Below are 69,752 nucleotides of genomic sequence, written 5' to 3'. Positions count from 1 at the left end.
CTTGGCATGCCAAGGGGGCAAGAAGACTGAGTGGATGTGCAGTCTAGCTCAGTGTGGGAAGGCAGGAAGGGGAACTGTGGTGGTGTGTCTAATGGATTGTCATTCAGAAATGTAGCATTTGCCTCTGGGAATGATGCTTGCATGGCTGAGCCAGGGGTGCTTGAAGTGAATTAGGCTGTATAATTTCAGGTTGTCTTTGAGTCAAAGAAAACTTTTTGAAATTCATTTTTTATTGATGTGTTTACTCTTGCTTCAGAGACAGAAAAGGGAATTTCCTGCAAGGTGGAAAAAAACCCAACCAACTACTTTCTATCTTGCTTGTAAAAAGCGCCTCAAGATTTTTATGAATTCTTTGTTACAGATTGCCCACAAAGTTAATTGAAAGACTGGACAAAAACCCAGATTTTTTTTTTTCTTTATCAGAATCCTTGCCTGTGCTTTGCCTAAGAGCACTCAGTGCCTACGCTATTGAATGTGTCCATGTGGAAAATGAAAATGGATTGCGGTTGGAAAGTTAAAGAAAAAAGCAACAGAAACTAACCTTGAATTGCTCAAAATAATTCTTGCATGATATCTTGTTGGCTTAAGGCTGATAGTACCTCAGATGTAGAAAACCAACAATGCACCCCTTCTTTCTCTGATAACTGGAGAAGTAAGTGAAGAGAAGCTTTTGTTGTGCCCTCAGCCCTGGCTGGCACTGAACATGCCCAATGTTCTGTGCTTTCTGTTGCTAATTGGGGTGGCCTCTTCCTGCTGGGGATCTGTTCCACACCAGCAACAGCAGGTCCTGAAGCCTTTGAGAGCCTCTGATGCCAGTTTGTGCCTGCATCTTCTCACAGCAGAGTGGTAAATTTATGAAACACCTCTGCTGGGAAACCACTGGCTTTTCTTTTGGTCTGGCTTTCGCAGTGCTGGAAGGAGCAATGATCCATGTTGAGAACAAAGAGGGAGGAACAGCTTCCAACATGCTTTACTGCATGGGAATGACAGTGGAACAGCAGCTATTATCATTCACTGAGGGCGCAGAGGCTGGCTCTGTGGGGGGATACTGCTGAGGTGAAATCTCCTCCACTATTTTCAATAAGAGATATGCAGAGCATAAACAGGTCGGTATCTTTGACATGAGCAGCAGAACAGCGCTGGATTCACTCCTGTGTAATGCTCTGCTTTATTTACAGCAGCTCTGGATGTGTGCTCATGTAACATATGTGCCCACGTTTAACAGCTGGAAATGCAGCATGGCCATTGGCCCTGACCTGCTCACACTGCGACAGGAGAATCGCAGGTTCGACAGGAAATCGGAATCATTCCTCAGGCTCCTCTCTTGGCTCAGCTCAAGGTTTGTGCAATTGATGTCATCCTTTGTCAAACAGCTTCCACACCAACAAACCAGAGCAAAAATAACTCCTGTCTCCTGCCTGCTACCTGATTAAGGTTTTTAAGGTCAAGATTCTTTCTTAGTAGCTATCCTGTAACTGCTACGGTGCAGTCTGGTCTCATTCAAGCCCTTTCAGGGCTGTTTTTGTACCAGTGAGTACAGTCCAGGTTGCTTTGGGGCTGGATGCTACCATTACATCCCAGTCACACTCCTGAATGGCAGCCAAGTTTCCCTGCCTGGTAAAGAAAATATATAGCAGCAAGTTTTCTGACTTACTGAGGCTACAGATAAGAATGCAAGCGGCATGTCTTTCTTAAGGTACATTCCTTTTCATCAGAGTGAACTGCATTTTGAAGTAAAAATGTTGTCAATTTTCCTTATGTGCTGAAAAGCACAGAGAATCAGAGGATATCTGCGTTGAAAGGGACCCATCAGGATCATTGAGTCCTACTCCTGGGCTTACACAGGATACCTCAAAAATCCCACCATGTTCCTGAGAGCATTGTCCAAATGCTTCTTGAACATGGGCTTGGTGCTTTGGCCGCTTACCTGGGGACCCTGTTCCAGAGGCATTACCTCCCAGAAAGGCTGTGTTTTGTAGCATGAGGGGACTCTCATCTGCTGCTGTGTCACTGCTGGGCCTGACAGCTCACTGACTCAGACCTGAGTTCAGTAGCCAGACCTGTTAATGTGCCCAGCACACCCCAAGCTGCTCCTGCTGCCCCCAGGCAGCAATGCTGCTGGCAGGGCCTGGATGGGAGCCTGGGAACCCCATGGGAAAATGCATTTGAAGAGTGGGGCAGAAGAAGAGGAGGACACATGGAAGGTGGAGGGCTCAGTATCACAGTCCAGCAGCCACAGGATTAATGCTCAGCTGCTTTTTGTCTTGCATGAAACACCCAAGAGACGAGAGTTAAAGGAACTAAATGGTGACTGAGTGAGTGGTACTGGCACAGTGAAATCAGTTGTGTCAGTGGCTTTTGGGCGCAACTGGAGCCATCAGCTGCATGCTGGGGAAAGGGAAGGGGAAGAAACATGGGTCTGATCATGCCCTTGGGGACATTGCCCTGAGCCCTGTGCTGATGTGCAGGAGACAGGGATGGGCACAGCCTGCCAGCACAGTGGCTTCAGAGCACAGGGACACCAGTGCGCAAGGGCTGAAAGCCCCATGGTGTAACAAGAGCCAGCATGCATCCTGCACAATCTGGAGAGAGCAGATATCACTGTTACCAATCTGCTCCTTTACTTCTGGGCTCATGCTTTTGAGACAGGTTGGCCTGGACTGGACACATCACATGAGCTGAAGTGCCTTGTTTGATATTAATACAGTTGGGTCTTGGAATAACTTCTGCCAGACATTTATCATCTGTGTGCTGATTGCTGATATTCACCTCCCTTAGACCCAAGCGAGGTGCAAGAAGCCTGTAATCCTTTTCTCTCAGCACATTAGTGTAAAGCCTCATGAATCTCTATTAAATTTGAGAGAGAACATGAAGCGAGGTTGCAGCTGCCTTGTTGATTTTATATTTCCTCTCATTACATCGCCTTGCCATGGAACTGAGAATTAAATGGCTAATAAGGCATCTGCTCCAAGCAGGAGTCTCAAGATTGTGACAAAAGCATCTTACATCAGGGTTTAGGTTATTGGTTTTTCTTGCCAATACATATCATGTTATTAAAATCATTAGTGATACCTGATCAGAGGTAGTGACTGTCAAAGGCAGCTTAGCTGGCAGAGCAGGTAAGTAGGTGTCTCTGGACTTAGATGGGTGCTGGAGCTGCGTCTGGGAAGTGGCTGGAGCTGTGGGGCTGGGCAGCATCCACAGGAGGAGGACTGTGGAGGCACAGGGGCCTGGCTGGCTGCTGCTCTCTACAGAACCTGTGACTGATAAGCTGAAATCCTTGAAGAAATAGATTCTGAAAGAAACTCAAGTGTGCTCTGTTTTGGGGTGGCAGATGGAAAATGCACTAAAACATCTCCCAGTCTCCATCTGGAAGAGCAATGCCCAAAGGGAAAGGAACCCTCTCTGGGAGCAGGAGGCAGGGCCCGGGTCAGACTTACTGTCTGACAGGGAGTTGGCTGTGGGCCTGGGAAGTGGTAGCAGTCCTGTGGCATTTTGCACTCATTCCATAAGGATGGAATGAAGTGTAATGTCACCAATTTTAGGGATTAATTAGACTCACATTTTGTGGTATAGTTAAAATACTGTTAAAAAAAAAAAAAAAAAAAAAAAAAAACAACAACAACAAAAAAAAACCACCTCTGCAAGAGATTTTCTGCTCTGCTCTAAACCTCTAGCATTGTGTGCCTCTAGAGAGACACATTTGTACCAGCAAAGACAATTATGACTGATGGGTTGGTGTGATTTGGCACTTACTTGTTTTTTTTTTTCTTCCCTGTAGGTGAAGTTCACTGTTAAAATTGGGCTTTACTGTGTCAGAAATCATTCCAAGGCACAACCTTAGTCCCTGCTTTTGAATTTTTCCACATAAACACCAATAGGAGGAGACTGGAGGTGACTGATTTTGGGGAGGACTTGCCTGCCTTCTGGGTCCTGCAGAAGGGTTCAACTCTTTCTGCTCTGTAAGTTCCTACTCCTCCTTCTCCCTCCTAGCAGTTACCACAGGCTGATGTAAGTGCTGTCCAGCCTTGAATGCATTATACAGATACATTTCACCCCTATAAAATGCTCAGTATGGAAGGAAGAGTGTGCTTGTCCTCTCTCAGCTACTCAAACACTCCTGCCTCTGTTTGCTGAATGCTCCAAGTCTTCCTCTGGGCTTTTCTTCCCCCTCCCCTTGGAAAGGGAGATCCTTGTTTCCAGGATATAGGACACTGTAGGATCATTTCCAGCACACTTCAGAGAAGGGGCTTCAAGTGAATTTGTTTGTTTCAAGAACCTTGGCATGAGCACCAGGCTGGTCCACCCTTCATCCTCGCTTGAGACAGTCTTGCCATAACCTGGCCCTCAAATGCTGCTTATGCAAATGCTCCTTTGCATAGCTAATGGCTATTTATTAATGCTAACCAAGCCAAAAGAAGTCACTGCTTATTAAAACTGCATTGCCTTCCCCAGCCTTGAATTTATCCTTGAAGTCTAACTTAAAAAGATGCTAAGAGTCCCCAGGTGACTGTTACCTTGACTCAAAGTGGCTACAAAGAGTTTTCCCAGTGATCTGGCAGAACTGTGCAAGCTGCTTTTGCTCGGTTTTTACTCTGAATCTTCCAGTTTTACCCATGTGAACATGTTGCTATGTTTCTCAGGCTGCTGTTAACTCCACCAGACCAGTGACTGTCTGTCAAGAGTCTTTGTGCCACAGCTGTGTTCTGGGATATGGAGGCAGGTACCACGTGTCTAAGACGGGTACTCTCTTCACTTCCATTTTAAACATCTAAGTCTACCTTCAGCAAGGTTGGTCTTCACCCCTTCCCCTTTGCTCCCATCAAGCTAGTGTTAAACACCTTCCACATCTTGCCCCTTTTGGTTTTAACATGCTCAGATTAACAATGACCGTGTTCAGTGGGTAGGAAAGAATATATATATATATTCCACTTGACTTTGCTGGTGCTCTTCAGGTCAATAGGAAGAAATTTTTCTGGTGATAAAGGAAAAGGCCATTTAAAAATAAAGCTGTGACAGCCTGTGCTGCCAGCACATGAACTGAAAGGATGAGTTCATTTGGGGAATGTTACCTCCCCTCCTGAAATACTTTACTATCTGTTTCTAATTACAGCAGGACTCAGAGAGCAGGGTGATGTTGATGGCCAAGATGAAGAGCAATGGAGAGGCTCTAAAGATCAGGAGAACTGAGTTTCCAGCTCTGCCACACAACTCTGGGCTGATACCTTGGTCTAGAGGAGTCTTGTGTTCTGTAGGCAATGGCCCCAGGAAGGGAACATCTGGCTCAGAGGAAGACAGAGGCTCCCAGAGCTGACCCTGCTGTGTGGGCAGCCAAGACAAGGCTGGGGCTGCAAAGGCTACAGGACACCTGTGCTGGGGCAAAGAGCTGAGCTGCTTTACCCTGGTAAAGATATAGCTGCTGCTACTAAATTTGTCATATCTTCTAAAATTGCCATAAAGACAGGTGACAGATGAGCTCCTCACAGAGTTTGGGATCCCTCCCTTGCTGCTCTTTGTAGACATTTCTCTTTCCTCTTCCCCTCCACACACTTATATTTTTGTGGGGTAGGATGCTAAATTCGGAGAAGAAAATCATGGTGTGGCTGGGGCAGCAACATCAGGACAAAGCTCCCACCAAGGGCTGAAACCAGCTCAATGCTGCCGGCTGGCCTTAAGAGAACATCCTGACAGCATCGGGTGAAGGGAGAGAATGGAGTGGGATGTGAAATCCATGTCTGGCATGGCCAAGAGCCAGAGGTGGGGCTGACTTGAACTGGGACAAAATGTTCTGTGACTGTCTGGGGGGTGGTAAAATCTGGAGCCCTCTGCTCCACTGCATCCCTGTGATCTGCCCTCATGTATGCTGGAGAAGACAGGAGAAAAGGCACAACTCAACCAGACTCCATACCACCAGAACAATGATAAAATGCTTGTCAGGAACACTTCTCCCAGTGTCGGGCTCAGGAGAGCAGCTTGAGGCTGCAGTCTGCTGTCATGCTGGGATAGGGACCAATTCCACTCCCTGCTTCCCTGCAGAGTTGTTTGCTCAGGCTCTGCAAGGTGGCAATTGCTGGAGCTCTGGGGTGTTGCAGCAGCTTGTAAAGGTCAAGACAAAATCTCTCAGCCCTGTGTTTGGTTTGCTTGTTATTAGCTGGGCTGCCAGGGCTGCGCTGCACAGGGCACCGGGGCCTCTGTGTAACTCCCAGGGTGATGTCCTGGCTGTGCATGGGAGCTGCATTGCTGTTTGACAGGGCAGGGGCACACAGACATTTTTTTCAGAGGTACAAAACGCAGCAGCTCTTAAAAACCCCCACAGTCACCCCAAATCCCTCCTAAGCCCATAAAGCAAGACTAGAAGAACCCCCAACACAACTGGCATATACGATTAAGCTCCACTTTTGCCTCACTGCCAGTGCTCAAGTTTAGCACAGCAGTTTCCCACAGCTCCACTCCCGTTGCTCACATTGGGAGCAGAGATGTTGCAGTAATGGAAGATGCTCAGGATAACTGAAGATAGAAGAAGGTACTTCAGTATGGGGCCAGCTAAGAGTCCTGGAGTTATCACACAATTAAATGAGACTTGTACCTTAAGCACCTGAAAGTCTCATCAAATATAACCTGCTCATGAAGGATTTGCAATTTATGTTGAAGTCTCTGAATGTAGCCATTAAACTTTTTGGGGACCAGCCTGATGTGCCCACTCTAAGGATATCTAAACATGTCACATACCAGCTTTACTCACTGCATTATAATAGCATTCAACAGGATTTAAATTAGCTTCAGCACTCTAATCGTGTTGCTACTATAACAGCAGCAAGATAACTCCCAGGCGTTGGTTATGTAGCCTCTGAGGGAAAGAGATTTCAGATGTGTTCAGCAGAAATGCACCGTGTGAGCCATGGTTATAATTTCATTAACAGGATGCTACTCGGCTCCTACTGGGATTTGGAGGAGATTAGCATTATAATGGAGATCAGAGCCTTTCCTTGTGTTTGCACCGATCTCCAGCCTGCAGGAGAATGAGCTGTCAGAAGACGTGATCCTCAGACCTCTAGACTGGTATTTGACACAAACTTGAAGCTTCTTAGAACGTGCTGAGCTCTGCACAGCCTCTGCCTGGAGAGGCAGTGCTGCTGGGGTTTGGGACATCTGCTGTGCTACAGGCTCTGGCATCCCATGCTCCAACAAAGGGTTGTTCTCATCCTCATGGGCCTCCGGCAGCGAGGCCAAACTTACAGTGATGGTCAGGGCAGCTGGGGACTGGTTTCAGTGGGACATAGTGGGATGCTGGGTGGGAGGTGAGGAGCCAAGTACCAGCATGATGTACCTGCCATCTCTCGCTTCCTTGGAACTGCCTGTCCTATGGCAGGGGTATGCTTCTCAAAGGCCAGGGCATATCCCTTGCAGGACAAATCTTGACTAAACACTTAGGCACATCCAGCTAGATTTGAGCTGCTTACAGAGAGAAGAAGCCTAGAATGACTGCCCAGGTGCCTCCAGCTTCCTGGAAACTTTCAGGTCACCTCCTCCTTCCTAAGCATGGAGACTGCAGTGTCCAGCTTTGGGGAAGAACAGGTGGGTATCCATGCTCTGAAAGGTCTGGATGCTTGCCAGGGAAGACTTACAAGTACTGACCTTTAACTCCTTACCTGCTCTGAGACAGGAAAAAGCAGCCCCAGCATGCCTGAGCTGCAAAAGGCTGACCTTTCCAAGAGCCCCTAACACCTCTTGCTCAGATTATTGTGCCATCTCTGGCTGTGAACATCATGTTGAGCACTCAGTGTGCATCCTGTGGGAAACCCACACAGCAGCTGGAAGCATTGGCATCACTGACTATGCACATGGGAAAGACATGCATAGCCCATGCTCAGCAGGCAGGAGAACTGGGACAGTCCAGCCAGGGTGGCCCCTTGCCATAGCCTGACAGCTTCCTACAGCCGAGGTCCCAGCCTTGCCACCAGCCTGGGGATACTGCAGAGAGCAGTGGGAAGAATAGGTCTAAATGTCTCCTCTAACAGAACTGCACCAAAACTCACACCCAGCATGGGTTTCCACAGGTGCATTTAACCTTTGTAACACAGCAGTGACAGATACACACCACACAACTCCAGGCAGAATGGAGGCAGGAGTTTTCCAGGAGCTTTCAAGCAGTTCCTGAGCATTTCTAGCATTTTTAGAGATCACAGCAGCCCAGTCCCAGCACAGGCCCTGCACCTTGTTTACATACACACAAGCTCCATGGGAGCAGCAGGACCCCAGGAGGGGATAGGGACCTGTAAGAACATCAGCAGTCCCAGGGCACAAAGCTCTCTGTACTACTTTTCCTATTGCTTTTTTAAGTAGACCAAGTTTAAACAAGGTTTCTCTGGGATTTCTCCTGGAACTCCATTGTTTCTCCATTGCTATGGCACCATCTCAAGTCCTTTCATGTGAAGGAGACCCCCAAGGCAGCTGGTTTTGCTGAGCAGATTTCTCACCTTATCACTTAACTCCCATGGTTCATTTTCCTCAGCTCCTTTTATACATTTCAGCCCAAAACACAAGATTTAATTCAACCTGTCAGGGTCAGACCCAGCAGGTTCACCCCAGCTTGGGACTCTCACTGGGAGTCATTACCCCAGGAAAGAGCTGTCACAGCCAACTGGAACACCAGGGCTGACATGTCCTTGGAGGCATTTTCTATCTTTCAGCAGTGCTGGACATGATGCGGTTCTTGAATTGGTCTTTGCATTTCAGATATTCAACTTTTTTCCCAGCTGCCTCTGCCACTGGCTGCTCTGCATCTGATGGATGGGAACCCATCACAGCTGAAGCCCCCAGTGCTGATCTCTCCAGCCTTCCCCTGCTTGGGAGGTGTTTCTTTCCTCTCCCAAAGGAAATAAGTTTAAAAGCCAAATTTTAAAAGAAAAGTGATAAAGCTCAATTCAACTCTCTTGTTTATTTTGAAAAAAAAAAAAATTGAAATATAAATGTGCTCGGCATCTCACAGTTTGTGTGCTCTTGCCCTACCTGTGCAGCTAGGGCTGGAAGTTCAGAGATCATGATGGAGCTCAGCTGTTCTGGGTATCATGATGAAGTTCAGCTGCTCTGGGGCAGAGGGAAAACACCCTGAGAATTCCCAGCAAACTACTGAGAGCACACTATGTGCCTGATGGCTCTCTCCCTTCTCTACCTTGACTGATTGGATCCTGCACTACAGGAGAGGGGAGGCATGAAGCAGGCGTGGAAATGTGTCTCGGGGAAATGGTACAGGTAAAACTGAACTTATGTGCTGTGTAATTTCTACAGGGGTGTGAAGTGTGAGGAAAAGTGACATGGGAAGGGGGAAAAGTAATCTGGAAGAGCAGTTATTAAGGGACCAGAAAACGAAGTAACTCTAAGTAACTCTGCTTTTTCAGGGTGGAATTTTTTTTCTAGATGTCTGGAGTTGTCCTTTAAAGAAAACTTTAAAGAAAACTACTAAAGCTAAAAAAGCCCTTTTTTTCATTTCCAAATTAGATTTTTCTCAAGCATCTAACACTCTCAGATAAAACAATAACTTTAAACTAGGTTCTTAGCATGTCTGATAATTTTTTTTCTGTAAACTCTGCACAGGATTTTGCAGTTGTGTTTCCTGTTGTTTTGTCACTCAGTCCTTTCTGGGGGCTGGTCACTGGCTGCTATGGCGGTGACACACCTGACAGCTCCTTCCCTGGAGCATTCCATAGCACTGGATCCCCAGCAGAAGCTGGGGATTTGTGGTGCTTGAAGCAAGATGTATCTTGTTTGGGAACTGGGCAGAACTGTGAAACTGTGCCTGGGCTGGAGTGATAGGGCCGCAGCTCTGCCCAAGCAAAGAGACACCTGGGTGCTAAGAAGTTGCAGAAACTTCATTATTTCACCACTGCCTCCTCATTCAGTTCTGGTAAACTAGAAAAATTCTACAAGGGCAGTATTTCTTGTGCCATCAGGTGCTGCAGGATGTCCCCACGTGTGTGACGCACTCAAGAGCAGCCAGTGCTGTGTCCCATTACCAGTCTGGATAATTGCCATTTCTTTGGCTTCCTTTGGATGTCAAATTTCTTGCAGACAGCTGGGAGGTGCTGAGAGGGAAAGCCTGGTGCTAGCTGCATGCTGAGGGTTCCACGAGAGCTCAACTGGGAGCTATAGAACAGCAGGAAGTCTCTCCAGGCTATTCCCTGTGCAGAGCCAAACAAGGGCTGAGTGAGGCTTCTGCTGTGTTTCTGCACAATTTATGTACATAAATGTTCTATAAAGCAGTGGGACTGTTTCCCTCCTTTTGGTTACTGGTGCCAATAAAAGGAGACCTCTCTGCTACCTCTGAAAGAATTCTCAGCTCTCATACAATAACAAATTTTTTCTGTCTCCTTGATTGTGGCTGTAAAGGTTGTGTCGCCTGTGAGGAAAAGCAAAAATCTTATGGTGGGGTGGAGCAAAAAATGAAAAACATCCAACAAGTGAAACAGCACTGCAGTTACAGGTGCAGAGCAGGATCTTGGCAGGGCCAAGCTGCCCTAGGGTGAAAGATGCTCTTGTGCCCCCCGCTGGGTGGCTCTGCCCCAATACCCTGAGCAGATTCCCCCAGGGCAGGGCTGGGCATGTCCCAGCTCCAGGTGCCCTTGGAGCAGTGCTCCAGGAGGGATGAGACAGACCCCAGTCTCTGCCATTGTCTGAGTGACTACAAAGTGCCATTCGTGGAAGGAGACACAAACGCAGGTGAATTCCTGTGCTGAGCCAGCATTCCCACATAAATTGCATTACAGGTAGGAATAAGCTTAATTGTACCTAGTATGTTTTACTGTCAGGATATAGTCCACTTGTCCTGGGCAGGAAAAGTTGCTCCTGTCCCCTGGGTGAGGACTTGTGTTCACTGAGAGCTCCTGAATGATGGCTCTGGCAGGATGAGGGGTTGGTATTTGGTACAATGTGCATGCTGTGGGGCAGAAGGTGGGTGTTGAAGTGCTGGAAGCAGCACACCCTCACTGAGCCCCCCACACCCCTGTCCGTGCACACTCTGGCTGCTCTCACACTCAGGCCAGCTCAACAGAGCATAATGATCTACTGGGGTGGTCAGTTCTAGGGTGTTTCCTGAAAGGCAGTGGAACTGGGACCGCAGACCTTTGCCGTAGCAGCCTCCTTCCTTCCCACAGACACAGCACCATGTCAACCAAACATCTTGGGCTCTGTCCTGTATCTTCCTCAGGGAGCCCTTAGAGACATGATGCTGCTGTCAGACTGGGGTGACGGGGCACTGCTGGTTGTGCCCAATCTCCAGGCCAAAGTGCCTGGATACATGACATCTCCAGGCCACCTGCTCACCCACTTTCTCCATCCTGCTCCCAAATCATGTAGCTGCCCATTCCCAGAACAAAATAGGGCTAATAATGAGCAGAGCAGGGCCATTTTGGGCCTCCTGCCCACTGGCAGCTCTCTTCTGGCTGTTCAGATGCAATGAGTTCAGGTCTGGATCACTCAGCACTGAGGCTTTAGAAACCCCAAACTCAATTGACTGAGGATTTGCAGGAGCTAGACCCTAGTCTCCCTGTTCAAGCTTTAATAACACAGGGAATTAGTGGGTAAAGTATCAGATTACTTAAAAATAATAAAACATTTCTCTAGTGAAGCATTAGTTTTTAAAAAGCCATTTGGTTGTGCTTTGATTAAGAGAGAGGCTGTATATAAACCATCCCTTTGAATACCTTGTGTTCAAATAATAATAAAAGTTTGGTTTATGTAACAGCTTTTAATGTGTATGATGCACTTTAGTCTGTGGTGTAGACACAGAGCTGAGCTGTGCTGTGAGTGACAGGAGCTGTGGTAATCTGTTTTTCTTAGGACACAGGGCAAATAGGAGCTCTTCTGTAAAACAGGGAAACTTTTCAGTAAGACCTTTAATAGAGCAGTGAGATTTTGTGTCTAAACTGGCCATCATGGCAAACAGAGATATTTACTAGTAGTTTCAAGCCAGAAGGTTCATGAGCAATTTACTTCCAAAGCAAAACACTGTGCTACCTCATGTTTATTCTTCGGAAAACCATTCAGAGGTTTATTTTTTTCTCCTGTCATGCTGCCATTCTGCCTGCTGCAACTTGAGCTTCTAATGCAACACGACACCAGTAGCTGCTTAAGATCTATGGAGAGGAGTCATTAAAATTGTATCCTGAGAAATAATTAAATTCCCATGATTGCTCCACAAATTACGTTGCTTATTTCACATGACTTTGACATACAGAAGCATAATCCTTCCAGTCCAAGTGGAGCTTTCGTTCCTCACATTCATTAGTCCAGGGGAGAGCAAAGTTAAGAGAACGATGTTCCTCCTGGGACTTGGTCTCAAATTTCCAGTAGTGAATCCTTCCTCTTCCAAGAGAATCCACTTAACTTTCAAGCTTAGTGGAAACTGCCATATGTGAGAATAGCTGCAAAGGCAAAATGAGTTTTGCCACCAAGAACAGTTTTCATAGTAAGGATTTAATTGATGTTCTTCCTTCAGGCTTCAAGCAGGGAGGACTGATCAAGGGTGTGAAACGTTCCTTTGGTTGTAGCTTTGCTGAGAAGGCAGGTTATGATTTGTCTGGATTTGATGCATTGAAATATCTTTGTCTGAGAAACCCAGGGTTTTCCTATTTGGGCATTAGCAGGGAAGCTGGGCAGCACTGGCAGCTGTCCTTAGGCTGGGCTTAGCTCTGCTAAAGGCCACATTAACTTCATGGACACTGTATTTCCAATACATTAATTGTTTATAGCAAGAAAAAGCTCTGATTTTGCAACACTAGCTCCAAAATATCCCTGGGTTTTTGCTGATGTTTCAAAACAGGTTCCATGGTTGCCAACTGGGCTTCGTAAGCAAGTGGTCTGGGAAAAACACCTGGATATGTAATTTGCTAAGTGTCTAGCTCTGAATGCAGACCTGTGGCTCAAACATATCTTAAAGGTTGTTTGCTTACTGAAGAAAAAGGTGACTTTGTAAACTCAGGCTGCAAAATCCCATTATATGGGGGAAGCAGCTGTATGAGTGCAGTAATGGCTTTAGGCTAATGGCTGTTTTTCCTCACCTTTTGGACTTCATAAAAATCTTAAATGCAACAAGATATAGGTCAGATAAGGAACAGAAGAAATTAAATTTAAAACAAGATTAGGAAGGCCATCAGGAGACTGTTCTCCATTTTCCTGCATCAGATTTGCCTGAGCTGGTCCTGAGAGCCTCTTGATCTGCTGGTAGGGCTTGCACAGCCCTTCCAGGCAATTTGGTTAAATACTGTACTATTTTAGCTTTGTTAGCTTTCCATATGTTAGCTTTCCACAACAGTTATCTCACATCTTCTGTTTTAATCTCCTCTCTGCCTCCCATCTTCATGAATGATTTCTGTCCCTTTCCTGGTAACATTTTCCTTAAGAATGCTGTCTGAAGCTCTTTCCCATAAAATGTCTGAATGCTTTTTGTTGCTCTCTGTTAATGCTAAGTAATCCTTGCCTCAGAGAGATTCACAGAACTGGAAGGGGAAGGACACCAGAATTTATCCAGAGTTCAAACCCAGGGCTCTCAGCACCCTAAAGTGTTGTTGCCCTCCAAAAAACTGATCTCAGTGGGGAGCAGAGTCTGGTCAAAAACCATTTAAGAGGGACTTCACAGAACTGGCAGGATGTATATAAGAAGGTCTGAGCAGAGGAAGATTTTGGAGGTAAAGCAGGAAGAGCAGAGCAAGAAGCCAAAGCCAGAGATGTGCTGTTTGCAGGAGGGTCCCACAGCACAGAGCGCCGGTGAGGTCTGTTAACATGTGTCCCAGGGCTCCATGATGGAAATTGCATTGCAGAAGAAGCTCTCCTGGCCTTGCTGGCAAAATCCCCCAGATGTCTGGGCCAGGCCTCCAGATAGGCTGTCAATCAACATGTCACAAGTCGAAAGGAGATATATGGCCAGATTTAATTGACAAGCTGTTCTGACATTGCTAAAGTAGGTATCTGCCTCTGTAGGGTACAGAGTATGTGTGAATATAACAGACTGCTGGCTTTTGATGTAGGCCACATAATTTGGTGTTTTCCTGACTGACAGAAAGCACAAACATGTATTAAAGCTTTATAAAATACAGGTCAGAGGACTTGTGGTTCTCCCTGGCCAAAGGACAGTCTGTAGTGTCTAAGTAGTGTTAAAATTAGTACTATTTTCCACTGGAAAAGGCAATCTAATGACACTTTGTAGCTTTAAAAATTTTTTGTTTGTTTTTTTTCTTGGACTTTTTCCTCAGTAAAGTGACTGTGTTCTACTTCTTGTTAATTAACCTCCAAACTTTTCATCATTGCTTAAACAAGACATCAACATCCTTTCATGGAGTGTTATTGAAAAGCAATGCGAATGAGGATAGGAATGCTGCTAGTGAAGAGAAAATGACACTTTGCTTTGCATTAACATGGCAGCTCTGACCCATCCTTCTGCCTGGCTCATTATTACAAGACCTTGAATGGAGGCTTTTCTGTATTGGGGACACTGCAGCAAAGCTAAGCCTGCAGAACATGATTTTTTTTGTATTGTTTTATAATTCATGGGTGTTAATGCCTCAAACACTGTTCTGTGAGAAGAACATGATGCAGCAGGGAGGCAGAAGTGGCCAGTGTTGTTCCAGATGGTCTGTGCTGATGTCTGCTCAGTAGTAACATGGCCTTGAGCTGAGGCTGTGGGTGTTGTTGGGTTGCCACCAATGTTTCTGTAGTGCCAAGGGAGTCCAGCAGCAGACTGAGATGACCTCGTGCTGGGTGCATCACAAACCTGGAATGAAGAGCAGAAGATGGAATACAAGACATGTCTGCAAGCAAGGGAGATAGAAGAAATTACAGAAAAATACAGTTCAAATTCTTGAAGTACAGTTGTACTGGAAAAAATATACTGGGATTGGGTGGTGGTGTCCTAGTGTACAGTGTTTTTATAAGAGGCTAAGGGAGGATAGCATGTCTGCCTCCAGCTTGCTGAGAAGGAAATATTCCCATGCAGAAGGGGCAGCATGCAAGAATGTGAGCGTGGGTGTTTGAGCAAGGAAGGAAGAAGGGGATTTCATGGCCAGGTGGACAAAGAAGCTGATTTCTTGGTGCTAAATGAGCAACAAAAGACAAAGCAGGGTTGTCTGTGAAAATCTTTGAAATAAAGAGCTTTTATCTGTTTTATCTGATATAAAGAATTCCACAGAGAACTGTTTGAGAGCTGTGCTGATGGATTTCCAAGTGTTAGACTTGGAAAAAGACCTCTGAGACAGGATTTGCTATGGGTACCTGCAGGAGTATGGCTGGCAGAGGGATAAAAGGGTTTTCCAGCAGAGGAGAAGCAGGCTGGGAAGAGCTGCAGCTTCAGGGGAAGCCAGGAAGGCTGCACTTTTCAGGTGTTACGTGAGAGAAATCTGTGAGATTTAGACATTAGAGTGAGTCAGAGATGACTAAGCTGTGCCGATAGTGGGCGCTGGTGGAATAAGGGTTAGCGCGGTCTCAGCCTGTGAAGCCGAAGCTGGCAGATGGACATCCGTGAGACGCTGGAGGTTCTTTGTGCCAGTGTGTGATTATGAGAGAACGAAAGTCCTGTGGCCAAGAGCACTGTGAGCATCTCTGCAGCATCGCTACAGAGCCCTGCCCTGCAGGAAAATACTGGTTTCCATGCCCCTTCCAACTTTGGTTCCTCTCCTTTAGTATAAGCTATGAAAAAATGTCAGGTTGATTTTTCAATTGGAGGACAAGGAAGTAAAAAAGGTGCATACTTCTAAGTCATCTATAAATGACTTGATCTACTTTGGCTTTACTCAGGGAAATGAAAAATCTCTAAACTTCCCATGAGCAGTATTTAAACATATGTGCAACCGGGTGTCTTCCACTGGACTTGGAAAAATAATTGCTTGCTTTTCCAATTTCATTGGTCACCCATCAATCTTAAAAGTAGGAATGCAAATAAGTAGTTTCTGGATTATATTAATTACAAGTAGGCAAACTATACTCCAGCAACTGTTTTATCCTATAGCTACCAAATTTTCTAGAGAACAGCAGGATAATATCAGAAATGTCCTCATTCTCAGACTTTGCAGGGTCTGAGATTCACTGCTTGGACTTGGGAGGAAGTCCTTCCTGCCCCTTGGGAATTCCGTGTGTGCTGTTGGAGCAGCTGCACAGAGAGGGACAATGGCAGGAGCCTGGCCCCCACTCCACACAGCAGTTTCTGGTTGATAGGGCAGAAAATTCTCATTTCTGAACCTGCTAAAATACAAGCATCTGCAGTGATGTAACAGGGCAGAAAAAGTTTTATAGTATCTACTGATAAGAACTCCTGCATATTTAATGCAAAGAATATTTTCTGTATAACTGTGTAATTAGGAAATTAAATTGTCTGGATGTTGTCATACATGCTAATTATGCTAGACACTGAGGAAAAATCTTCATCTTCCACGTGGCATGTATAGCTAGAAGATAATGACATTTTAGATTCATGCTTGTCATCTTGGTGCACAAAGGTGAAAATATTATAAGTATGTGCATTTGGCTGGAATGTTTGTGGAAGGAAAACAAATTGTGTACTTGTTTACAGGTTTTTCCCAACACTGACAATAATGGGCAGATCAGGGAAATGTGAACGTGCAAATCAGCTTTACTAGCATTTCTTGTTCAGCATGGAAGTTTTGGGCTAAAACAGACCATAGGCATCACCACAAATAGCTCTGTGCTCTGGGTGCCTATTTGCTTGCTCTTACTTACAAGCTGCTTGCAGTTGTCTCTATTGTATTCTTATGCAAAGCAAATATTTTGGCTAAAGTGTGTTGAAATGCTGTTTTAACTGAGTCATTAGTTTGCAATAAATGAAATATAAAGAATGCTTCTTGGAAACTATGCTTAACAGAATTAAAATCATCACACTGTTCCTTCCTTAAATAAATTCTATTCAGCAACTCACCTGGGTAACGAATGGCATGAAAACTCCATCTACCCTCATATAGTTCTTATGATATAAATGCAGATTTAAACCTGTGCCATTGAAGTGGGGTTTTTTGTTTACTGAAAAGGAAAGAGAGGAAAACCGTTCACAGTTCAGTTTGTTATAACCAGGTCCTTTTTATTGTCCAGCTCTGCTCTCTGTAGCTGTAAGGAGCTGATGGCATCCACACAATGCGTCTCATTATTTTGGGCACAACTTCCACTTTCCAGGGAGAGCTGCTCTTCTATTAGATTCACTATGGTAAAGTGAAGTTAGCATGATTACTTCAGATCTTAAATTTGATGCTTAACTTTGAGTATATATGCCATATACATTCAAATACCGTGCTTAGAGGCTCTCTGATATTTCTTTGGGTCTTGATGGTCAAGCAGTGTTTTATTAAAGGAGGAAGACTCATGCAATAAAATTAAACTATTAAAGATTCTTTCCCAGCTCTTTGCACCTGGCATGGCTGTGGACTCTTTTGGTCTTGTAATTTATGGCAGATATCTGCCATCTTGTCTCTTGTAAGTGCTTGCTAAAAATGTTTATAAATACATTGGGAATTACTTTCAACAAGGTATGGACAAAGCAACTAGTCGTCCACCCTAATTAATCATTCACATTGCAGGTTCTTGTGGTGCAAAACAGATTGAGGTGCTGACACAGCACAGGTGCTAATAACTAATACCTGAGCAGACAGGGAAACAGGGCATTGAGATCTACGGAGGTCAGAGACTGGGAAATTCATTCACATTTGGCCCCCTAAAAACTCTGAGGCTTTTGTGGGGCGAAACAGATGTGGAAATAATACTCTTGCAATATGCGAACTTAGCACATTCTACAACTGTTGAAAATGGATATGCTCTTTGTTTTAGTATGGGGAAAAGCTCTCGAGATAACAGCTCTTTAGCTCAGGCAGCTGTTGGTGGGGCTCTGAGCCCTGTAATTCAGGTGTTTTCCCTCTGATATATCTGGTGCTGGAGCAGTAACTTCAGTCCAGTTTACAGGGACACAGGGTAGTGCAAACTCACCCCCAGGAAGTGAGGTTTCCTTGCCAGTTCTCTTTAACCAGTTTCTTTTGGACAAAGATTTCTTCTTCCCTTACTCACTGGTTTTCTCCAGTGCTGTCTGATATTAAACATCTCCAGGAGCAGCTACAGTTCATTGCCGGATTAATCTATTTGTGCAGAAGATGTCATATCAATGACCATTACAATTTCGCCTGAGCAGCACCTAGAAGCAATTTTTCATCTCTGTCCATTCTTCATTATCTCCACTTACTTATCTTATAACAGAAACTCTAATTTTATTTTAAAAGCACCCAAATTTAAAAATAATTTACAAAGCTGTTGAATGCATTAACATGCCAGTAGCAACCGGGGAAGGCAGATGCTGAGTAGGACGTACATGTTCATCCTGAACCAGCAGGAGCTAGAGCTGTCAGGGTGTCCCCTGCCATCTGGCCTGTCGGAGCATGTGGCAGATTCACAGCTCTCGAGGGAGGACACGCTGTAGAGGCCATAGGATCCCATTATGCTGTTTATGGGGACAAGCCAGACATTTGTCTTGCTGAGAGTATGTCAGTGGGTGATGCTAAAACCACGCGGTCTTTGCCATCGCCCCTTCAAAACTCGGAGATGAAGCTGGTACTTACAGAAATGTTGATGTTTAGGAAAAAACCGTGTCGGAATCCTGAGGGATTTCAGCCAGACGCAGATATTAAAACGGGAGGGGACTGAGCCCGCTCCTGCCCGAGCGACGCAGAGGGAGCGGGCAGGGATCGCTACCGGGGCTCGGCGCTGCGCCGCGGCCAGACGGCGCCTGCGATCACCCCCCAACGCGGGCGGAGCCCTGACACCGCCTCCCTCATTAGCATCCCTTCCTCCTCCGCCTCCTCCGCCGGCCGGCCGCACTGGGGTGCATGGCAGCGGCGCCGGAGCCGCGGCGACTCCCGGCAGCTGCAGCTACTGAGCCGCGCTCAGCTCCGTGCCAGCGGCCGCAGCAACTTTGCCGCTCCGAAGGCTGCGGAAGCGGGGCGATGTAACGGCGCACCCGGCAGCGCGAGGCAGCGCGGAGCGGAGTCCCCCCAGCCTCTCTTCCCGGTGGGGCGGAGCGGAGCCCCCCTCCTCCATCCTCGGCGGAGCAGCGCGGAACAGAGTGGAGCTCCCCGCCTCTCTTCCTCCTTCCCTGCCTCCTTCCCTCCCCGGCGGCAGCCGCAGCCCGGGGCGGGAGCGCGGATGCGGCGCGGAGCCCGGCGGAGCCCATCGCGGGGCCGGGGCCGGGCGCCGCCAAGAGCGGGGGGATGCTGAGCCCCGCCGCCCGGCACCGCGCCCGCCTCCGGGAGATGCTCCTCGTGCTCGCTTTGTGGCTGGCGTGGCAAGAAGCGCCCGCGGCGCCGACCCCCGCGGCGGAGGACATCACCCGGGGAGTTGTGAGTTACCCGCGGCCCCCCGCTCCTCTCCGCTCCCTCCGCCCCCGCCACCCGACTCGTCGAGTACTCCCCCACCTTCGGGCATCGCGGGCCCACGCGGCGCTGGGCGAGCTTCGGTGGCTGGAAATGCTCCCTGGCGCGCCCCGCTGCCCAGTACCCCCTTTGCGGCACTGCCCTCCGTCTCCTGCTCCCGCTGATCGGGCCCTTTTACACCCGGTGTCCCCTCCAGCATTATCTACGTGGAGCCGCTCGTTGCAGCTGGTCCCCCACCCGCGCAGGCGGAAGGGTCTGTTTCCACCCCCCGCACCCAGCGCCCCCCACCCCATACCCACTGCACCGAGCCCTCTGGAAGCCAGTCCCCCTCCCCAGCACCCAGTGCATGGTGCTTCTCCTGCCGCCTCCTCACCCAGCCTGGTGACCCAACTTTCCCCCAGCCGAGCATCGTGGCGCGATGGCCTCACCGGCTTTCACACACGGATGGTGATTTCTCAGGCGCTGGGAAAGGGCTGGTCTGTCTCGAGGGCTCCCTGCCCGCCGTGGAGCCACACAAACTCCAGCAGCAAGCAGGGTAAAACGGCACGTTTTGAGTCAGAGCGATCCCCTAGGACTGAGACATGCCTCGGGGATGTGTTAAGGGGCTGCTCGGTGCCGGCAGCAGGTGGAGGATTGGCTGCACAGCGCGGGCATCTTTGTGGTTCTGCTCACAGGTGCCTGCTTAGTCCGCAAGGATATAACAGGTTTCAGCAGGCATGGAGAGCTTAGGTCACGTCTCTGCCAGGTCACGGTGCCAGCAGGTCTATACAGCTTCACCTCTCTGAGACTGAAGAAATTAAGGGTATTCTCCTGAAGGAGGAGAAGTTTCTTGCAGCTTATACCAGTTGTAGCTCAGAGACGCCCCGCGACTATATCAAACCTGCGTTTCAGAAAGCCCTCTGTGGCTGGGTGTGGGCGGGCAGTGCTGGGGCTGGACCCGCCAGTTTGGAGAAATTCCCTGAAATTTAGTACATTTCGAAATGCTGCGAGTGCACTGCTGTGAAGGCGGGAGGGAGGAAGGGTTTGCGGCGCGGCAGGGTTATCTAATGAGCAGGGCTCGCTTAGAGCAGTGCGCCAGGACGCTGCCTCCGCCGCCCAGGCTCCGGCTCCAAGCGTGTGCGTTGGCTCACAGGCTCCGGCTCAGACACCTGCCAGGGAAGACAAAGCCTACCGTTCCCCATCTGTTCCTAAGAGAATAGAAAATGTGGTGAATATAAAGTATACCTGCATCATTATGGTGCATTCACTTTCCTCTGTAACCAGATGTTAAAGCTGGAATTAATATTTCATGCGAACAGCACACAGATTGATGTATTCTGCCCCAGTCAATTTAACTCAAACTTTGTCTTTGACCTGCTTTTACCCTCGCTACCGAATAAGCTGCACTCAGCTTTTACAGGGTAAATGTTAATACTCGAGGGGCTTATTAGTTACTGATGACAATTTCCAGGCATTAGTGTAAATTTTTTAGCCCTGGAGTAGATTTGAGCACTCTCTGCAAACCCTGCTGAAGAGCTGGGGCTGCCTGGCAAAGCAGAAGGTGGTGGGGATGGTGGTACTTGAGCGGAAATTAACTTCGGGAGAAGGAGGTTACATTAGAGCGAGACTTGTTTAGGCTGGGAATCTGATATTTAGGATGTATGATTGATGTCAGGGTGCTGTCTCCCTCCTGTTGATGTCCTTACTGGGGCAAAGAATCTCTCCAGCTTGAGACAGCATTGGTGAGGGGGTTGAGTGTAAATCAAAGGAGTTGAATGTAAATCAGGTTTAAGCTTATGCCCTCTACTGAGCAGTAGGGAGCACAGAAGCCAGATATTTTCAGAGGCTATGTTAGAAAACTACCACTCTCAGGGAAGTGAGAGCCTCAAGAATGATTTGACATCCACTTTATGAAGCAACTATGAAATTAAAGATCTATGGGGCTTTTCAATCAAATATTTGAAATCTAGGAAACATGACACCATGCCAATAGAAAGCTCTGCTAACCTTAGAAAATTATACCCGGCAGTTCTCTGCAGTAAACAGCACAATGTCAACAGAGCTTTTATAGCCCAAATGCTCACCCCTTGTAACCTAGAGGTTTTCAGTGCTGAGCTGGACTGTGCCTCTGATCTCTGTCTTCTGCTCCGCTCCTGCTTGGAGTTTGTTTTAAATGAAACAATGGTGGCGGGCCAAATTAAAGTTCAGCAGAATGAAAGAGGGCTAAAATTCAAAGGCAATTCTTGTCAGCATGCTGCCCAAAGCAATATAACATGGAATGATTCTCCAGATTTCATTACTGGTGGAATATTCTGCCCAGTTTATAAATCTAACTTGATTATTAATGTTTTTATTTTCCTCCATTAGCTGCCCTGACAAAGAGAACATAAAATAGCTAATGGAACAGAGCTTGACTTGAGTGATTCCACTGAATTTTAGTACACTGCTTTTGAGATTTATGACTTTGCATTTTTACTGCTGCCTTTACAGTAAACCCCCAACCCCTCCCCACCACAACATTCACAAATTGCATCTTTTTATGGCTGTTGAGTTCAGACGTCTCAGGAGTGCAAGCAGCAAAAACTTCCTATACACTAGTAGTAACTTAGTAATGAGAGCTCTCATTTCACTGGGCTTTGTACCAGGTCTGGCAGGAGGTCTACCTTCAAGCTGTGCTTTTCAGAATAGCTGGCATGTGGAACCTGAACACTGAAGGTGCTGAGATTGGAGATTGGCTGGTTTGTAAGGAAGCCAGCTGTTCCTGCAGGCAGCTCCTGCCCACTGGGCTGCATTGCTGCTGTTGTGGGCACATGGCTTTGCAAGGCAAAACCTGTGGTTTGGCTAGCTTGTCCCCAAGGGAGATGTTTTGCCTTAGGGAGTTGCTTTGCGTGGCATAGAGGTTGCCAGAGAGGAGTTGACAGGGTGGTGGTGGTGGCTTCACTGAGATCATCCTGTGTGGGCACGGGCTCTGGTATCAGTGGCTGAAGGATGCAGGAGTGCCAGGAAAGTTTTAGTTTGGTTACTAGAGCGTGGGTGAAAAAAAAAGAAGACTGTGAGCTGCTTTTTCTTGACTTTGTGGCCAGGGGTGAGAGGGAAGGTCTATGCATGCCCCTGAGGCGTTTCTCCAGCTGGGGATTGCTGAGCATTCCTGGGGGCTTTCGTATGCACAGCCTCCTGCTCACAAAGCCCTGTCTGTTGTTCCCAGAGAAGTTGCTTCCAGGGTTTGGAGGCATTTGCATTGGTCGGTGGAGACCACGACCCGCGGTCCCTCTCTGCCGTTATCCCAAGTGGCTCTTTGTTTAGGGCAGGGCCCTCCTTTTATGGCCGCTTCTCATTTGAATGACAAGGATGCATTTGTGGGCAGAACTGTGGTGGCACGGAGCCCTTCGAGGCTGTGCCCCCCTTCCCCCGCCCCCTTCCTCCCGCTGGCTGTGGTGGGCCAGGGGAGAGACAGAGGTTCCTCTGTGTCCCCATGTCAGGGAGCAGCGGGACAGGAGGAACAGCAGTTTCCTATGAGTGTGTGCCCTGCATCTCCCAAGTGCCAAATTTCAGAATAGAAGCCAGCCCAAGACTCATCCTTGCTGTTTCTGGGGTGCTTTCCCAGCCCTGAGTAGGGTAGGACCATCCCACTGCCCACATGCCGCATCCTGGTCCAGCTGCCCTCGTGCTCCCATCTGCCCAGAGTTAGCCAAGATCTCCCCTAAACTCCTGCATTTAAGTACCCAGTGGGGCATGTCCCTGAGACATGGCTTAGCTCCTGGTTCAAGGCTTGGGTAATCAGCCTCTCAAAGTAAAATCCTTGTACAAATGTAGGCTGTTCCCTGTATCAGGAGAAAGTACTGTACTACTTCTGTTTCTGCTAATGGGGAAATTAAAAATTGATAATTTCAGTTGGAGCTTCATTCAGCCTTCTAAAATGGCGAGTCTTTAAGGACAGAATACTTAATAGAGTCCCTAAACAGCCTTGGAGAGAGGAGCTTTGCTTGTTCCCTCTGCCATTAAAGCACTTCACGCCTTCCCATATGGAGCAGCGCCCATCCCAGGTCCATGAATTCCCTTCAAGAAAGCTAAGCTACCGTATTAAAAAAAAAAAAAAAAGTTTGTTACATTTTAAAGTACCTCTTGAAGCCAAAATACAATGCAAACTAAATTGACAAAAGACTGTCTGGAAGCTTTCGAACAGCCGGGCTGCTGTGAAAGCATTTAATCTGGTATTAAAGCCCTTGTTGGTGTGAGCTGCTCTTTCCCTTTCAGATTTGAGACCTCCATGTACAGTAATGCAATTTCCTCCTGGGCTTGGCTGCTGTTGTGGTCCCAGCCGTGGGAACTAGCCAGGGTAGTCAGGCTAAATTACCCACTTTAATGAAATTCGGGAAGTGTTCAGAGCCAGTGGATGAAACCCTGCTGTCACCAGGGACTTCCCTACAGTTGGTGCTGGGGATGGAGCAGTGAGCTCTTGCACTGGCCTCACTCTTCACCCTTGGTGCTGTGCTGGGGGTAGAAATTCCTGGCTAGCAGGCAGCCCCTTCCCTGGGGACAGCATGTAGTGTGGCTGTACCTCCATCTTCTCCTTTTGCCCCTAAAATCTCCTGTGGCGAAGGGAGATCACTGCCTGTGTGACTCAGCCTGGATATTTAGTTATTCTCCCTCATTAAATTAAACATGCGAAGAGGCAACACCAAATGCAATGCGTCCTCATCCCTGACCAGCATTGGCCAGGGCTCTCCTGTTTTGGTGTTGTGTGTGACTCACCAGTGGGACCAGTGTGTGTTGGCTCTGTGGAGGACAAGGGGTGACATGGGTGATGGATCCATGAGACTGGAGGACAGGGCGGTCTGTGACACTCTGTTTGTCCTGGCAGGTTCATAACTGCCAGTGACGGCTCACTGTGACTCATCATCAGGGCTGTGCGCTAATTTCTCATTATTTACTCATTGTCAAAAGTGCTGCAGGAATTGGGGCTCTGTGGCTCCGGGAAAGGTCATGCTGTGGTTGAGGGAACCTTTATTTCTGGAATTTCTAGACCCTGTGGGAGCAGCTGTATACCCTGTGTGGGTCTCGTGTCCTGGCTGGCCCTGTGGAGGTGACAACTTGGAGGGAAAAGCCATCACATCTTGGCTGATGATGAACACAGGCCACCACGTAATCACTTTTCAAAGGGTCTTGCTCAGACTAGAGCACCACTTAAAAGCCTAGGATTTGCTTTCAAAATAACCAGTGATCTGACAGCAGCAGTTCTCAAAATTCTTTCTTTTATCAAAATCACTTTAAATGGGTATATTTGGAAGTTTTGGAATCTCCTGCTGCTGCACACGTGCCAGCTGCATCTTCTTTGTCCCAGATTTTTATGAGGATTGTCTCTGTTTTCTGGGTCAGAGAATTAAGAGATTTGATGTTATATTAAAAAAACACGCACCAAACCACATATGCAAAGTTAAATCCAATGCAAAACAAAGCAGACAAAGGGGCGAAGGGAAAGAGCTGCTGGAGGACCAGACAATTTTAGATCAGAATGAGAAACTGCATTTGACAAGAGGTTTGTTCTGAGGGAAGACCTGACATGGATAATTGCCGACATTCACCGAGGAGCGTGGTCTTCAGATGGAATTCTGGCTTTTTAATTAGCCATGATGATTTAATAGAAAGGAACCCAATTAAATTTGAGGAACTTCCTGCATCAGAAGACACTGTGTGCACAGAAAATTGTTCTTCCAAGAAATCTAGAGATGATCTATGGCTCCTGGTGACAACAGTCCAAATACAGTGACTTGGGAAATGGCAGTATATTCAGGATTTTTTTTCATATTGTTTTTACATGAGGGAGTTTCTGCCTGTTTCTGACAGTCAGTGGTCAGGCAGAGTTCTTCACACCAGCTCACATTCTATTTCATCCTGGCAATATTGATCTTTTGAGTGAACAAAAGCAATTTTACCTGTGTCATGGGGCCCTTGCTCCAAGATGATGGACATGTTTAGATTATTTTGACATATAACAAACCTCAGCTGGCATCTCTGTGGTTCAACTCCCAGCTGCCGAAGATCATCCAACAGTGTCGGTGCTGCTGTTACATCCTGGGTTTGCTCTGAAACCCAAGAGTGGTCTACACGGTCCGCTATACACATCCTTCTTTAAGAGTACAGGACAGAAGTCTTCCTCATCCAAAACAGAAGTGGGAGATAAGTGGACTGCTCTACCCACAGGTTTGTCTTCGTTTGCAGAGGTTGCCTGTCATGCACCGTGGTGGGGGCACTTAACCTCCATGCAGCTTCCCCAGGGCTTGCATCCAAAACCACCTGGCTCTAGACATTTTCACTTTTCACAAAATGCCTCCGTCTGGAGATGGCAGACTACCAAGAGATCAAAAAGAAACTTCAGGGGCTGCTTGCAGACTTGGGGAGACTTGACTGTCCAAGGGCTGAGAAGCAGATCTGAGGATGGTGTTGGGAGCAAGGGAGCAGCTGAACCCTGCAGGGGTCCCAAGTAGGATAAAAAGATGAAAAAGATCAGTGTGTGAGGAAAGGGTTCTCTTTTGAGAGGAAAACCTGGAAACACTTTTCTGAGGAAGCATCCACTTGACTGGCAGCTGTAGACTTTACAAAATACTGCAAGTTCTAGGCTATAGTGCTTGTTCTTGACTGTCTATATATCAGTTAACCCTTCATGAAGATTTGTTTTTCTCAGTGAGGTGCTGTCATGCAAAAGTGCTACTGCTCATAGTGTGGTTGAAGTACATCTCAGGAGACAGATTCTCCTGCTTTCCTCAAAATGGAAGCTGTGAATTCACTGAGCTGCTGGGTGACTCTGCTGGGCTCCTCCACAACTATAATTACCAAAAACTTGGATGACTGCTGGGATGACTGTTACACCTTTAGGTGTAACACAAGAAAATGCTCCCTTAGTCTTTCTGTAGCTACTGAGAAGTTTAGTGATGGGACCCCAACAGAAGCACAAGAAGCAAAATGATACCATGACTGCTAGAGACAATTTCACCATGACTCCAGACCTAATTACCTGCAGCGCTGGAGTTGATGTATTTGGTCTTTGGGAAAGGGTGTTAGGTCTCATTTATCACCGAGCAAGAAAAAGCCAGCAGTCTCTCATGTTTTTCCCGAGTCCACCACATGCTATCTCCTCTGGAGATAGCACATCTATTCCACATTAATCATGTCTTGGCTGGTGCTTGGCTAGGGTTGTGTCTTTGACAAGGCTTGTGGTGGGGAGCATGGGAGCTCCCACCCACCCTTAGGCTTGTTCCCACCTTGTTATTTGTGTTTACTTTGTCATTTCTGTCCTGCTGTCATGTTCACAGTGTCCCTCTGGTGCATCTGTTGCAGCAGGATAATCAGTGATGATGCACAAAAAGTATTTTTCTACTTTGATAGGCTCTCTGCATTAAGCTGACTTTTATTTTTCTTGTTTGTTCTTAATCTTGATGCTGCTTGGCAAATTCCCCATTGCTCTGTACCGAGCCATGCTTTCTCTACCTTTGCATCCTTCACGTCAGAGATGCATTTTTGTTCAAAAGTGAGAGGATATTGGATTCACAAATGGGAAATTCCTCACAGACACGCCTGTGAAATGGCAACATGTTTTATATGAAGGCACAGTTAAAGAGAGATAGGTAGTTTGGGACTCTTGCCACATTTATTTTATGCTGCAGCGATGTATCCTCCAGGTCTGATCAATGAGACTCCGAAATGAGGAGTCTTGCCAGGCCTCAGCTGGCTCTCAAGTGTACAGCAATCCAGTCCTTCCTCTCGGGCAGGATGCATGTCACATTTCATGACAGAATGACAGGCCTGTCAGACAATCTGTTGCTGTTTTGGCATTTCTGATACACCTTGTGCTTTGGTACACACTCAGTGTCCAGAAAGATCAAGATAATCTAGAGGAAATCAACTGTCATGCCACAGAGTCCTGTGTGGGCAGTGAAGAGGCCATCACTTATTTGAGCAGTCTTCTACCGGCTCCCCTGGGTTAAAAACTCATCCAAGAAGATACTGAAATTTTCTTTCTCTGCTGAAAGTCCACAGCATCAAGTGCCTGATCTGCCAGGTTCTGTGGCATGAGATATGGTTCCTGACCAAGTGATTTCATCACTCCCTGAAAGGTGACCTGAGCTCTGAGCTCCAGGTCTCCAAGGCAAAAGCTTCCTTTGTGAAGGGTATCCACTCCAGACTGGGGTTGAGGGGCTTTTGTGTGTTTCTCATTCAGATTTTTATGGCTGGGGGAGGGAACAGGTGATTACTTTCTCTGGTTTATCTCTTGCCAGCAAAGTCTTTCCATGCATCAGGGTTTGCCAGGAGCCCAGCATACCCTTCAGACAAAGCTCTTTCCCCAGAGGAACAGCTCCCGAGGGTTCATGCTCCCTGCCTGGTCTGTGCACGGGAATGTGGAGGTTGGAGAAAAGAGGTGCCAGTGGGAGCCCCTCGGCAGCCCCCGAGGAACGCCTGTTCGCTTCCCTGCGGCCCGTTGGTACTGGCAGAGCTATTCAAGAAACACGCGTTTTTGAGGAAAAGGAGTTTATTTCTGAAATAGCAAACGTCGTGATGAGTCACGGCACCAGAGTCGAGATCTCCTGGGAGATGTGCATCAGCCGCTTTCGTTCTGCAGACGGAACCCTGGGCGACACCCCGGCCCCGGCTCCCGCCGCCACGGGGACCGGAGCGGGCGGCGCCGCTCGGAGCGGACCTGGGAGCGTCTCGTCGGTGTCGTGTCGATGCCCTCTTGTGGAAACTAGGAAAATAGCCGAGAAAATATGCTGGTGCTGGGCTGGGAGCGGTGGTTGGAAGCCCATCCGTGGGAGCAGGGAGAAGTGCTGGGTGGTTGGTCCCCTGGAGCTGCAGCCCGAGAGCCTTTGTCACTGATGTCAGTGGTATTGACACTGTGAGAGATGCTATTAACTGAGCCTGGGGATAGGGGCTCCCAGGTCTCAAATCCTGCATCTTGTGTACACCTTTGGTGGCAGAATTCCTGTACGGTGACAGCTGCCTGTGCTTTAAATGGGTGAAGTTCCCCGAATGCCTCTGCACCTCCTTGCTGTTGTTTTGCAGTAATTCCCATGTCCCTCATAGCAAACACCTTTATTAACAGCAGTACAAACTTTCTTCTTGAGCCTGCCAACTGCAGCAGCTCTGCTGTTTTCTTGAGAAAACATCACGCTGCTTTGGTCATCTTCGGAAAACGTCAGTGGCTGAATGTGCCCAGGAGACCACAGGGCCGACGTGCTGGCTCTTGCCTTCACAAACCCCAGCTCCAAGTCATACGCAGCAGCTCTGGCTGCAAAGGGTGGTTATGAATAGTGGCTCTGGAGCAAACCTGCAGGTGCCAAGTGGCTTCTGACCCTGCCACCCACCTTGCTCCCAAGCCTCTTTGTAAGAGCTGGCAAAAATGGTTCTGTGCTGGGTAGGAAACGCCAGCCCAGCACCGTCAGTGATTTCCATCCTCTGTTCTGGTTTTTCAGCCCTGTGGGGCACTGGTGAGCCACGTGCTGGTCTCCCACTGCTGCTGCAGAACAGCCCTGGCAATAGATCTGGCTCTGCTGCCCCAGAGCCCCAGTCCCACAGCTCCCCTGACTTCAAGTTCTCCTTATCTTCTCCGTGTTTCTCTTCTATTTAATTTATTAATATCCTTAAAAATCTGCCTCTTTTAAATGTCTAAAGAATTTGAACCGTTAAAGCCAACTTGTCTCTTGCATTTTCCAAACTTGGCAGCTCCTCTCCCTTCCATGTTTTCCTGGAAAGCAGAGTCTATAAAAGCCCATCTGTGTTGTGTAGGTCACCAGTACCAGCCCAGGAACAGGCTTTACATCATCAGAAGTGAAAGGAAGCCAGAGTTCTGGGAACTTTGTGTGGAATTCATGCAGAGCCCTTGCGGAGACTTGCTGTCCCTCCTGCATTGTGCCTGTCTGTGTGATCACAGATACTCGATTTGCTTGTGTGTTTAGAGGAATCAGTTCTTTGGGCAAGGACATCTGCTGTTGTTTTGTAGCTCTGCGATCATCTCTCAGCCTGTAGGTTATCTAGACCAATACTGTGTCTGAACCCTGACAGTCCTGAATTAATTTCCTTTTGTGGAGGAACAATAATATATTTCTGATGTTGTGTTGAGGGAATTCAGTGTTGAGAGCCAGACTTGTTCAGAGCCAGGCTTGAATGGGGCCAAGGAGCTGAGCTCACCTTCTCAGAGAGGCTCTGATCTTATTCAGAGCCAAGAGATACAACTGCAAAAATTTAATTAACATTGCAAACCCCTTCAAAACAGAGTTTCTGGCAAAATTGCCTGTTCTGCTCTGCATCAGGTAGGATGCTTGAATGGCTTCCATAGGGATCTGTTACAGACATAATACAAATGTTTCTTTGTTTCTTTACCTGGATGGTTGCAAGAATAGCAACCAGAGAAAATCAATATGGCATACTCTCCTTCCCCAGGGTAGTCTAGAACCCTAAAGAGCAAATTAATTGGCAGCCAGGTCCCCCGCACATCACCTTGGGATGCTCCAAAGAACTGGAAGTTGCTGGATAGCAGCTGGGAGTGAGGTGACGTGTTGGCTTGGACAAGCTGGGGAAGGGTGCAGGGTCTCACTGCCATCTGTGGGCGATGAAGCTGGGCTGGTGGGGAGCTCTGAGTATGGGCTGGTGCAGAGGAGGACATCTCAGTTTGCAAATTTGCCACAGATTGTTTATAGAAAGAAAAAAAAAAAAGTGACTGCTGCAGCTATGACTGAGCCTTGAGAAATTTTAATAATAAAGACAGTGGCAGCTGGAGTAAAATATGTCCCAGCTGGTTCCCTTATGAGGATGAGGGCAGGGGGAATTGCTCTGTTGAGAAAATCCCAATACCTGAATTTTTCAAGGGCCTCAGGTCTCCATCCACATTGTTCTGGAGAAGGAACTCATTCCTGGGGCACTCCATTGTGGGAGCAACAGCACTTTCTGCTGTCACTGTATTATCACAGTCCAGACAGGACATGCTCAGACCATCCTAAAAGGAGGTGACCAGAACTGACCCATCTTTGGCGACTGTGCAGAAACAGCTGCTGAGCTGAGGAGCCACTGCTGGTTCTCAGCTTGCCTTTTTTTCATGCGGCATAAGGGCCTATTGGCCAGTGGAAAGGGTGATTCTGCTCCTAATTAAGAAGTCTAAGGGAAATTAGTTGTTTCCATAATGTCAGAACAGCAGAGGGAAGCTGGTGGACTCCAGTCTCGCCAGGCCTGACTTGCTGGTAATGCAGCAGGGCAGGCAGTAACCTCAGCATGAGCAGCAACTGAGGCAACAGCAAACAAATCCTTTAAGGACTCTCCTGACATAAATAAACATGGAAAATAAATTATGTCCCCGGTACTCTGCCCTTAACTGATGGGAAACAAGGCGCATTAACAAAGTAGTTCAATAACCTGGAAGAGCTTCAGGAGAAACCAGCTTGCCAGCCCTAGGAGAAGGGGGAGTGCTGCCTGCAAGTGTGCAAAGGAAGTTAGGATGTGTGGTAGAGCATGAAGCTGTACAGTGCGAAAATACTTGCAAATTGAATGATGAGTGATGATGGTTTTCCTGTGAGAAAGAGCAGAAAGGAGAGGTGGTGTCTGTTGCTGATGGTGGATGTGAAAGGGTGAGGGCAAGGGTGCCAAGTTTGTATCCTGAACTTTGGCACTCTGACCTGGGGAAGTCACCTGTGCTTTTACTTTGTCATATGAGTATTGATCATTTTGTGTAGGGGAATATGCCATGAATTATGATATAAAGTCTCCTGGGAGAGTTGGTGGTGTAAATGCCACCAGTAAGTGCATGGGCAGAGGGGCTGCAGGGGAATGCTCCTGCCATTCATGGGCAGCTGTCCTGGCTCTTTGTGACACAGAAAACCTTGAACTTCAGCCCCAGCCCACCCTGCTCTTTCCTGCTTCCCAGTACTCCAGCTATCTCCTGCTTCATCGTTTAATTAGACAGGACTGGGCATTACCCAGTATCCAGAGCTCCCTGAAAGCTTCTCTCTTACGGCAATCTCTGAATGCATCAGAGCAGTTAGTGTTTCTTTTATTCACTGTTGCATTTCTCTGGCTTCTCTAGAAAATTCCTTTTGATCATTAAGTGACCTGGCTACTAGGTCACCAGGTGGCTGCTGCTTTTCTCTCAGCTTTAGAAATTGCCTGCTTAATTTCCCTGGTAATATGCCAGCCCTGCGATGGGGTAGGGGAAGGAGGGTGCCCAGCATGGCATGCACAGACATGCTGTGGCTGAGAGGCTCTTGGAGGGCTTCCCTGCCCCTGTCCTCTTGTCTGCAGGGACAGCTCTGAGCAGAGGGGAGGACCAAAAACGGCCACAGTTTGTGGAGTGAGGGCTGGAGGATACTTCTCACTCATGCAGGGTCTCCTGGTGATCCCACTGAAGGAGGCGATGCAGCAGTGGCCTGATGCTGCTGCTGCACACCTCTAGTTCACCTCCACCATGGCTGCCCTTCCTGGGTGTACCACCTCATCCTCACGATTAAGAAATAATGCAGAAGATTATCTTATCTTGAATGCATCTTGATTTAGTCATGCTAAATTTAAAGCTCATCTTTGTGGGGTGGCCCAATGCACGAGTTCATTTTTTGACTCAACATCCCTTGGTGACACCTAGGTTTGGATTAGCCTCCTTCATTTCTCACTCGACCCTTTTTGACAGATTCAGATATCTGTGCCATTTTTGTGCCTGACTGCTCCAAAAAGACCCTTGAGAAACCATTGTGTTGGAAATGTTGTTGTTGTTATTGGTTTGGTTTTTTTTTTTTTTTTTTTTTTCCTCACTATTCCTTGATATGGTTGGGCATTTTCCAAATCATTCCCATGTGGTGGAGAGCTCAGGGGGCTGTATTTCACATTTCATAATCTGTGTGACTTGATTAATTTGGCCTTATAGTCAAACCTCATGAAATTGGTCCGTTTTGCTGAGGTTTATAATAGATTATATCCATCTCCTATCATCAGTTTTGCAAATAACCAGTTGTTGGCTTCTTAAAGTGCTACAGATAGAGAACAGGGTGTGTGCTGCCAAGGAGAAATTTTATTTAAACAAGATAATATGTCTTCAGTGTGAGTTCAAATGAGGAAATGGATGATTGTGAAGCTCTTTAAAGCATGGTTATGTCAAGAGCAAGAAGATCACTTTTGTTTTTCATTTGTATGCAAGGTGAAGAAAGGACAAGACATTTTTATTCTCCTCCTCTTCCAATCTTCCACCATAGAAGTTGGTGATAATTGCTGCAAAATGACCCAACTGGGTCAAGGTGTAATTTTGAATCTTGAGTATCTTTCACTCTGTGAGCAATTTGAATGATTTGACTTTAACACCTTGGCAACCCATCACTGGAACAAATAGAAATCTGGTGAGCAGATGCTAGTGCACAGCAGCATTGATCCAGGCTGTGGAAAAGGCCAGCTGCTGCCTTCCCTCACACCCAAGGGCCTTTTCCATTGATTCACCTCTGTTTTGGGTAATTGCCTTTTGCACATCAGACTGAGAAGTGCTCTACAAGCTGCTCCTTTTCTTCCCCCACTTCTTTCTGGGAGATTTTCTTAGGTTTGAAGAAAAAAAGGGTGAGTTTTGAGTTGCAGGGTGAAGATGAACTTTGAGCAGCAGGGTGAGGGTCCTTAGACTGCAGTGGTATGTAGGAGTGGGACAGGCTCAGCAGCCTGGTGACCCTGCTTCTGGCACCAGACAGAGCCTTGGGGGTGAGACGGTATGCTGTGTAGTGGGTTGAGATTTCCTTTTATATGCAAGTAGTCCCTAGAGTCCCTGCTCACAACTACGGCTCTGCCAACCACCTCCCCAGGACAGAAGAAATGTCTGTTTAATTACTGCAGCTTTGATTTTGACAGCACAGATTTCCTTTGTTGCCTTCTAACCTTCACGGTTTCCTGCCAGCAAAGACAAAGTCCTTTTGCAGAGGCTGTTTGTTCCTGTTTCTCCCACACCAGATACAAGCAGGGAGAGGAGCAGAGGACAATGCCTGCCGCAGCCATGGGACCTTTTGTCTGAAAGTCCTGGGGATTCCAAAACCAGGAATTTACCCTGCAGCGACGCCTCCTAGTTGTGTATAAATGGGGCTGGAAAGATGGGGGGCTGTGATTTGGGATATCCTTGGCAAAACCAGCCAGCCCTTTGTCTTTTGGGGGCAGGAAGTTTTCAGCAGGTAAGGGCAGAGCCTGCCCACAGCACCTAGAGCAGGATCCTGTCTGCAGGATTTAGAATTGGGTCATCATGGAGCAGGCTGGCACAGGCAGTGCCAGGGTGATCCAGAGCATTCCCCCTTGCCGACATTAGCAAATGCTCTGGGTTTGTCTGTGGGAGGGATTTGAAGGAAACTCATCATCCAGGTGGTCATTCAGATGAAGTTTTACCTGCAGCTCATTTGACACCACTAGCAGCAAATGTTTTGTCACCACGTTGCAGTACCACTTTAGACTGTTTTCTGCGCCGCTCTTTTTAATGCTGTGGTTTCGTTAGCGCTCCTGGCAAAACCCAATGGTACTTTGGAATGTGTCCTAATTTCCCATCTTATTTTAGAGCAGAAGGCTTGCCCATGCTCCTTGCACCACACACATGGAAAAGCAACAAATCCAGAGTGATCCTACCCACAGCAGGTGGATGCACTTACCTCCCATTTGCAGTGCTACAGATCTGTCTCTGCAGCTCCTTTTACATCTGCCCCTTACCTGAGCCCAAGATAGAGCACTGGGGTCTAGGGGAAGGGTTTGTGGAAGCAGGGGCTCAGGGAAGCTCTCCACATGTCTCCCCTTCACTGATTAATGCAAAAATTATCAGTTCAAGGGAGTCCTGCCTCAGTGATGGAGAAGCAAAAAGGTTCTTTGTGATGGTAATTGGGCTGATCCAATTTGGTAGCTTGATTCAGCAATCAGTAAAATATGCACTGTCTTTGGTAACAGCTAATTTAGACACATGCATAAAACTTAAGCACCTGCTTATTCCCATTGGCCTCACTGGGCTTTAGACAAAAATGCTCACTGTAGCAGGACCAAGAGAGAGAAAAAGAACCCAAGAAAACACCGCGCAGACTTCCATCTCCAGGTATGTCTTGTTTTAACTGATACATTTTTAATACGGCTTCACTGGAAGGAATAAATGCAATGAGAAAGTAAAATGTACAAGCCCAGCTGTGTGGATACCTGTGGTGAAAATCTGACTTCTACTGGGGTAGAGACTGTATGGATGAAATTTGTTTTAATTTTATTCTATTGGAAGGAAAAACAAGGAGGCAGTTACATTAAAAATTAAGGTGTTGTGCCTCATATCTTGTGTAATTAACAAAGCTGACAAACATAATTGGAAAAATTTGTCTGTTAAGCAAACACTGATTGTGGGTGAGGATGACTAGCAGTGTTTCCTCCAAGAACAGCTGGAGGTGAGGGTCTCGCTTCAGCTCTCCTAGGCTTATTTTGCAGGGATGCTGGTACTAAGCAGCTGCTCTCAGTGCTCGAGAACTTCTTTTGTTGGTGTCGTTTGATGTGCTGTAACAATTGCTCCATCCTAAATATGGTGTTGTGGTGCCAAAGGGCTTTGATAGGGGAATGTTCCTGCCCAGCCCAATCTTTGTAGCTGGTTATGGGTCTACAGGGCAGAGAGGAGTCTGCAGATGGAGGTTTCTTTCCTTTCTTTTTGTGAAGCTCACAAGCTGGTGTTACAAACAGTAGTAGGCTCTCCTTGCCTTGGTGCATGCCAAAGACTTCTCTTTTATTTTGATGATCACCAAGAGATGTTTTTCTTGCACAGGCTCCTCAGCTGCAGCTTCTAAATGAGCCTGTATAGCTTGGAGGAGCTGTGTATTGCTACCCTCTGGGTGCAATACTGGTGGTATGACAATAAAGTGTCAGATACTCAGAGTTTTGAGTGGCCTCATTCCAGGACTACTGCTTTTAGAAGAATTGATGCCTTGTTGTGCATTAAATTATTTATATTTTTTTCTGTTGGTGACTGGATTTGAGAATAAAAATGTATATGTGAGAAAATGTTTTCAATAATGAAATAAGGTAACAAAAAGATAAAACCATTAGATGCATAATTAAAATTATACCTAACTATATCTTCTTTATGTAGCTGCTTCAGCAACTCAGCTGACTTATTAGGCTGAGTAATCAGCCCCCAAATCTTCCTCCTCTCTGAGTTTGGCTCCTGCTGAGCTGCCCTGAGCAGGGCCCTGGCTGGTCCCTTGGGGACAGTGGTCCCATCCCATCCTGCCCCTTTTCCCCAGTTTCTGGGCTTGGAGAGTGGGACATCATATGGCAAGGCAGAAAGAGTCTTCAGTTTGGTCAAGAAGCTGTTTCTGTCATTTCACTTTGCTAGTGTGTTCCTGTTTCAGGTGTCAAGACGCTCACAGCCTTCTGAGGGTGCGCTGAGCAGTTCAGACAGCCCCTTATGAGAAGCAGTAAATCTTTTCTCCTTGTCTATTTCTTGGCATGATGTAAAGCTCAGACACTGAACTGCAGGAGGCTAGACTGCGAGTAATTTTCTTAGGATAGGGTGCTCTCCCTGCAGGTGTGGGTAGTTGATGGGCAGTGGCTGTTGGAAGAGGCTGGAACAAAAACCTCCCTAAGCACTGCCCTGCAGCAGCCTGTACCTGTAATGGAAAAAGCAATTTCCTGCTCCTGTGGGGCAGGTTTTCTGTGAGTGGTGAGGGAGGGATCATGGCCCCACAGGTGTAAAGAGCCTTGGGGAGCATCTGGCCACACTGGAACTGCTGTCCCTCCTAACAAACCAGGGGGACAGGGAGGGGCAGCGCCTGAGAATGCTGCTTTGATTTGCCCTGGGTGCCTTGGAGACTCATGGCCAGAAAAGCCACAAAATGAGCTTGAAAAACAGCATAGTCAGCCAGCTTTTTAATTAAAAAAATGTGGTTTCACCACTTCTCTAGCTGGTCCCAGCTGGAGCCAGCACTGTGGTAAGTGTGTAAATACAAAGAAATATAATTTCCTGCAAGCTTTCTATTTTCCCTCGAAGCCCAAAGTCCTGCCGGTGCCAGACCCCATGCAGGGCTGTGCATCCAGCTTGCAGTACTTCAAGATACATGAAAGACTTGTGAACCTTCGTGTTCACAGAGAATAATTTCCCTTACAAGATGTGTGTCTGAGGGAGCCTTGCTGTAAAGTTCACCCCTACGTCACATTAAAATGCACTTGCTCACTGGGGCTCTCAGGAGGGCTCCTGTCCCTGGATGCTCCTCGTTTACGCACTGCCTCATTCCCTGCAGGTTCACCTGCCCAGGTAGTGAGGAATTTTTGGCTTTACCTCTGCTATCCTCAGGTCCCTGGTGTTGTGATGGCTGATGCGTGCCCAGATCCTGCCTGCATTGGCCAGGAGCGTGCTCAGTCCTGTTTGCTGGGGCTGTGTGCAGGGAGCGAGTGGATGCTCCAGCAGCAAAAGGAGGCTGAAGCCACAGACTTAAATTATTTTTCTTGCTGTTCAGATCACATATGTCTTGAATTTACCCTGCCTAAAGTTGTTTGAACTTTTCTTGTCGGAAGACTTTGCTTGTTTTCCCCTAGTAGTTTCAGTTTGCTATAGTGGAGGATTTATTGTTGGAAATGCTTTTCTTGGGATACTCAAGTTGGCAGGGGTCATCTCTAGTGTTCTGGGCACAGGTGGAGAGGATGGGTGTGGTGTGTACAAAGGCAAAGGAGCAAGAAGCCACATGCCTATGTGACAGTATCTGATCCTCAGGGGGAATTGTTGTGGTTTTGTGGGCAGCATCGCCCTGGAGCGCTTGGCTAGCCAAGTGGGATGTGAATGCTGTGCATGGGCTGTTGCTGGTGGGGGAATAACTGCACCAGTTCAGCTGCAGCTGAGTAGCTTGTGCAAGAAAAACATCCTGGATGGCACAGCACACCATGGGAAGACCCCGGGCTCTTGCAATATGCCTGCCCCTGCCTGCTGAAGGTCTGGGGTGCTGGAGGACAGCAGGAGGTGGTGGGCTTACACAGCCTTGGTAGGATCCATGGGGATGAGGCTTATCCCAGAACCAGTTCCTTCTTGGACCTGTCTTGGCTTTAGTAATCCCTGGAATGCAGGTCACTGCTGCAGTTTTCTATTCAGCCAGATCTGTATTGGGGTCTCGTTGTTCTTGGCTGACACTTGCCTTCTCTTACCCACATTTCTGAACGAGGTCATTGGTGGTCAAGGTAAAACCCTGTGCTGTGCAGTCAGCAGAACCTGGTGTTTTGCCTTGGTGCCTCCAAGGACATGCACATTCTGCTGTCCTCAACCTTTCTGGCAGATTTTGCTGGTCTCTCTGTTGTAGTATCACCATTCCAAGTCCTTGAGCCCCAGGGTGCAGCAGCTGTGGCCACACACGGGTCCTCACCGCTGTGTCTTTCTCAGTTTTGGAATAGGTATGTCAGCAAATTGTGGGCAGTTTGTGTAGTCCAACTGGAAGTTCCTGTAGACTGCAGTGGCAGGGTGATGCTGATTGCATTTCTGAACAAAGTAGTAGGAGATGAGATTGTTCTTGTGGTATTTAGGAAAGGAGACAGCCGGTCTGGGCAGCTGGCTCCCATATAGTAAATAAATGGTACTTGATAGATATAGCCAAAGAGAGCATTGGCCCACTCAACATGCCAGGGCATGTCTCTGCTCCTGATGAAGGGCTGTCCTGGTGTCACAAGGAGAAGGAATCTGCTTGTGACATGATACAGATAGCCACTTTGACATTTTCAATCAAATATGTTGACAAACTTGTGTCATGAAGCTGTAGAAGTAAAAATATATGATCCTTTAAAGAAAGAAAAAGGGCAAAACAGACCTGACGTGGTTAAGCGTATCCAATTTACCAGATGGATTTTTGCTCTGCTGTGCAGGATGCCCTCTTCCAGGAGTTTCTCTGCATTTCATATTCTGTTTATGTAGGAATGTGAGTTCTCTCCATTTAATAAGTTTGATTAGTATCAAAAGATAGGCTAAAATTGTTCTTGCTGGAATGGATCTTGGGAAGGGACCAGAAGTTGAATTTTTGCATAAATCTTCCAAGCACAGAGTAATGACTGGCCATAACTACAGCCATCTGCCTCATCCTGCCATCACCACCAACACATACAGCCCTTACAGAGGGGAAATGTACTTTTAGCAAGGATTCAGCAAGATAAAAACATTCATCTTCCTTTACTGTTTATGCTGTAGGGGTTATGATGCAAAAGTCAAACCAAGCCAGGGAAAGGTTTGGGAGGCCAGCAGTGCTGGGGCAGTCAGATGGGATCCTTTTACCTGGCTCTCAAAACACAGACTTCCATGACTGGAGGGATTCCCAGGTCTTTGGTGAGGAGAGGGGCTGGGACCTGTGTCCTTGGCTCTAGCTCTCTTGTGGAAGTGGCTGTTGCCGTTTGCCGAGCTACGGTGGTCTGGTACATACACGACTGGTGCTACATAGTTCAGCATGACTTTTAATACCTAATGAAATAACACTGTTTACAGATGGGCAGATTTATTATTCCTTAAATTAGCATTTGGGGTGAGGTAAGTACCAGTAAAAGTAAGGTCTGTACTTCAGTTCATATGCCAAAGTCAGGCACTGTATAATTTTAATCCTTCTGGGTAAAAGTGTAATGTTAGGATTTGTTTGGTCTCTGCTCTGTTCTGGTTGTTGTCTGCAAACAACCTGAGTTTTGGTCCTGGGTTATGATCAACACCAGTCCTCACTGAAAGCAGAATTATCTGATAGCCAGATGCTAGGAAAATGCTCTGGACTGGTCTATTAATTTCAGTTAGTTTGTTTTAATAATTAAAGATTTTTTTTTTTTTTTGGTCACATTTTGAAAATTGTCCAACACATTGTAGTGATGCAGGGTTCCTTTTTCTATCTGTGGGTAATTTCTTCCAGCTCATGCAGCCTGTGGGGTGTTCCTGAAGTACTTTCTGCAGAGTTCCTGGTACTTTCACTTGAGAATTTTGATATTATTGGTTCCTCTGTTTAAATAGCTTGGTTTGTGAAGCCAGAAGGATCCTTTTTGTTCTGGTCACCAGTTGCCCACAGCATCAGTAATTGTTTGAGACACTTGAACAGCTAATAGAAAGAACCTTTCAACAAGAAAAGCTCATTGTAATAGCACTGCTTTAAAGAGACTGGGGAAAGCAACAAAGCCGACCAGAAAGTAAATGTGTTGTTCCTGTAGTCACATAGATCTGGGGACAGGAGACATAAGTAGAGCTTAATTCACTCCCAAATGGATGTTCTATTTCACACCCCAGCACAGCTCCTGATTTATGGATTTCTTAACATCACAATATTTTCATTGCTAAGCCCTGATTTAAAAGCCTGATGTAAATACAGGGTCAGTATTTGCTGTTACCAGTCCTTGGACCAGTCCTAACACCAAGTGTGGTGATAACAGCATTTGAGTTCCCAGTTTGCAGAGGACTGGAGAATTTCTACAACCTCCTGAAAGGGAGCCATTCTGCAAGCAAATTTAAACTGCGTCCTGAAGTTACCTTGGGCTAGGCTACCAAGCTTAGCTGGCTGAAGAGAAGTGTGATGCTATGAGGGCAAGAAAGGAAGGCAGGAAGGCACTGATATACGAACTAATGGCAGGAAGAAAAATGTGTGGCTGAGCTGATTGGTTGAGGTAAAATGTTGTTGGCTGCTGTAAATGGGGAGTAAGCTAAGTCATTCTGGAGGTACAACTCTAAAGGCTGGGATGGAGACTGAGAGCTCCAAACAAGGACATGAACAGGCCAATGCAAACTCTGGTGTTCCTGGTCATACTGCAGGGAGACAGTATGACAGTATGACAGAGACTGGAGTCTCTCCTGGAGAAGACACTGTCCTAACAAAGGATCTGGTAAATGGAGTTAGCTAGGATTTGTTTTGATGTATAGCAGTCTGTTCAGTTTGCTGCCAGATACGCTTTGTTTAATGACTGAAACTGAAGGAGTAGGAGCTCATCTCTGTGAGACTGGGAGAGAGTATAGATTAACTCCATTGTGCTCTCTGTGTGACACTCACTTTCCCTACATACCATGAGCCATGTGCTGTTCAGGTCTGGTGAGATGGCCAGGCTCATTAAGCAAAATCAGAACCTCTCACGTCATCCCTTAAGAGAACCTCCGTGTGTATTCTCATTTTGGTAAAGCGCGATTTGTACTTCTTTAAAAAGAATGCATCATTCTCTTGTTCATCTTGGTCTCAATCCAACAGGAAGATAGGAGTGTTCAGAACTTCTCTGCACAGTCTTTTTGGGTAATGTCAACAGCCCTGTGTCAGATACTTGGGAGGCTTTGAAATTTTAAGTAAAAATCCAAACATTGGTGTGCTGACAGAGCCTCCCCACTGTGTGCAGGGCAGGTGTCCCCACTCCAGTGATGGAGAGGATTCAGGGAGCCTCCTGATTCTGGGATTCCCTTGGACATGGGCCCCAGCAGCTGCTCTCCCTGGTGTATGGATGAGACAGGGTGGAGAAGCATGGGGAGAGGAAGGTCAAGGCACGTTCTGTTCTCTCAGCCCCTCTTCAGCAGATGTTTCCTGAGGAGCACTGTCCAGCTGGCTCTGCTCACAGCAGCTCCCAGGCAGCTTTGGGCTCTGATGGCCCTTGCACAAAATTCTCCAGGAAACCATGGTTAGTCCTGTCCTGTGCCCAGAAAACCCCGAATTTACGAAGTTTTGGCTTTCCCTTTTTGTAATACAGAGAGGATGTGATTTCATGGATGAGGCAATCAAAAGGTTTGATAGGGCTGTTTCTGTGGTCTGCAGAGAATTTCCTTCTGCTTCTGCAACTCCTCCTGATTAAGTCTGTGTTTCTGGGAAGGCTCTGGGTGTCCATCCAACCAAAGAGATGCTTGCACCTTGTGTAACAGCTCTTGCATGGTGGATGAGGCTTGTCTCCAAGTCACCACAGCCCTCTTCTGTCCCCACCTTTCCAGGCGAAGGGCATCCTCCCCCCAGCACCCAGGAGAGTGGTAACATGAGCAGAACTGTTCTAATGAGCATGAAGTTACATTCTAGACATCCGACAGGACCCACAGGCAGCCACGTTAGCATCCAGTTGCTGGCTGTTCCACTAATGGAACATTTAAAGCAAGGGTTAGGGAGAGGAGGTTATTAGCAGCAGCATTAACTTCTACCCTGGATTCTGTACGCAGCAGTTGCTCAAATTAAAGAGAGCTGTTTGAATTCAAGCAACTCCTCTGATGGCAGCTAATGAAAGTAGTCCGGCAGTTCAGTAGTGGCATCAGCCAAAATCCTGGTTGTAATCCAAACTGCAGTTTTTTTCTCCTAATGAATTAATCAGCTGATTGTGTGCGTGCGATTAGAGAGGTGTGTGGCAACCTTTGGAAGGGAAGTGCTGGCTCTGTGGGGCCCGGAGGCCGTTCCCTTGCAGGAACATGCTCCTTTGAGTATTGCAGGACCATATGTGTTCCTCTAATTAACGGGTGTTGTTCCTGGGGTCTTTTGATCTCAGGAAAATGGCTGTAAAAATTGTAATACTGTAAACCTTCGATAAATTGGAATAAAACCTCAAACAGCTCAAAGCAATTTCCTTTAATCTAGCTTGTGGTGTTGGGAAGTTTTTAAAATTATTATTATTTAAAAGCTTCCACCCAATTCAATGGTAGCTGCAGAGATAAAGCAAGTGTAATTTGAAAATTAGTTCCAGATGTTTGAGTTGTATCTTTGTTTTACTAATCTGGGTCATTAATTTTGTTGACTAGTATGTTTGGATTTTCTTCCCTTGCATGTGTGAAGCATGGTTGCGGGGTACAATGGGACTTCTGGCAGGAAAAATCCTCTTGTCTCTGGGCAACTCCACCAAAACAAGGCCTGTTTCTCTGTGGTTATCCAGCATGGAAGGCAGGAGATGAGCTGTGGAGAAGAGTGGTGGGGTGGTTTGTGCTCTTGCTGCAGCACAGGGCATGGGGCACGGTTGGTAGGGAGCGGGGTGCCCCTGCCAGAAAGCCAAGGGCCAGGTTCAGGTCAGGGTAAGGGTTTCACCTCCCAGCCATAACAACATCCTTTTTAAATTAATAAAACCAACTTGTCACTTGATTAATGGAAAAAGGTGCAGTTTGGTAAGGCTTTTCAAAGACTATTAATATAAGAGATCTTTTCAATGGAAGACAACTTGCTTCTGCTCAAGCCTTAGACTGCCCCAAAGATTTGGAAATTGTGACATACTGAGATCTTCTCAGTGCATGTTGCACATCCAGATGGTCCCTGGGGGTGTGTTAGTCACTGGCTGCAAAGAGGTGCCTGGAGAAATGTTGGTGGCCATGACACAGACCAGGGAGAAGAGCCCGTGGGTATTGCCACCAGCACCTTCAGGCAGAGCACTGAGGGCGCTGCTTGTACCCCTGCCAGCAGTGTTCTCAATTTAACCACAGTTACCCCAGTTTCTTCATTCAGCTTTGATGGGATGGGTATGGAGACAGTCTGGGATAGTGGTGCAAAGCTCAGGGTGCGGTTCACGAATCTGCCAAGGAGTGAGGGCTAAAGCTCTGCTCTTCTCTGGGCTTGGCAACAGGCTGGGTACACTGAGGATAACAATCTCCATCCCTGATCAAAGGAAATGTTACGCTCTCTACGGGATTAAGGCTGTTTTTTTCCAAAAGAAAAAAATGTCCTGATTGTTTGGGGCTAAGCTTTAGATAGATGGTCATTTTAATACTACAAGAGCAGGCAGAATTGTGGAGCCAGCTTGAGTATAATTTTCCTGCTTATCCTGATTTCTGTTTTGCTGTTTATCCTGTTTATCCTCTCCTTGTTATCCTGAACTGGTTTGTCTTCTTGTAAATGCCAACCTACCACCCTTAAAAAGAAATCATCAGGAAGAAAACTTGCTGACCGAGTCTTTCCTTTGCCTGTGGCAGATCATCTTATATAATATTAATATTTGTAAAAGCAGACCTACAGAGCTCATAAATCTTCCATAAAAGAGGGGCAATATCTATGTCTGTTTTAAAATGAAGCAGGTAAGTAGGTTCTAGAACAAAAGGATATTGATACAAAGGAAGTGGAGAGATGAAAGAAATTAAATTGGCATTTTAATCTGAAAATTGTCTCTGCATAAGTAGTATCAGAGGCCTCACTACTGCGGGAGCTAACGCTTTGCTCTAGGTGATCACTTGACCCTGGAAAGCTCCCGTCCCTGACTGCTACCTGGTATTCCATTCAAGTGCCTTTAGGAGCAAAAAAAAGTCCAAAATTGAAGCAGAGCTTGTTTGCAGAGGGGAGGACTGCATTACCATTTTTTCTTAACTTTGTGCTTCTCCAAATGGGAAAAATAAAAGTGAAAAATATTTGTAGTTTTGAATTCTGTTAAACGTTTTTTTAAGGCAAGAAGCAGACTTTTCCCCATTACAGATGGGAACCCAGATGAGAAAAAATATACGGTTTATTTTTAGCCAGCTGAGTGAATAATCTGTCTCCAAACACACATGTGGAACTGATCCATGAAGGAATGACACTGTGGCATTGCTAACAGGGTCCCTTTGCAAAGGCAGACTCTGGTCTGGAGCAGTTGGTTTAAGACTGTGTAAATCTTTTATTGCATACCACCCATGGTAGGATGGTAAAATGAAACCATGAAACCAGGGGGTAATGGGAAATTTTTTTTTTCCTTTTTTTCACTTTTCCTAGTACCACTGTCCTGAGACAGTTGCAGTGGCTTTTCCCACTGCTGAGGACATGGTGCAAGTCCCACAATCTGGAATGGGGCAAGGGGGTCCTCCAGCCCCCAGAAGGGACATTGTTTTGTCCATAAACATCCCAGCTGTGGTTCGTAGGCAATGTGCTGCTGTTGCTATGCGCTGTGTAGCACCAGGGCTCTTGCTGACAGCTGTGTTTAGCTGGCAGAGAGGAGGGGCAGATGGGTGGGTAGTTTTGGACCTTTCTGCTCGGCGTGCAGTTCTTCCTGGAGTGGTGGTTTTTGGGGTTTTTTTTGGGTTTTTTTTTTTTTTTTTTTTTTTTTTTTTTTGGGGGGGGGGGGGGGGAGGGTTGGGGTTTTTTTGGTTTTTTTTTTTTTTTTTTTCCTGAACAGGAGCCAGCGCAATGTGGAGCCTTTAATTCTGTATTGCTCAGTGGTGGAGCTGGATTGGAAGATTCATTGTGGACTTGGCTCCCAGACCATCTTTGCTGGTGGTGATTTCTACAAAAATTGAGCTGGGATCATGTGAGCCTCAAACCAAGGTACCTACCCTGGGGCATGGCATGAGTCATGTAGCTCAGCCCCACTTGTTCCCAGCTCCTCTCAGAGCCAGAAGATTGTTAGACATTGGGTTAAGCTCCTCATTTTTTTGATTAAGCAATTTTTTTTTTACTTTTGAAATAGTTACTGAAGGTGAATCTTCTCGTGGGAGTAGGTCAATTCATTTAGCACAGCACACTTTTAAGGAAAAATTTTTGTAGTGCTGGCTAAGGCAAGAAATATGTTAAAAGAATTTTAGCTTTCAGTTGAAATCACTCTTTCATTTAAACATTTTAGGCTAATGAGAGTTGGCAAAAAAAGTGCTTTTTTATTAAGGAGGAAATAAGAAAGGGATGTGTTGAAGGTATCTCAATGGAAAATGTTTTCATATTCTTATTTATGGATGTATGTCAATTTAGCCATTGTCATTATTAAGGACAAGAAAATATCTGAGAAGCTTTCATGGGGCACACAGATAATTAGGCAGACAATTTCTGCTGTTCTTTCTCATCTCCAAGCCAGCTTCAGTCTCCCTCACGAAATGTTCTGCCACAGCAAAAGTAGAATGTTAAGTGTTAAAGTTCAATGTTATGAATCGGCTTTGCTTACAAGGAGAGAGGAAACCAGTCAAAACCCCTACATGGAAAAGAGCTGAATAACAGCAAGATCACAGAGGTCTATAAAACTAAGGAGGATCTGAATAAAGCAGGATAAACTTGATGGTCTAGATGAAAAATCACATGAAGGGAAATCAGTGCTTCTAAGGTAGATCAGGTGAAGGATTTGTGATCTCTGACCACTCATTCCATCTTTTGTGTAGAAAGCCCCCGATTTGCTTTGGGGTGTCCGTTCGTGTTTGTGCTTTCTCTATCCCTTGGGGTTAGGAAGGAAAGAAGACCTGCACAACTTTTGTTGGATATCCCTTTGCTGTTGCTTTCCCTAGCCTTTTGCTGCCACCTCCATCTCCAGGAGCCCCCAAGGACAGTCGAGTTGTGCCTGTCTCTGGTGTGGCAGTGTCTCCCCTGTCATTAGAGGATAAATGACACTGTCTCCATGGCCAGGGAACAAACCGAATTAAACTCCACTGTCCTCAGCAATTGATGGGTCAGCTGCCGACCTCCATGTCACAGCCAATTTCTCACAAAGAATCAAAGATGAATTGTATCTCTACTTTCTGTCACAAATGGCTTGGCTATGCAAAGGGAAAAATAGTAGCAGGGGAGTAGAGGGGGCGGCACTGCGCCTGGCCATCAGCCTGCTGGCAGGGAGGGGCTGTGATGGTGCTTACGCAGTCCCAGCAAGGTGGTGGCTAATGGAGTTGCATTAATCAACAAGAAGTGGCCAGATAAGCTGGCCACAGTATCCCACTGAAATAAGGCAACTGTGAAGGAGGATTGGGAGGGAAGTTAAATGCTAGTGGGAAAACCAGCACAGCAGGTCATGCTCCCCAATGGAGAGTCACACCAAGCCTGAGGAGATCTCTCATAAAGCTCAGTAAGCGTGAATCTGTTTAACTGGACTTTGCAGAGAGGGGCTGGGGGTTCTGTGGCATTTAGGGCAGCCGCTGCAGGTGACACCAAACTATGAGATGTTCAGAATGTAGTGATAACTAGCTACTGGCTTCTGGCCCTAATCTGGCTACCATCAATTTGTGGTGTATTGGCTGCAGTGGAAGTCTGGATCAATATCAGTCTACAAGAGGCTCAACAGATCAATGTTTGATACAGATAAAGAAAATAGAGAGCAGGTGTTTATGGCATCCCCTGCGTGCAGTTTTACTATTCCTTGCTCATTCTTCTGCCAAGGGAAGGGAAGGAGAGAGAAAGAAGGTAAGAAAGGATTTAGAAAGGTAATTCACTTTAAAAAGCAGTTGTAAGAAGGAGATTTATAGCATTTTTTCTAATAAATTTTAGCCTGAAGAGAGAAAGAGAAAAATCTTCATAAAGATATATTGTCCTTTGAGAGACAAATTTTGACTGAACAGTGGGTTTGGGTTTAATGAGATGCCTGTGGCAAGGGGATCACTGGCACAAGGCTGTGCTTGCCTAGGCTTTGGGAAAGAGGGACGTCCAGGAGTTCCACAGGTCCCTGCTGCTTTCTGGTGGTTGAGAGACCCTCACCTGGCTGTAAATACTTTTGGTCAGCTGGCAGGAAGATGATTAAACCAGGGAGTGTGGAAATGCTGGAGAGAAGGGCTGTTTTGTGTCAATGCTGAGGTCATCTGCCTCAGGTCTTTGATAACTGTGTGGCACAAAGTGGGCTTGGAGATTTCATGGCTAAGCTTATTTCCAAACAAAATCCTGGTGTGGAAGTCAAGTGTCTTCTGTTGCAAATGCAAAATGTGGCTGGGGGTGTGTATTCTGTCCTTATCTGTTAAGAGGTAGGGCACTTATCTTCTCTTAATTAGGCTGCCTGTTAAAAGCAGGTGGGGCAGTTTTCTTTATCTCTTCCACTAAAGGATCATTGAGTCTCACTGCATGACTGATAAAATTATGAGTCTTCTAAAGACTCATAATGTAAAGAGCATTGTGAGATGCTCTGCCCAGGGGGATGAGCCAAGCAAGGTAAAACAAGCCACCCCCACAGAATCATTTAAGTTGGAAAAGACCCTTGAGATCATCAATCCAATCATTAAGCTAAGGCCCTCAAACTATCAGGGTGCAGTGGAGGGAGAGGACCTTCAGAGCATCATTTCCTGTATTTCCTTCCTTTCCTTTTCTCATTTCCCCTTCGCCTTGTTTCACAGGACTGGCTGACAAAATTTGGGTATCTGCCTCCTCCGGACCCTGTCACGGGGCAGCTGCAGACGCAGGAGCAGCTCACCAAGGCCATCACTGCCATGCAGAGGTTCGGGGGGCTTGAGGCCACAGGAGTCCTAGGTCAGTGGCTCATGACCCCTCCTCTCCTTGGTGCAGAGCGAGACAGGGATGGCTTCTTGCAGGTCCGTGAGGGAGAAGGGACTCTCCCTCTCCTGTGTTCTGGAGCTGCAGCAGGGAAAGCTCCACCGTGGGTGGAGCATATGGCCCAGTTTGGAGCTGTAAGAGTAATTACATGGCTCAGGTGTTCTGTTGCCTTGTGTTTTCAAGAACCCGAGGCAAGCAATTATTTCAACACACCCACAGACCCTTGGGGTTTTCAGTGTGATTAAAATAGCTTTTGGTGTGTTCAAAAAAAAAAATTTAAAAAGACAAAGGGAAAAAAAGGGAGAAAGTTGTCCTGTTCAAAGCTGTACTTGCAGCATCAAATTGAATTGAACAAAAATCCTGATTAAGCCTCCCAATTTGTATGCGAAGATCTTTTGGGTTCCTTGCTGCTGGGGCACAGACAGGGAAGGGAGAAGGATGATGTTGCATCACCCCAACTTTGTTTGCAGGAGGCTTTTTGGGGCTCTCCTGGGATCTCACTGAGCCACAGCAGCTCCAGGTACTCCTCAGTCATGCCCAGCCAGCTGGGAGCCCATCACCTCCTCGAGCAGCTCCGTGGGCCAGCAGAGGCAGGCAGTGGCATCTGTGTGGCAGGCACATCTGCCTGGGAGGGAGAAGTTCAAGGGGAGGCTGAAGCAGCACGAGTTCACCAGTGTGGCTGGGGTCATTCCTCTCAAAGCCTTCATTGAGGGAAGGAGAAACCCAGCATTATCCTGGCCTGCAGAAGGGCACCTCTCTGCTCTCCTCCCCTCTGTGACCCTCCTGCCATGGGGCCAGCATTAAGGAATGGCAGCTAATTAGCAGGCGAGTCTCTGTCCATCCCAACATCCCAGTATCCCTCTGCTGGTCTCCTGAAGGCACAGCTGCACCCCAACATGAGGACTTCCTTTCTCTGGTCTTAATTGAGCATGTGCAATAATTTCTCTTCCACTGCATCACAAGCTGCAGGAGACCCCGGAACAGAAGTGGCCATTCAAATTGCATTTTCAGAGGGGGTGTTTGAAACAGTCTGGGGGTGGGAGGGATGGCTGCCTTGCACAGGTCATAGTTGTGGTTTGTTCATGAAAACAGTTTAAGAGGTAAAATCAGCAGGAAAATGAGTGAACGAAACAACTTTTTTGCATTTCAGCTGGTAAGAATAGACACTTCAAGCTTTCATTCATAAAAAATTAATTAGAAAGAACCTGGACATTCTTCAAATAAGCTCGTAGCTGAACAGAGATGGAGTTTATTTATATGTGAATGTCTCTCCTTGGAAATTCATCAAGAGAGAGCAAGACAGAATATTTGAAAAAAAATATTTAAAAGCATAATCAAAGCTGGCCACAGGTGGGCTTCCAGCAGGAATTGCTGTCCAGTGGTGGGAGCGGCAGTGAGACATAGGGGGCTCAGTGTTCTGTGGGTGTCACCACAACATGCTGGGGCTGGTGCCATGTCCCAGTGGGTTCCTGAGTATCCACTTTTGCTCTTCTGGTTCATTCTTAGCACTTCATTTCCTATCTTTTTGTCTCCCTGGGATTTCTTAACCCACCATTCCCATGATTTCTTGTTTTTTCTCTAATCCTAGATGAAGCCACCCTGGAGCTAATGAAGACCCCTCGCTGTTCTCTGCCTGACCTCACCATTGAAGCGACCAGGAGGAAGCGATTTGCCCAGGCTGTCACCAAGTGGAGCAAAAGGAACTTGTCCTGGAGGTAGGAATTCATCTATCCCTGCAGAAATCTTGCAGCAAAAGACCAATTTCACCGTCACCTTTGTTAAATATGGCTTTGAGATGAGTTTTAGGGTGATGGTTAAAACATGTCCCTATGGCCTCCCAAGATCCCATAGACTACTTACTTTAATTCTTCTCCTGACAGTCTCAGCAGTGACTTCTTGGACCCACTTGGCACTGCCTGAGAATGATACAGATTTGGCTGTGAGCCTTTTGCTGGTTTGCAATTGTTGTTAGAGCATCTTTTTTCTTGAGTTCATTAGTTCTGTGCTGTCTCAGGCAGCTGCCAAGCCTGGAGCTTCTTCTCTTGCCCCGCCCAAGTCCCAGGGCAGGACAATTTTCGGGGTAATAAACTCACTCTTTTTTCTCCTAATCCTTGCCACAGGCAAGTATTTTTCCCTCAGTGCCAGGATCCCTCTGCACCCGTGACACACAGAAGTTCAGGTCCAGCTTTCAGAAATATGCTGCAGGTCAGGGATGGCAAGCAAACTGATCTCTGTCTCATTAAGATTTGTGCTTTTTGGGACTCATTTTTCCTCCCTCAAATACCGTGTGCTGCAGTGATTTTTCCTCTAAGAACAGTGTGCAGCAAGAGATGCTTGTACCGTTCTGAAAACACATGTGGATCTTATGAAAAGTTCTCCTTATTAATAATGTTTTTCTTTGATCCTGGCATAGCCCCTAGAGAGAGTCCTCTTCCCACTGCAGTAACAAATCTCAACTTGGCTGTTGGTGTCAACACCTGTTGAAACTTAGCAGAGATTTGGTCTCTGTTCCAGCAGATTCCTGTGAGACTTAATTTTGAGAAATAATAAACATAATTCAGCTTCAGTAAGAAACAACTTTGGTTCATAGATGGCTTCATGTCGTGAAGTGACCCATATTATAAAAACTCAACCTGTCTCGCTGTTGCCCAGGCCTGACTTTATGGGGAAAGAGGAAGAACTTCACATTTCAGAAAGGAGAAAATCCTTTGTGGGTGAAAAGAAAACCTGCCCTGGTGTTCTGGGGCTGCCAGAACCAGTGCAAGGGCACGGCTTGCGCACAGTCTGACCGCAGCAGCTCCTGACAAACCTGAATGACATCCCATGGCTGGGCAGCAGGGTCAGGGAATTGGCACTGCAGGTGCCATCAGGACTTTGGATGTGCTGACACAGTATCCCCAGTTCCAGGCTGGACAGAAATGTGGAGGTGAAATGTGGTCTGGCTGTTCTGGTGGATGCAGCCCTGGGATATTCCCTGCCTCCTACCCCCCTTGGAAACTGATGCTGCAGCAAGGATTGGCATAAAAAGGGGTTGAGGTCTGAGACAATATTATGTGTAAGGCATAAAAAAATCCATCTCCTGACAATGTAATTTCTGCTTTTTATTCTTTGATCCTTTCAAAAATCTTGTCTTTTGTCCAAGAAAGGGCTGTATTTTACAATGGTAGGTTGTAGCCAGCAGAACACTGCAGCATTACAGAAACTCCAATGTAGTATTTATATCCAACACTTGAGACTAAACTGGCTTTTTGGAAACTGCCTGAAAGTCAGCCAATAGAGACATAGAAGTTTTACTCGCTTACCTTTTACACATTGTTTGAAGATTTTAAAAGGGGAAACCATAACTAAATGCTACTCAGACATGGATTTAAAAGTTGAAGAAAAACCTGAACAATTGCAAGGCTGTAATAAACAGGTAAGCAGAGCTGTAGGAAAGGAGGGCATCAAAACAGGCACATGCACTGATTGAGAAGGCAGTTTTGGGCAAACAAAATGGTATAGGTATACAGCTCATTCATATTTCTTCTTTTTACCTTTGAGTACAACCAACCTATGGGACTGGAGGGCCCAAGGAGCAAAACTATACAGGTTGCATCCTGCACAGCTCACAGTACAGTCTTGTAGCATCCAATTACTGCATCAGAAATGGATGGTTTTCTGTGCCTCATCTCTATGTAGAGTTTCCAGGATATTACAGCATATAAATTTTCTTTTCACAGGATTGTTTTTGTTATTATTGTATTTTCCCTGCGCTTTCCCCAGGTGCCAAGGCAGCTGCTGAGAGAGTGGTATGCTGCCAGCATCAGCGCCAGAGCTGCCCACAGCCACTTCCCCTCATGCTTGCAGCCTTGTTTTTCACTTGTAGATTTTGCTTTATTACTTCTGGTTACACCCCACAGAAGGGGAGTTCATAGCTGGCACATCTCCATTTCTTCCCAGTGCTTGCTGTTTCCCCGCACTCCTGGGAAGTGCAGCAGCAGGGCCATGCCCCATCTCCGCATGCTTTGAGGTCCCTGGGGAAAGAGCAGCCATGGAAGCTCAGCTTTTAAAATTGCCCACTTCTTTCCTTTCAGTGCTGAACTGAGCTGGCTTTCATCTGTCTGTAGTTAAGGACTACTCCCTTGTGCCATCTCATCAGAGTTGCAGTCTTTGACACTGGTGCTCAGGCCATGGACTGCCGGAGTGGGAGCAGAGCCCACTGGCAGAGAAGCAGTGACACCAGTGAGTCAGTGCCCACCACTGGCTGTGCTGTGATTGCCATGGCCTGAGCCCAGATGTGGATTTACTCAGGCGTGGAGGGGTGGCAGTCTAGAGGAAGGTGGCATAACTCTCAGTTCTGCACTCCAATCCCCACAACGGTCCTGATCCTTCTGCTTTCTTCCTTTAATCAGTAGCATCCTGCCATGGGGACCTCCCATCCAAACCGAACACTTTTGGTTGATAGTCTAACTGCTGGGAGAGGGTCGATGGAGGGTTCCAACACCCGCTGTTTTCCTCCTACAGACAATGGCAGTGTTGCAGCACTGGATCAGGGCTTCTGCGCCGTGGATGGTTCTGGGCAGCTGGAAAAGCATCTTTGCCAAGGCAGCAAGCATCTACCCTTTCAACTATCCCCTCTTCCTTCCCCTTCCAAGAAAAATCAGTGTGGGTTTATCAAGCACTCTTTAGCTTGCTGTGTTTGGTAGTTCTCTGCATTTATTTTATTTGGCCATAGTTTCAGGGCTGGGAAAGTGGGAGAGTGCTTTAATTAACAAGCTATTGATTTCTCATCCATCACTGATACTCTCCCACTTTTGTCTTTTGGAGGACAAAACTAATAAGGAAATCAGAAATCAAAATAGGTGTGGGTGCCCCTCAATGGCAAACAGAGGCAGATCAGTTCTCTCTAGTCTCTACTTATTAATCATTATACATACAAAGTCTGCTTGGGATGGGTCAAGCAAAGGAGGTGACTCAGGGGACACATGAAGGATTGGCAGCGCTGTGTGAGAGTCAGCATTCATTTGTCTGCATGGCAATGCTGCTGCCTGGCTGAGCACTAAATGCAGAGGGGATATTTTTCTCCTTGGTATCCCAGTTGTGTCCCTCAACACCACATCCTGCTCGGCGGCTGCCAGTTCCAGTGTTGTGGTTGATGTTCCCTCCTGCAGCCCCATCTGCCACAGGGATAGACACTCCTCAGGACGTGCCAGAGTGTGATTTGCAGCAGGATGTCACTGAGCCTACAGCTTGGGGCAGTGTTGGTGGGGTGGCTGAAGGAACTGAGCAGTCCAGTTGTCATCACCCTCCCTCTGGCTGGCAGAGGCTGTCTGGAACAGAGAGCTTTCTCTCCAATTATTCACATTAGGCTTTGATCTGAGTTCTGTAAGAGGAATCTCAGAAGGGATTTACATCCAAGAAGAAGGAGTTCTTCTCTTCACTGGAAACCTAAACACCATTTACTATTACTACTATTACTAGTAATAATAATTTAAGGTAGGAGGAAGGTTTTTTATCTGCATGCTGTTAGAAATGTGCTTCCTTTTCAGTGGAATTGGGTGATGCAAGGCCAACAAACATCCTATCATCATAATAGTCTTTTCCTAATCTCATTGAAAACAATTAGCAGAGTTCCAGCAATCAAATCAGATGCTGAATTAAAAAACCCTGATGGGATTCTCTTAAAACATGACAGTGATAATGAATCAAGGATAAGGGACTTTCTACTTACACCTGCAGCATATGAATAAAATGTGGATCACCTCAGAGGTGTAGGACTTTTTGGAAGAAGTAAAATAGGTATTGATTCTGTTTCTGCCTTAATCTGATGCTTCTGGAGTCAGATCTTGGGATGAATATTAATAATATTTGTTTCTTTGGACAGGGCTTTTTATCCACCATCCTATTAAAGGGAGATATGATTTATTATCCTCATTCTACAGCTGGAAAGAAAAGGAAAGGAAAATAGCTCACATGGTGAGCAGGGCTTGGGAAGGAAAGAGCAGATAATGTCCCTAAATGTGACTCTGTGCCTTAGGCACTATGATCCTGGAGAAAGGTCATAATTCCTAGGCTAAACATGGTGTGTGTTACACGTATAATGACTTAGTAGAAATTAAAGCAGCGAAGGGTTTACCTAAGTCCTGAGGAGTGTTATGAAAGATGAAGATAGTTAGTTAATGACTATCTGGAATCCAGGTGGCCTTTATCTCTGTACTATAGAGGATTACATCTGGGCATAATCTCTTCTATAAATTAAAAATTGCCTTGAAAACTGTATTTTCTAATCACATGCTAATACTCTTTGTACCTCTGTGCTGTCTCCTTTACAAATGTGTTTTCTTTGAAGTCCTAAAATCATCTGGTGTTACATGCATGTAACTCATTTAGATTAGTCAATAAGGCTTTTCTTTGCCCAAAGAGTCAAGGGATAGCAAAGGAAAAGGTACGAACGATTTTTTCTCATTTGGCTGTGATGTGTTTTTCCTGATTCATCCACTCATTCCCACTGTCTCAAGGATGAGCATCCCAAGTGCTTCAGAGGAACTGCTAGTGAGATTTCTGCTTATTTTCATAAGCCCCTTTTTCCTCAATCAGAGATTCAACCCTGACTAGTTTTGCCCTGGCCCAAAGGTGGTGCCTACTTTGGGCTGCCTGTCTCTTGAGGGTGTGGGATGTGTTCACAACCTCAGCAAGCAAGTTGCTCTCTACTTTTCACACCCATGCTGTCTCCCAGCACTCAGATCGCTATTCAGGAAGAGCTCGAGTGGTGTGACTTCCCCTTCTGATGCTTGTAATTCTCATGAAGTGTAGTCAGGTCATCACTGCCCATTGGAGATGGGAAGTAGTGTGGTACCGAGTGATGCTGTCACAGCCGTGTTATGTAGCAGGGTAAGTGATGTGGTCATAATTGTTGCTTCAGCCTTTAAAAATCTGTCAAACCATGAAAACACTTTGGCTGGTGTGCTGGTGCACAAAGAAGAAAGTGTCTGTTATTACAGGGGTAAAGCTGGCCAGAAGGCATCCAAACAGGCTTTTGTCAATAATTACTCAAGCAACAGTACATTTGCTTGGAAAGCGTGTATATTTTTGTCAAAATCGCCAATCAAAGATTATGTAAATATACTCCTTTAGAAGCCAAGGTTCCTTGTAGCATCTTTGTCTTTTCATCTCTTCTATTAAATCAACAATATTAGGGATTCTTTTTCAAAGTTGGGTTATACGTTGACTTTTCAATGGGAAACATTGACTTTTATTCTATTCCAGCTCAGCCCAAAACTGCAAAAAGCTCTGAAGTCCTCACTGTGGCTCTGAGGCACCAGGCATCTGCAGAGCCGGTTCTGATTGTTCTTGGAGATCTTTCATGCTACTGACCCATCCTCTTTTTTGCCCTTTTTGTTTCAGAGTTCGCACCTTCCCAAAAGAGTCCCACTTGGGCCACGACACTGTCCGAGCCCTGATGTACTATGCCCTGAAGGTCTGGAGTGACATCACTCCGCTGAATTTCCATGAAGTGGCCGGAAACAACGCTGACATCCAGATAGACTTCTCCAAAGCAGATCACAATGATGGCTATCCCTTTGACGGGCCTGGTGGGACGGTGGCACATGCTTTCTTCCCCGGAGACCATCACACAGCAGGGGACACTCATTTTGACGATGATGAATATTGGACCTTCCGATCATCAGGTAGGTCAGGGTGGGAGAGCAGCAGCCAAGCACGAGGGCTCACAATTTTCTCTTCTGCTCGGGTGGCTGGAGTGGTTTAGCCTCTGCCACACCTTCACCCTAGGCTTCAGGATCCCTGAAGTCATCTGATTCCTCTTGCTAACAAAATCAACCCAGGCAGTGTTGAGGACACTCTTATGTTCCTGGATGCCTCAATGGCATCTCCATTTTTCTCCTTATCCTGCCAGAAATTGCAGAGCTCCCCATCGCCCAACCACAGTCCCCATCTCTTCTGAGACCTGGAAGGTTGCAGGTTGGGTATGCGGCTGCTGGAGCTCTTGGATGGGGACTGCATTCTCTGACTTTGACACCCTTTGGGTGTCTTCACTGCCACGTGTCCCAGTTCCGTATTTTTAAAGTATACTGTTAGCTGACCTACATATAAAGGGCTCTGTATTGTCCTGGGAAAAAGGCCTAGTTTCTTCCTGCCATCTCCTGTCTATTACCTAGCATCAGGATGGTTACAAGTTGCAGTTCTTTTCTTTTTTATCTTCATCCATCTGGCCAAAGCAGAATTTCAGTTAGCAGAGGGAATATCAGAGGCAAGTGTTCCTCAGTTGCAAAACCATCTGTGGGGATCAGGTCCCAAGCCTTTGTGTCAGGCGTGTTTTGACAGATTGTCTTCTCTGCAGCCACCAGCTGCTAATTTATTTCTCATTCCACCTCCTCCACCAGCCTCCTAGTGGGATCCTGCTGCCTCAGCTTAATGACTTTGTTTAAACCTGTCTTCTCTGAAACAAGCTAATACAAGCCCACCAGCTGACCTGTCATCCATCCCCCTGAGTGTTCATGGGCAGAAGGGTTCACCAAGAGTGCTGGAAGAGGTCTTGAGATGAAGGTTAAAGGTCTGGACAGGCTTATCCTTGAGAATTATACCTGCTTCTTGTTTCATGCTCCTTGTTTCATGTTTCTAGCCCCAACTGATGGCTCTTATTAGGAAGGAAAAAAAAAGCAGCAGTTTTGATCTGCAGACATACAGGGCAGAGACAAGCACTGTGGTCAGTAGCTTGCCAGAGGGAATGTGGTAGTGATGGAGTCAGTTTTGCAGCTAGTGGTTGGGAGTGCTCATTGTGAAACAAACTCCAATGAAGGAGCGAGCTCAGAGCCAGCGCTGCCACAGCGCTGCCCCTCTGAGCTCCACCAAGAGATGAGCCTGCCAGCGAAAATCTGCCCTCTATTTTGAAGATCTTGGAGCTATCTGAGCTTCATCTTTTATTTATTTTGTTCTCTCTACTGATTCAAAAACAACAACTTGGTAGGTGATATAAAAATATCCCCAAGGTTGTCATTCTGGCATTAAAATGTCAGAGAGCATATGTCTTGTTCTCTCTTAGTGCCAGGGAAAACAGCACAGGTTATAAAAATCTCACCTGGTTACAGACCCTGTAAATAATAGTCATGAAGGAAAAGGCAAAATTCCGCAAAAACTATCTCCTCCCTGCTCTGGCACCCTGAGCCTGGTGAGGAGCACTAAGGACTAGGCAGGATCAGCTACTTTTGTGCAAAAAAGTAGCCATCTCAGATGGCAAAGAAGCCATCTCTTTTGTCTCCAGTCATTCTCAGGGAATGTGACTCTCCCCTGAGCTCCACAGGGATCTTTCCAATTCACTGCTTCTTTATCACAATACTTGACATCATGATCTTTATAAGAACCACACTTAAAATCATTGCTGTCCTCTGGTATCTCTCTGCAGGACATTGCTGTGCAGAGAGGGGCAGAAATTACATGGACATGCGGTCCAGCCTGTCTAGAGCTGGGTTGTGGGAATGCACCAAGCAGTCTCAGTCCCATACAGCTGGGAGCAGCTCCTCCTTTGCTTTGGTAGCAGTGGCGTAGGTTTGGAAACGAGCATTAACCCTTTACGTGAGTGTCTCAGGCTCTGGAGATAGGATTGGTCTGTATGTGGGTGTGGTGTGAGGCACTGGGGGTCAGATTGCAAGTAAGGAAATTTGGGGAAAGAGAATATAGTAGTGATAGCCCAGACTGAAGGAAAAAAGTCATCAAAGCCTTGAGGTATTGATGTTCAACAGTGTCTCCCTAACGCCCATTGTGGCATGTGAGGATCGAAGTGTTTGCCAAAGGCAGCAGACACAAGAGCTGCAGCACAGGATGTGTAACAGGAGAAGATGGTAAATCCTCTAAAAATAAGCTGGACACAGTCAGCTACTTGTGTCAGGGTACCAGTGAGATGAGCAGGTTGGTGGTCGGTAAGCAGATGAACATTCCTGCACTTGTGTGCATACAGGATAGCTGAGGGGTGGATTTGGCCGGGGCAGGGAAAGCCCTGCGGGCAGGCAGGCACTGCCGGCACTCCCCAGCTCCTCGGCTTATGTCTTGGCTCATTGTCACAGGATGTGACAAGCTCCTGGCTGGTGGCTGCAGAAATCTGATATTTTGGGCAATGCAAAGGCTGTGTCAGCAGCTGCAGCAGGCATGAGATGCAGGGAGTGACTGCTCTGGCTCAGCTTCTCTAGTGCCACTCAGCAAATGGTTCTGATGTGGTTGCTGTCTCAGCCCTTTTTTTTCTCAGGTGCCGACAGTGATTTGGAAATAAGAGGGGTGATACCCAGACTGGTGTAGGCTGAAGTCTTGCTTTCCATATTCATATGATCCACCCCATTCCCTAACTGGAAAAAAATTTTTTTTTTGAACTTGACCTATTCCAAAGCTCTTCTTTCCAGTTTATTCAAGATAAACCTACACTTTCTCTTACTGCCCCTGTAGCCCACCCAAATCCTCCAATTACTCTCAGCACTTAGTGACCATTATTTCATTTTATCCTTATCTCCAGACACTCATGGGATGGACCTATTTGCTGTAGCTGTCCATGAGTTTGGCCATGCCATTGGCTTGACCCACATCTCTGCCATGGAGTCTATCATGAGACCCTACTACCAAGGTCCAGTGGGAGACCCTCTGAGGTACGACCTGCCTTACGAGGACAAAGTCCGAATCTGGCAACTCTATGGTAAGTTTGTGTCCCTCAACTGGCTACACCCTGTTCCTGCCATGGTAGGACACATTGGAATAGCTGTTCTCTGGGGTGAGTGGTGCTGGTAGGAAGGATGGTGTTCCCTATTACTCCTTTTTTTCTACACAGGAGTCAGGGAATCTGTGTCCCCCACAGCCAAGCCTGAAGTAAGCAAAACAGGTGATCATCCAATCCTACCAGAGCTGCCAGAGAACCGCTCCACTGTCCCGTAAGTCAAATTCTTCCTTTCCTGCAAAGGATGTGTAGTACTGAAGCTCTGCTTCATCCATATCTTTCCTGCTCACTTTGTCTTTGGTATTTCTCTCTGGATATTTTGCTAAAACTCAGATTTTTTTATTCATATTAGTGGAAAGTTGTCACCGTCACCCTTAGGTAAATTCATCCTTGCTGGAATTTTAAACAAACTTCCTCTGCAGTATCCTGAATTGCAGAAGTATAACTTACCTAAATTGTTCCACAGTGAGCAACTGCCTAATGTACCCGAGGGAGTGAATATTGGAACAAGTGGACTGATAGTCTGACTCCAATGCAGGTTAACATTGGCAAAGGGCTGCTTACATGTGTCATCAAGCAACCAGCATGGCCTCGTTAAGGGAAGTGCAAGACATAGCTCATTAATAAATGTTGACCAAGACAGCAGGACAGTTAAGAGAAGAAGGGACACCGAACAAAAAGGCAGGAGGTGATGGTCACACATTTTTGCCAGACACTAAAAGCCCCCCAGTTGAGAGCAGCAGAGATGCAGCAGGTCACCTTCACCTCGTGCACCTTTTGTTTGAACATGCTGAATGCCATTAGTTACATTTCTCCGCATGTAGCTTCTAAAGGCGCTTGTCCACCAGGCTCCTTATGGCCATGTTTAGACCTAGATATAAGAGAGCCTTTCTCCCTGCTGTTGTAAGAGGCCACCATCTCATACCAGCAGCAGGAGCAGCAGGAAACTTGCTCACGTCATCCCCTTGTTCCTGCCTTGTATTCTGGGAGACTGGATGGGGTTTGCCTCCACATCTGTCATTTTGTGGTCAAAGAGCAAAGAAGCTGGTGCTGGCAGCCCAGCACAATTTTTCTATCCGCAGAATAGATTCACGCTTCCTTGTCATCCACAGGAGCTTTTCCATGCGTGTTCACTGCATGCTCTCCTTGTTCCTCCATCATTATTTCTTATGTGGGCTTTGCGGCTCTCTCAGTTCTTCATACTCTGTGCCTTCCCCACCCACCTTGTTAAAGCAGCTCAATATCTCTGCTGCCACTTGCCAGGTGGCTTTCACCAGGTAGATTTCACTGGACATCACGTAGCTCCTCCAGGTCCCTCTGTTTAAGCTCAGCTGCTTTCTGCTTTGCAGCTCAGTCACCTCTCACTAGCACTTGGGAGCTTAGCCCTGGAGCAGTGGCATCCTGAGCTGCTGGAGTGAGAGGCTGCTTGGCTGATTTCCATGTCCTGCTGCCCTGGGGTAGCTGGCCGAGCCACACCGTGCCACTGGGAGCAGGAAGCCAGCTCTCACCAACTACATGAGCTGGTGAATGTAGAGCATGTCCTCGCTTGACTCCCAGCAATGGCTTCCGGTGGCTCAGGGTTGTCAGCCCAAGCTGTCTTCAGACTGAGGTTTGCCCGAGCTCGCCTTGGAAATCCTTGTGCACATGGCTGGGCTTGAACATGAGGTGTGACAGATGGGCACAGCCTGTAGTCTTCTCCAGGAGCAGGGGGGATTCAGTCTGTGGGGTAGCAGGCATCGGGGGGGACACAGCCCCTCACTGCCTACCCGGGAATCTCTCCACAGGCTCAGGCGGGACGTGCCCAACAGGTGTAGCACGCACTTCGATGCAGTGGCCCAGATCCGGGGAGAGGCTTTCTTCTTCAAAGGTGAGCACCAGGGGTCTGTGCCACCCTGTGGTGGCTTTGATGTGGCGGCAGCAGAGGCAGGACAGTGTGGAATAGGCTGGAGTGGGTGGTGAGGATGAGCTGGCTGGGGTTTGTGGGCTGCTCCCACATACCCAGGGAGGCATCTCATACCTGAATGTGGGTCCAGACTGGTGACAATCCAGCGCAGCAGTTTTTACTCTGATCCATCACACTGGACTGTCCGCTGAAGGACTAAAATCTGATCATTGTGCTCCCAAAAAGTCAAAATCGAGCTCGAACCAAGGATAAGCAGAGCAGCAACACTCCACTGCTTTCCTCCTGGATAGCTCCAGCCTTCCTTTCCTCCCATGCTTCGCCTTCCCTAATTTTGCTTGCCGTACATCTCTCAAAGACAGTATGTACATAAATGAGGACCATCTGGTTTTGTGGCAGCGAATGCTTGCTGGCACTGTGTTCCCAGGATGCCCAACTGTTGATGAGGATCCCATCGGTACCTTCTCAGCTGAGCAGAGCCTCTGTAGGCTGGGCTCTCTGGGCTTGCTTTCTCACATTTCCAAGATGTAAAAATGCCTGTGGGTGTTTCTTTGCATCCCTAGCCACCATTTGGCCACCCCAAAGCCATCCACCAGGTAAGCAGAAGCATTTTCTCCAGGGATGAGCAGCAGCGTCCTGGCATCTGGGTATCACAGCGTGAGCCTTGGGTCGCAAGCAAGAACAGCAAAAGGGCTTCAGAGAATTTGGTGTTGCCTGTGCCCTGAGGGAAGCACAATATGGGGACTGTTCCACAACATTATTTGTTCAGATGCCAGCTCCAAAAAGCCACAGCTAAGAAGGGAAACTCAAAGACATGAACTGGTGTCAGGATAAATGGCTGGCTGTCCCTCGGAGGGGAAAAACTGATGAAGTAAAGAGAAATCCATCTCTGTGTCTATTTTTGGATATATTTATTGCAGGCCAAAAAGCAGATGTAAAGAGCACAGGCTCAGTGGATACCAGCTGCATGTATGCCTCCAGCACTTTACTCGCAGCCTCCGTTGTTGCCCCCCGAACCGTCCTGTGCCCCAAGGAGAGGGGATGTCACCTCTGGGGCAGAGTAAATAATCTCCAGTGCTGAGCTTTGTCCCTCGATAGGCATTTTATTCTGAGCTGGTCCTGCTGGTTTCCTAGATGGAAAGAAGCCACTGCAAAGGTCCCAAGACTGGAGCTCCCCAGACCTCATAGGCTTGTTGTTTTGAAGGCAACAGTGTGTTCTTTGCTCTTTGAAATCACCGCTTGCTTTGATGCAGGTGCCTCACCACAGACTCCCGAAGTTTTTGACACCTTTGGCCTGTGTGTGCATCTGCATGGTGTGTGCAGCAGTCTTGCCAAAGGCACCCAAAGTCTGAATAGCGTGGAACACGGCTGCTATCAAAATTAACTGAAATTAAAGAAAGCAATTGCCTCAACCTATCATGCATATCTTGGTGCAGCAGGACCTCACACTTGGTTTTTATTGTGTTCAGTTTTTCAGCTCAGAGGAAGGTTTAAATTGAGCTTTTTAACAAATATGGGGTTAGGATTTTGGTTTTTAGATTATTCCTGCATGCTAGTGGCAGCAGTTCTCCCATGGATCTGGCTTTGGCTGATGATCATCCATGCAACACCAGCACTTTTGGTGAGTAGGCTGGGCTATGGCAGATCATAAACCCAGGCAGACTGGGGCTGTCTTGTTCAGCATTCCTTGCTACTTAAGTGCTTTATTTTCTTTCTTCTTCCTGATAGCTTATAAAAACCCAACCAAAGTCACCAACAGCTCAGGCTATTTATTCCTGACTTTTGGGGTAGATGTAAGGTTTTCCTCCTGCAGCAGCTCACCTGCTGAGCCCATCACTTCCAAAGGGACAAAATGTCAGCAGTACTGAGGCTTCCTTTTGTGGCTCCAATGAGCCCAGGAAACTTGGAAGTTCAGATGTTGATCTGCTAAAGAATGAATTAAGTTGGGCTGTATTTCTTGCTAAAAAGGTGGAAATCTGACCTTGTCTAGTGCCTTGCTATTTACAGATGCAGAGATCATCTTTATTTAATTACAAATGTTTCCATTGATGTAAAATAGCCACCAAATTTGAATCTTTGGGATTTTTTATATTCTTTAAAGGATCTGTAACTATGGCAATTCCCACCATATTGGAATTTATTATTAATTAATGTTTCAGTAAGATAGAGCAAATACGCAAACTGGAGCAGAAGAACAAGAATGTTATATAAATCCTTATAATTAGAATAAAATTCCCTCTCTGGGAATGTTAAGGTGTTAGAATTCTGTGTCCTGCATTATTACCCTAAGACCTGATTTCCATAAAATTTTAAAAGCTGGTGTCACAATCTGCCAGCTCTGGAGAAAAATCTTGAGTGTGTGGGGCATAGAAATCTGAAGATGCATCTTTGTTTTCTATTGCTTTCATACAAGAAATTAATGCAAGACCAGATGCAAATAATGTGCAATAATTTCTAACAGGCAATAACAAATAAAAGACAAAGTTGAGAGTTGCCTCCTAAACATCTTGCTGTGGCTCACATCACTCCATGAAGCTCTTTGGAGAAAACACAGCATGAAATGTGCTGCAAAAAGGCTGAGAATCCTAGAGCCAACACAGAGTTGGGTTTGGAGTTCCCCCTGAAAACCATTAAGATTCCTCGGGAAATCCCATATAAGGCTCTTTCAGCAGGAAAAAGTTTGTCATCCTTCCCACAAAGGATAAATCTGTTTTCTTTTACACCATCCAAAATATTTCAGAAATCCCCGAAATACTCTTTCCTAGCCGGGGCAGTGCTGCTGCAGGTGTTGAAGTGCGTTTGCTGGTACCACCAGTACATTCATCCTGGAAGCTCCACAGAACTTCAGTCTCTGCTTAGTATCCTGCAGCTCTAGATGGTATCAAAGTCCTTAACTGCCTCCTTCCCCACCACAAGCCTTCCAGATCTATTCACATGTTGTCCTCCTCCTTTATTTTCTCAATCCTTTTCTTCATTACAAAACAACCCATCTGGTATTTCTGTGTTTCACTGTAACATACCAGACATTTCCAAACATAAAAGCAGCTGGACTGTGTGCAGGAAGTTGTGGCTGCTTCAGGAGAGGAGGAATAGGGATGTTTTTTTGGAAGTTCTTGCTTAAGGCTGTCGGTGCCTGGTCCCACCAGCTTGCAGGAGGTCCTGAGCAGAGAGGGAGGGAGGAGACGGAAGGCTCCTCTCTCCTGCCCCGGGCTCAGCGGCCACACTGTGGCCAGGAGTATAACAGCTCCAGCACAATGTCCAGAGTATTATTTTCATCCAAAAAAGAAAGGGATTTCTTCTAATGACTGCTAGAAAAAGAAAGCAGTCACAGCTGCTGCTGGAAAGCAGGATGGCTCTAAATCATGGCTCCCATCTCACACGCTTTGCTTCCTGCTGCTGCTACCCACCTGACACTCACCCCCCAGGGAAGGTGGGGTTGAGTGTGGTTCAGTAATGTCCAGTCTGTCCCTCCAGGCAAGTACTTCTGGAGACTGACTCGCAATAAGCACTTGGTCTCCCTCCAGCCGGCTCAGATTCACCGTTTCTGGCGGGGCTTGCCGCTCAACCTGGAGAGCCTAGATGCAGTCTACGAGAGAACCAGCGACCACAAGATTGTCTTCTTCAAAGGTGAGAGCAAACATGGTGCTGGAGGTATAGAATGTGTTGCTAGGCAGGAGACACCAGTGCCACATGTTAAGCATCTCAAGTGCCAGTCTGAATCCTGTTGTGCATGAGCAAGGCCAGAAGAAATGTGCTGGCAGGGAGGGCAAGCAAAAGTTAATGGTCACGTTCCCCAGAAACTGAGGGAAATGTCATATTAGATAAAGTTCAGCCAAATGTAGCAGAAATCTTTTCAAGAGCTTTTCAAGAATGAAACACAAGACAAAACCACCCCTACACATGCTCAAAGGTGGTGTGTTCCTCCTTTGACCTTTTCTCTTTTCAGTATGTGTTGCTGAGAAAAGAAATTAGTCAGAGAGGAAATAGAAATGAAACTGAAGACCTTTGGCTTTAATAATTATATTTCTGTTACTGTGTTTTTTTCTTAAAATTAGTAGTATAATTCTCTCTTTTAATTTAAAAAAAACTTGCAAGCTTTTATTTCAGAAGAGCTGGAGGAACAGTTTACCTCTTGGTTTCTATACAAATGTCTGAGTCCCCCACAGACCACCTACTTGTGCTGGTTAGACACCACCCATGCACTCAATGGCACCCAAGACCCTGGCAAGGCTCTTGTTTCACCAAGGCTGTGCACTTGAAGTGCTAAACACATCCCAGCTCTCCATTCTTCCTGTTTGGAAACTACTTTTTGTCTCCCGACCGTTCTGCTTGAAACATGGCGCAATTATCGGTTTGAGAAGTGCTGAACCAAGCACTTCTGGAAGCAATAATTTGCTTTCAGTTCCCCCAGCTAGGCCAGAGAGATGGCTCATGTCCCACACAAACCCCTAGGCTTGCAGAAGGTCTTTCCAAGTGCAGCTGACACCCTCCTGGGCCCCACATCTCTTCATGGAACAGCATATGGAAGGCTCTGCCACGTGTGTCCAGCTGCCTCAGGCAGCCTGCTCTGCTCTGCTTTCCCAGAGGAAATGGGGCCAGCTTAAGGGGTGTGCTACCCCTTATGCCTGGCTCTAGACCCTCCCAGTCAGGTCTGCAGACCACAGCGGTCCTCAGTCACTTCCTTCTCTCTCTGCTGGGGATGAACAGACAACCAACCAAGAGCACAGGTCCAGGGGCTCCTCTCAGCTGCCAAGGAGGCTGAAATTCCAGATGTGCCACGGCTGGCAACTTGTTCCAAGACATGCATTCTCTCTGTGTGTTAGTCCTGCCTAGTTCCCAACACAAACTCAGAATTTTCTTTCCAGCTATAAAATACGACTCATTCTCTCCCCGCAGCTCTATTTCATTGATCCCTGGACTGAAATCAAAGAACACAAATTACCTTGACCTCTAAGGTCCTGCTGCTGATACATGGGCATGCATTTAAGGGCCCCTTCAGATATTCTAGAAAACCAAGGGAGGAAAAAATCTGATCCTTAAAATAGGCTATGCAGTACCCAAAAGGGCACTGCAGGTTCCTAAATAGGTGTTGTAAAAGAAGACTATTCCAGTGGTTAGAGAGCTATGAAGAAATTGAGACATTTGGGTTAATTTGCTTGTTCCATCCTTCCCAAGGTCAGGCCAAGGGGGCAGCTGTGTAAGACCTTTGAAGACCGCTGAGCTGCTCGTATGGGATGTGTCCAGTCCCTGTGCATCCTCATAATGCACAGGTCTCTTGGCCCATCTGGCCTTAGAAAGTGGTGATTTCTCCTCCAAAGTGGACCACACTTGGCTTCTCAGGAGCCAAATAGTCTGCAGAAAATGCCCAGTTTGCCCACAAAAGCTGCTTTGTTTCTTTGGATATCAGGCAGAAATCCAAGGGGCAGAAAACCAAATGCCTCCATCAAATACATAAAAGTGACAGCTCTATTGATGCTGTCAGTGTGTTCATATCCTGGGACAGTCATGCTTTCAGCAGCAAAGAGGGGCTATGTGCATGGACAGCCTAATTCAAAGAAGCAGCTGTTCAAAGCCAGACGTTCCCCAATGGGCTGACCCCTTCCTATTCCCATCCTTACATGCCCAGAGCTCAGCCCCGAGACTTTGTCACCACAGTAGATAACGAAACATTAGCTCAGCTCATCTGTGGGGAAATACTGGTTTAGGCTGTGCTTTTGAATGTGATTTTATTCTGTGCTTGTTTCCTTTCCACAGGAGACAGATACTGGGTCTTCAAAGATAACAATGTGGAAGAAGGGTACCCACGCCCCATTTCGGACTTTGGCCTGCCCCTGGGAGGAATCGACGCTGCTTTCTCCTGGGCTCACAATGACAAGACTTATTTCTTTAAGGACAATCTCTACTGGTGCTACGATGACCATGAGCGGAGGATGGATCCCGGCTATCCTTCAGAGGCCGTCCCGTGGAAGGGAATACCCAACCCTTTAGATGATGCCATGAGGTGGTCAGATGGTGAGTCCATATGGCAGTTTAAAAAAGCACAACAAAGAAAATCAGTGCTCTGTTGAGCTGTACTCCCTTCTACCCTGCCTGCCAACGCAAACGCTGAGCCCCTGATGGGATGTTCCTGGTGACTGGAAGCTGAAGAGAGAGGTGTGATTCCAGCCAGAGCTCCCCATACTGCTCACCAGAGGACTTTGTAATTTTAAACAGGCACCAAAAATAAGGTGGGGGGATAATTACTGCACTTCATTAAAAGAACACAGTTGACATGCGATGTCACTGTTTTGCAGTGATTTTTATCCTAGTATGGGCTGATTTGGTCCTTGCTGTCATTGGATTTTTAGGTGCATATATGAGGATGCAGACAAAAAATACTTTTAAAGATGTTTACCCAGAGTTACAACTTATTTTCTGATGAGATTTCTCAATGGTTTCTTTCCCCTGAAAAGACCACAAAAATTTTGTCACAATCAGCTATTCGCTCACAACAAGGTGGTACTTCCAGGGTTTATTTACTGGTGACCTAACAGTGTAGTAGCAATCATTAAACCAGGCAGAGAGGAAGGCTACTTCCAGAGACTTTTCAGGCTGAATTTCCAAAGCTATTGAGAGTCACATTCCCATAGGTAGGAGTCCTCCTGAGCATGGGCCTGCTTAGAGAATTCACAGCCTCCCAGTTCAGAGTGGAAAACGTGCACCTGAAAGCAAAAGGTTCCCAGGGCTCTGTCAAGCTCCAGTTATTTTTCTGAGCCCAGGGTCAGCAGCACACACCTCAATTCATTAATGAATAGTGGGGTCTCCAGCTTTACCATGCCCGATTACAAGAAGGAGAGTAGTGCATGATGTGTCCAGCTGTGGGTTCACAGGGCCTCGACCCTACACACGCACTAGTACTGGCAGGCATAGCTGCTCCAGGACTCACCGCAGAAGAAGCAACAGCTCACCATCCACCTCCAACTGCTGGTGGCTCCTGGCTGAGGTGAGACATCCTGTGCAGGCACAGAGTTACCTTCCCTTCTGGAGCATCCCTCCTGCAGCGAGAGGGGATATTGACAACAAGCAGTGATATCTCATGCGCCTCTGCTCCCCGGGCCTCAGCTGGAGTGGGAACGCTCCTCTGCTGCTTCAAGTGCTCCTTTGACCTTTCTCTGGGATGCCATCCACCGCCACTCACCTCATGTTTGGGTTTTGGTCTCTTTGCAGGTGCAAGTTACTTCTTCAAGGGCAAGGAGTACTGGAAGGTGTTGGACAGTGATCTGGAGGTGCAACCCGGGTACCCACAGTCCATCGCCAGGGACTGGCTCGTGTGCAGCGACATGCAGGCTGATGCCCCTGAGGCAGCCGGGAGCAGCAGGACTGGGGCACGCTCCAGGCCGGGACAGCACGACGAGAGCCGCTCGAAGAACCGTTACGAGGTCTGCTCCTGCACCTCAGGCACCCCATCCCTGCGCCCTCACCCCATACCTGAGAGACTGACTGCCAGCTTCGTGCTGGCTGTGTGGACAGCAGCACTGGTCTGTGTGGCCCTCTGATGGCTCATCTCACCAGCAGGACAACACCATGGTGCTCCGGGATACAGCTCCGTGATTGCTAACTGTTGCAAGCAGAAAAAAAACATTCCTAAGAACATGCTAGTGAAGGGTTTGAATTCTCCATGAGAAATGAACAGTGATTTTGTTTGGGGATTTTCTTTCTTCTTAATTTGAGTTTAAAGGTGTAATAACAGAGTTGAGTTCTGCATCTTCTTATTCCCCCATCCAGTTAAAGATAAGAGCAGCCTTATATTGAATTTAGAGATGTGTTGCTCTGGATGTTTAAACACAGCAAACAAGGGAGGGGAGAGCTCCCAGGATGAAGTGGGGACAGAAGAGATGCTGCTGCGATAGACGGCGACAGAAAGGCAGCTGGCAGGAGGTAGTAGTTGTGTGCTGAGACATTGTACACATCCCATTGGATGTACACTAGAAGAAACCGTGACTCCACTAAGATTAACTGCAAGGTGATCATTATTTACTGTCAAGCCTGCTGTAGTCACTGGTGTCTGGGTAACCTGTATCAGTTTCTATCCGTCAGAAACACCTTTGCCTTTCAGAAGGTGCTGCAGCTTATCTTTGTATTCAAGTCATTGTAATTTAACAATTTCTCTAATAAACCTTGGCCGCCTACATGGAGATCTCCCAGTCCTGTGCCAGATCAAGCCTGATACCTGCAGCAAGGTACTGTCACCTGAGGCTCATAGCAGCCTTCCCTGTGGATGAGGGTAGTGCAGCCAAATGAGATGCAGTTACAACCACTGCCTCAGACTAAGCTGTGCACACAAATTCCTGGTCTCACAGAAATCCTGTGTTGGGTTGGCCCTATGTTTTGGAAGGAATCAAGATTGCATTTGTTCGTGACTCTCCCATACCTGGCCATGCTGCACACGATGGGCCAGAGCAGGGAAGATCATGTGCGGTCAGCTCAAATTCCTTTTGATGCTCCTGACAGGAGTTTGGAATGGCAGAAGCCAGGGTCAAGTGCTGCCTTAGGATGCACCTGTTTGTATTTATTCCTCACTCTTTATCAATTTTCTGTGGTATGATCTGGGCATTTGAGAGTCCTTGAAAATAGTGAGTGAAAACTTGGATGAGATGTCAAAGAAGCCAGGGCCCTCAAGTCTGCTGTTGTCAAAGTGCTGTTGTCATGGGTGGAGACCAGTAGGACACAGTCTTCTCTGCCCTGCTTCTGCAAAGCTCCCGCACAAATGTCTTTTGCTGCCCTGCCGAGGCCAGCTTCTCAAGGAGACATGGAGCAGACAGTGTCACTGCAGGACCCAAAGCTGCTCCAGTGACCCTGGTGCTAGGTGTAACACAAAGCCCTCTGTGGCACAGCAGGAAAGGCAGGATAAGTGCACAATTGCATCCTGACAGAAAGAGGGGATCATCTTGAGTTTCCCTCTGCTATTTGCATTTTTGAGTAGTCCCAAGCACTCACAGGTGTGCTATAACATGATTTTATGGGTCATGACTCAATGAAACATCCCAGTAAATCACTGAATAGCCTTTAAAAACATACAAGCAAAAAATCTCAGGCATACAGCTCCGTCTGCTGTGTGAAGCTGCCTCTATTGTTCAGAGCAGCTCCCCATCCCACCTCTGCCAGTCAAGCGAAGCAGAGGTTGCTGGGGCTGTGGGAGATGTGAAGTTCGTTTGATTGATTCCCTTTGCATTTCTTTCTCTTCAGTCATGAAGACACAGATTTTAGGCCTTTACTCTAAACATCAGTATGTTACAGATTCCTCTTGGAGCTGTAGCCAAGTAGCAGATGACACCCTCTCTCCAGTCCTGGAGTACTCAATTGTTCATCTGTTGAGCTTGGAAGAGACACGCTGGACATGAAATTGCAGGGAAGCTACACTTGCAGTAGCAGTTGGAAGGAAAAGCAGTGGAAACTGGTCACTGTCTGCTCATTCCCCAAGCTTCCCTCAATCCTCTGGAGCTCCAGGTCACTAGACATCAGCTTTGCTTTTCCAGCGATTTTGCTGAAGGGTTTCTAAATGTGGTGGTGGGCTTTGCTGCAGCTGGAATTTGTATCTATTTCAGGAAGCGTCACATAGTATATCCTGCTATTTAATAGATCCCCTGCTAGGTTACTTGTGGTGGAAGAAGCTAAATGAAACCAGGAGACTGAACTTGGGTGCACCAAACCCCTGCCAATCACAGGTTTTCAAATAA

General features: G+C 46.9%; 1 protein-coding gene across 1 annotated transcript; it reads left to right on the top strand.

Annotated features, from left to right (window-relative positions):
* The first annotated feature begins 19,201 nt into the window (after positions 1 to 19,201).
* Positions 19,202 to 68,204, top strand: MMP17 (matrix metallopeptidase 17). The gene is made up of 10 exons (XM_059485180.1): positions 19,202 to 19,373; positions 47,287 to 47,419; positions 49,032 to 49,158; positions 54,827 to 55,110; positions 57,942 to 58,118; positions 58,251 to 58,350; positions 59,921 to 60,003; positions 63,511 to 63,663; positions 65,791 to 66,048; positions 67,243 to 68,204. The coding sequence occupies exons 1-10, from the start codon at positions 19,245 to 19,247 to the stop codon at positions 67,569 to 67,571; spliced, it is 1,773 nt and encodes a 590-aa protein (XP_059341163.1). The 5' UTR covers positions 19,202 to 19,244; the 3' UTR covers positions 67,572 to 68,204.
* The last annotated feature ends 1,548 nt before the right edge of the window (positions 68,205 to 69,752 follow it).

This window comes from Ammospiza nelsoni, chromosome 18 (assembly GCF_027579445.1).
Source record: "Ammospiza nelsoni isolate bAmmNel1 chromosome 18, bAmmNel1.pri, whole genome shotgun sequence".
NCBI lineage: Eukaryota > Metazoa > Chordata > Aves > Passeriformes > Passerellidae > Ammospiza > Ammospiza nelsoni.
The sequence above is the reverse complement of the archived record's forward strand: the minus strand, read 5'-3'. Positions and strand labels throughout refer to the sequence as shown.

Excerpts from the sequence above, each read along its gene's own strand:
- MMP17 (XM_059485180.1), top strand. The coding sequence starts at position 19,245 with ATGCTGAGCCCCGCCGCCCGGCACCGCGCCCGCCTCCGGGAGATGCTC. Across the intron at positions 55,111-57,941 it reads TTGGACCTTCCGATCATCAG|ACACTCATGGGATGGACCTA; the intron begins GTAGGTCAGGGT and ends CCTTATCTCCAG. Across the intron at positions 58,119-58,250 it reads CCGAATCTGGCAACTCTATG|GAGTCAGGGAATCTGTGTCC; the intron begins GTAAGTTTGTGT and ends TTTTCTACACAG.